Source organism: Eriocheir sinensis, unplaced genomic scaffold (assembly GCF_024679095.1).
Source record: "Eriocheir sinensis breed Jianghai 21 unplaced genomic scaffold, ASM2467909v1 Scaffold1130, whole genome shotgun sequence".
NCBI classification, from domain to species: Eukaryota; Metazoa; Arthropoda; class Malacostraca; order Decapoda; family Varunidae; genus Eriocheir; species Eriocheir sinensis.
This window is the reverse complement of record NW_026110442.1, coordinates 1,287-72,876: the sequence shown is the minus strand read 5'-3', so window position 1 is coordinate 72,876 and position 71,590 is coordinate 1,287. Positions and strand designations below refer to the sequence as shown.

Here is a 71,590-nt window from a genome sequence, read left to right as displayed (position 1 = left end):
TCCTCCCCTCCCCTTACCTTTCCTCCTGCTCCCCTTATATTCCCTCCCCCTCCTTGCCTTCATTCCCTTACTCTCACTACCTTACTGTTACCTCCATTCTCTCCCCTCTCCTCCCCTCCTCATTTCCCTCACTTACCTCCCCTTCCCCTTATCTCCCCTCACTCCCTTTCTCCTTTTTTCTTCCCCTTCATTCCTTACCCTTATATCCCCTCTCTCTTACCTCAATCTTACCTTCCCTTCCCTCCTTCCCTATCTCCCCTCACTCCCTTTCTCCTATCCCCTCTCTCTTACCTCTATCTTACCTTCCCTTCCCTCCCTTCCTATTTTCGTCTATATCCCTTACCTTACTTTCACTTCTCTTTCCTTGCCTTTCCTTTCTCTCCCTTCCTTCCCTTCCCTTCCTTTTCCATCTCCTCCTTACCTCTCTCTCTCTCTCTCTCTCTCTCTCTCTCTCTCTCTCTCTCTCTCTCTCTCTCTCTCTCTCTCTCTCTCTCTCTCTCTCTCTCTCTCTCTCTCTCTCTCTCTCTCTCTCTCTTATTTTTGGAGGTCCATTTTGGCTCTGCGTCTCGCCACGTGTGTGTGTGTGTGTGTGTGTGTGTGTGTGTGTGTGTGTGTGTGTGTGTGTGTGTGTCATTGTCTAGGGCATGTATACGTATTTTTAGTCCCCCTCACTTCCCCCCTTCCCCCTCTCTTCCCCCCATCTCCCTTCCTTTCCCACCTCCCTTCCCCCTGTCCAACCCCTGCCAACTAACTAATGCCTCCTCTCTTCTGTTCATGCCCTGCTAACCTACGTCTCCCTTAACCTTCCTTCCTTCCTTCCTTCCTTCCTTCCTTTCTTCTTTCCATCCTTCCTTCCTTCCTTCCAATCACTTCATTTACACTTCTCACCTCCTTTTCCTTCCTTCCCATCACTTCACTTATACACTTCCTCTCCTTTCCCCTTCCTTCCCTTTTTTTATCTTTTTTCCCTTTCCTTCCTTCCCATCACTCCACTCACACTCTCTCCCCTCCCTTCTCTGCTCATCCCTTACTAACATACCCTTCCTTTCCCTGTCTATCCTCTGCCTATCCCCTGCCGACACATCACTCCACTACCCCCATTTTACCCATCACATACTACCCCTTCCAATATAAATCCCTTCTCTCCCCCTTCCCATCCCTTCTGCTCCCCTTGCACTCCCTCCCATATAGACCGTTGAGGCACCCGCGTCTTCCCCTTCCTCTCCATTGGCCCCTCTGCTTGCGTCTCCTTCTCCTACCTTTAATGTGTGTTTCCACCTCGGCGCACACACACCACACAACCTGGACTCTTTCAATGTCTTCATCCTACTACTACTACTACTACTACTACTACTACTACTACAACTACTCTTAGTTATACTATTTACTATAATAGCAAAGACAACAAACAACAGAAACAATAACAACAATAGGTATAGGACTCAATTTTCAGATATTGACAGTGAAAGTATTAATGCGAGACATCTTTTCCCCTTTAACACACACACACACACACACACACACACACACGTCGTCGGGTAGGCGGTGGCAGAGTGGATAGCGTGACGGCACCACGTTCTGAACGACGCGGGTTCGAGCCCCACCCGGTGCCACAAGTTGGATTTTTCAGTCACCGCCGAGTGGCCTAAGACTACCCACATGCTGTCCTGAAGACCATCCATCAACCCGGACTCTAGATTCTAGGATCCAAGATGAGCTCCGGGGGGCAGCATGAGCCAGTGCAAGTTGGCGCCACTATAAACACTTGTCTGCGCCACAACGGGCTAGGGCTGACCAGCAGGCGAAAACGTTAACACACACACACACACACACACACATATGCATACATACATACATACACACATACTGTCCCTCTCTCTCATTTTCTTCTGGATCGTTCGTGTAGTCATGGTGGTGGAAGAAGTAGTAGTAGTAGTAGTAGTAGTAGTAGTAGTAATAGTGATTTATGTATTGACAGTGGTAGTGTTGAAAGTAGTAGAAGTAGTAGTAATGATAATAAGAATAGTATTGTGATCGCATTAGTCAAAACATCATCAACAGAAGTAGTATTAGTGGTAGTAGTTGTTGTGAAGGTTACTCTAATTGTTCTTCTTGTTGATGGGGTGGAGCTGGTGACGGAGGAGGTGGGGAAATTTTCATGAATAATAGCAAGTTCTTTTTTTTTTTTTAGAACATCGTCACTCTACATATCGGAAGTTGCTGTTTTTGTTATTAATGCTGTAGTTGTTGTTGAAGTTATTGTCGTTGTTTTCGCTGTTGTTCTCGGCGTTTCGTTATTGTTATTGTCTTATTATTTAACCCGCGTTTGGTATTGTTCTGTTGTACAATAGAAGGAAACCCATAAAGCTGAACTCACAGAACCCGTGCATCGGTCTGTCTTCATCTCCTCCTCCTCCTCCTCCTCCTCCTCTTCCTCCTCCTATTCAGCCTCCGACTCTTCCTTCTACTCCTTCGCCTCCTCTCCCTCCCCCTTTTCCGCTTACTACTCTTCCTTCGCCTCTTACTCCGCCTCCTCCTCCGCTTCCTCCTGTTCCTTCTCCTCCTCTTCCTCCTCCTATTCAGCCTCCGACTCTTCCTTCTACTCCTTCGCCTCCTCTGCCTCCCCCTATTCCGCTTACTACTCTTCCTTCGCCTCTTACTCCGCCTCCTCCTCCGCTTCCTCCTGTTCCTTCTCCTCCTTATACCAGTCTGAATCCTCCTCCTCATACTGTTCTTCCTTCTATGACTCCACCTCCTCCTCCTCCTCCTTTTCCGTCTCCTCTTTCTTTTCATCCTACTCCTATTTATCCTCGTCTTCGTCCTCCTCTTTTTCCTCCTCTTCCTCTTTCTCCTGTTATGCCCCTTCCTCTGCCTCCTCCTCCTCCTCCTCCGCGCACCACGAGTCCCTGTTGTCGCGTCAAGGCGGCTCAGACACGTTGCAATAAACTGTCCTCTTTTTTTTCCTTCTCTTTTTAATCTTTTTTCCCTTCCCCTGCGTGTGTTTGTGTGACGGAGGCGGCGACGACGACGGAGGGAGGGGGAAGGGGGGTTGCTGACGGGTGCTGTCGGGTGCTGTTTGTGTCGTGCTGACGGTGCTGGAAGGGCCGAGGGAAGATGCAGCGAGATGTGGCTAATAAAAGGGTCTATTTTGAGATTTCGTACCGTCCCCCCTTCGACTCCCTCCCCCTTAAAAAAAACGTGTGTGTGAGAGAGAGAGAGAGAGAGAGAGAGAGAGAGAGAGAGAGAGAGACTTTTTATCCTTTTTCTTTTCCTACTTTTCCTTTTTTTTGTTGTTTATTTCGCGTTCTTTACCTCTCTCCTTCATTTCTTCAGTATCATCCTTCTTTTTCGTCTTCCTCCTTCCCTGCATTCTTTCTCATCCTCCTTCCTTTCCTTCCTTTCTTCATCTCTTTACATTATTTTTCATTTCTTTTTGTTTTCCTCCCTTCCTCCGTTCTCCCATCTCCTTCCTTTGTTTCCTTCCTTCCTCCATCTTTTCCTCCTTCATATATTATTCCTCTTTGTTTCTCTCCCTCCTTCCCTCCCCTCCTCCTCCCCCCTCCCTCTCTCCTTCCATCAATCCTTCCCTCGTTTCCTTTCTTCGTCGCCTTAAAGAAGGAAGATAGATGGATAGATTCTTTCCCTCCCTCCCTTCCTCCCTCCCTCCGTGTTTCCCTCCATCCATCCTTCCCTCCCTTTCTTTCCCTCCCTCCCTGAAAGAAGAGAGATAGATGGATGCCTCGTGCCTCCCTTTGAAGAGGAAGAGGAATGGAGGAACGCCTTTCTCTCTCTCTCTCTCTCCCTCTCCCTCCATTTCTTTTTTCCCTCTTTTATATTTTATTTTGGGTTTGTCTTTTGTTATCTAGTGCGTCGTCCTTTTTTGGGGGGTTGGGGGGACGGGGGTGGGGGGGTGGAGGGGTAAGGGTAGAGATGGCTTTTTTTTTTTTCGTTAATATCCCAAGATGGAGAGGAGGAAATTTGTTATGGAGTTATCTTCTCTTCCTTCCTCATCCTTTTCCCTGCTGCCTTTTCCTTTTCCTCCCTACCCTTTTCTCCCCCCCCCCCCCTTTTTTTTTTTGGGTGAGGAGGGTTGAGTTTGGAATTTTTTTTTTTTTTTTTTTTTTTTTGTACATCTTCCCTGATCGAGAGATTTAGAATTGTGTAGTTACCTCTTTTTCTTTCTTCCATTTTCTTCCTGCTTTCCTTCTTCTTCCTCCTCCTCTTCTTCTTCCTCCTTCCTCTTAGTCCTATTTTATTCTTAGACATCATTTTTGTATTTAGTTATATTTAGTTTGATTTTTTTTCTTAGACATAATTTTTTTTATTTTGTTTTATTTCATCCTTAGACATCTTTTTTTTCTTTAGTTTTATTTTAACCTTAGACATTTTTATTTATTTAGTGTCCCTTACCAAGATGTTTAGATTTAGTTCTGGCTCTTCTAATTTATTCCCTCCTTCTTCTTCCTTCTCTTTTTGCTATGCACGGAAATTTACGAGATGAACGTCGGTTGTCATTTCCCGCATAGACTGCAAGGTTAAGAACGCAGACACGATACTCCTTATTAATCCTTCTTTTTTTCCTCCTCTTTCCTCTTCCTCTTCCTCCTCCTCTTTCTCCTGTTATTCCTCCTACTCCTCCTCCTCCTCCTGCTGCTTGTATTCTGCCTATTCGGAGACAATTTTTCAGTGTCATTTCAAAGGAGGGGTCACTTCAGCTCACCTTAGACCACCGCTGGGGACGGACTACTTTTCTTCAAGCTCACCCTCTGTTTCCTACTTAATATTTTTCCTTTTCCTCCTCCTCTCTCTCCTCCCTACTCCTTACCCATCTTTTCTTTTTCCCTTTGTCCTCATCTTGCTTCCCTACTTTTCCTCCTCTTTTTCCCTCCTTCCCAACCCTTTTTCACATACTAGCTAATACGAAACTCCACCAATCCATATTTCTCGTTGCTCTGTTGAAATGTATAATTTGTAATAGGTTAAACTAGCTATTACGAAACTCCACTAATCCATATTTCTCGTTGCACTGTTGAAATGTATAATTTGTAATAGGTAAAACTAGCTATTACGAAACTCCACTGATCCATATTTCTCGTTGCACTGTTGAAATGTATAATTTGTAATAGGTAAAACTAGCTATTACGAAACTCCACTGATCCATATTTCTCGTTGCACTGTTGAAATGTGTAATTTGTAATAGGTTAAAGTAGCTATTACGAAACTCCACTAATCCATATTTTTCCCTCCTCTATTTCCCTTCCTTCCGCTCCCTCGCATGCCTCACTTCCTCCGTGATATTATTATTTCGTTCTTTCTTTCACAGGTTTTCTTTTTTGTAATGTTGCGAGCATGAGTTTTATTTTTTTTTCTTTATAAGCTTCTCATTTTTTTTTCTTTCCGCCACAAGCTTTGCACTTTTTGGTCTCATTTATAATCCTTTCCGCCTTTCATAATTTTTTTTTATCTCTGGCTACACACTCGAATACAAGAGAGAGAGAGAGAGAGAGAGAGAGCACGTTATTATTTATCTTGTTCATGGACGTTAAAAAAAGAGGCGCAGCTTTTTAAAACATCTTTATTTCTCTTTCTTTCTCTCTTTCTCTTTTGACACTGACCTCTTGACCTCTACCTTTGACCTTTCGAACCCCTCCCCCCTCTCCCTTCTGCTGTCTCCCCTCCCCTGCCTTCTCTCTTCTCTCTCTCTCTCTCTCTCTCTCTCTCTCTCTCTCTCTCTCTCTCTCTCTCTCTCTCTCTCTCTCTCTCTCTCTCTCTCTCTCTCTCTCTCTCTCTCTCTCTCTCTCTCTCTCTCTCTCTCTCTCTCTCTCTCTCTCTCTCTCTCTCTCTCTCTCTCTCTCTCTCTCTCTCTCTCTCTCTCTCTCTCCTAACCTGTCCAATTAAATTCCTCTTGGTCCTTCTCTCCATCCCTTCCTCGACCACATACTCTCCCTTTCTCTCCTCCTCCTTTTCCTCCTCCTCCTCTCTTCTCCCTACTCCTTACCCATCCTTTCTTTTTCCTTTCGTCTTTATCTTCCTCCCCTACTTTTCCTCCACTTTTTCCCTCCTTCCCTCCCCTTTCTCACATACCTTTCTTCTTTCCCTCTTTATTTCTTCTTCCTCAACCATATACTTTCTCCTCTTCTTCTTCCCCTCCCCTTCATCTTCCTCCCCTACTTTTCCTCCACTTCTCCCTCCTTTCCACCCTTTCTCCTATTCCTTTCTTTCTCCCCTTCTCTTGATCTCGCTTCCCTATTTTTCCTCCTCTGCTTCCTTTCCCCCATTCCTTTCCTCTTTCCCTCCATCCCCTTCGTTTTTCCCTTCTTATCCTCCTCTTCTTCCTCCTCCCCACTCCTCATCACACTCCTCTTCCCCTCCTCGCCATTCTCCTCCTCTTTCTCCTCCTCCTTCTCCCCTTCCTCCCTTCTCTTTCCTTTGCCCGTTTTTCTTCACCTGTATTCCATCTTTCTCTTCTCCTTAATTTCCCTCCTCCCCCTCCTACTTCTTCTCCCCCCCCCTCCCTATTTTTCCTCAGGTGATTCCCCTCCTGAAGGTGTACATGTTCTCATTAGGCACGTCGCTGTTGTACCTGGCTTTCCCTCACCTCCCCTCCCCTCACTTTCCCTTTCATCCCACCTCCCACCCACCTGCTTCCTCCACCCTCGCTTCCTTCACCAGCCTCTACATCTTCTCTCACTTTCCCATTCATCCCCCCCCACCTGCTTCCTCCACCCTCGCTTCCCTCATCTGCCTCTACATCTACTCTCACTTTCCCTTTCATTCATCCCCCCCCCACCCCCCCACACCTTCCTCCTCCACCCTCGCTACCTTCACCAGCTTCTACATCTTCACTCTCACTTTCCCTTTCATCCCCCTCCATCTACCTGCCGCCTCCACCTTCGCCTCTCTCATCAGCCTCTACATCTTCCCTTAACACCTCTTCTACCTGTCTCCCATCTTCCCACCTGCCTTAGTTTCCTCTGTATCATCCCTTTATCTCCCCCTCTATCAGTCTGCCTTCCCTTCATCTCCCTATCTGCCTAGCAACGGGGAATTGGGTTGTAGGTCTTAGGATTAGGGAAGAGCGGGCGTGTAGCTAAAGTGGCGATCCAAAAATATACAAGAAAATAAATGATGGATGGGACTAATATGGTTATCCAGTCCTACTCGCTCCGGCATCATTATTAAATATAGTGTAATAGGTAGAGAGTTAACCGCATAAATGCCTTGAGTTTAAATGTCCGTTATCTCGACTCTCCTGAAGAATAATTGAGGAGAGTTTTTTCTGCTGTTTCATTTGGTGTATACGTATGACGCTCTCAGTCTCGCGTGTGCTCCGGTACATACATAACATACATACATACATACACACATACAAACATTTCCAGTGCCCCCTAAAATACTTGTTCCGTTCCCGTCATTCCAGCTACACACACACGAACACACAAGAATATAGACTACTAGTGATTTGACGACATACTCATAGCCGCTATTGATATACATGCATACATACATACATACATACATACATACATACATACATACATACATACATTCGCAGTAGTCCCGAAAAAAAAAATTTGTTCCGCTGAAGTTTGTTTTGTGTTTCGAGAGTGAAAAGTTATGCGGCTTGAGAGAGAGAGAGAGAGAGAGAGAGAGAGCGCATGTTAGACAGGTGGAGGTGATAAGACGATTAGCACAGACTCACCAAAGGAAGGGAGGGAGGGGAGAGGAGAGGAGGAGAGGGAGAAGAGGGGAGACGAGGAAGGGGGGAAATGGGAGGAAGGGACGGCAAGATAGTAGATGCACCGGGAGGAATACAGAAGAGGAGGAGGAGGAGGAGGGGGGGGGGTGGAGGGGAAGGAGGAGAAGGAGTGAATAAGATAAGACGTGGAAGGTAAGGACAAAGGAAGGACGGCAAGAGGGAATTAGGAAAGGTTAATTTGTGTGGGAAGGAAGAGGTAGGAAGGAGGGGGAGGTAGGAGAGGGGGGAGGAGGAGGAGAATACATATAAAGAGAGGGAATAGTGAAGAAAATAGGAAGAAGAACAAGAGAAGGAAAGAGGAGATGAAGAGCATGATATGGAGGAGAAGCGTTGGAGGAGGAGGGAGAAAATGGAAGGAAATGAAGGACTAGAAGAACTGGAAGAGAGGAGGAGGGCAATGAAGGAAGGAAGGGAAGGAAGGTGGAGGGGAGGAAGAGGAGAATGTTTGGTGGTCCGCTTTTTGATGTCAGTCATATTCTGAGTGACGTCCAAGTCTGTGAATCTGTTCAGAATGTGTAAGCGCTCACCCTTTTCTTTTATAGTGTGCCGGTTGTGCTCGCAAGCCGGCACCTTTAGTTGTGTTATCGACAATATCGTACCCGGCAGCACCACACGCCTCACACGCCTCTCCTCCCGTATTTGATCTTGCTTTCGGGCACCTCTTTTGTTTCTTTTTTAGGAGCAGCGAGTAGCGGGCTTTTTTTTTATTATTGTTTTCTTTTTTTGTGTGCCCTTGAGCTGCCTCCTATGTTGTAAAAAAAAACAACAAAAAAAACACACACACTAAAGTCCTGCAGAGCCTCCACTGTAGGTGCCGTGTCATCAGCACTTGTTGGCGGTAGCGAGTGTTCTGATGCTAATTGGTCCACGGATAGAGAAAAGTCATATCCGTCAGGGTTGTTTTATTGATGAAAGTACATGGAGGTCACGGGCACAAACGAGGCACATAGGAAACGTGTTTGTGTGTACAGTCGTGTATGTGAATGTCGTTTACATGTAAGTGGCGGCCAGCACATGTGTCACGCAGGGCGGCACTGCGATCACTCGTGTAGTCATTGTACAGGCAGGGGCACAAGAACCCTCCCCTGTGGACGCCATTCCCTGACTTGAAGAGCAGCGAAGTGACAGTCTCCATTTTACCGTAAACTCCTGGGCGGTGTTCCAGTACTTTAAAAGCTTGACAATGTACTCAGGTTTTCCGCTTATGAGCAATTTATTGAACAGCTTCCTGTGGTTCGCCGTGTCGCAGGCCTTGCCGGCACCCGAGAAGCAGGGATAGACAGGTGGACCCCATGCAGGAAGTGTGTGAAGCCAGAATACAAATTGGTATAAAGGAATGCAAGTGTATGGAGCGGCTTTTTGTGGCGAGGGTCCCCCGCACCACAAAAAGCCGCTCCACAGGGAGAGTGGGAATGGGAGAGGGAGATAGAGGGAGGGAAAGGGGTAGAAAGAGAAGGAGGAGGCAGGGGTGAGGGGAGGTGCACTGAGGAGAGACAGACATCACTGGAAAGGTGACCCGCACGTAGAAAAACAAAACAAAAAACGAAAGTATACGATCAAATGGGCTGCTTAGATAAACAAAATACGAGGAGAAATGAGGGAAAGAACGCGAGAAATTCAGTTTAAAACGCCACGGGAATATATTCTTCTTTGTTTATTTTTCTCCCTCTGTTCGTGTTGTGTTTTACAAGCCGCGGCGGCGTGCGAGGCAGGAAAGACAGCGAGTATGAGCCATTTCGCCACGATTTTATTTCCCCTCCTCCAACGCTCCTTGCTATTACTATTCTTTCCTCCCTCACTTTATTCCCTTCAAATTATTTTCTTTACTTCCTTCAATATCCCTTTTCTTTCTTTCATACATTCTTCCTTCAATCTTGTATTCACCTTTTTTCTCTCCCACCTTCTCTCTCTCTCCCTCCCTCCATCTCTTCCCTTCCATTCCCCCTTACCTTTCACATCCTTCCTTTCATCCTTCCACCTTTCCTCTTCCATTCTAACACCTCCCTCCCTCCCTTCCCTCCCTCCATATACCCTTTCTTTTCTTCCTTAACTTCTATTCTCTTTATTGTTAATTTCATTGGGGCACAGTTTTACGCTTCCCCCCCTCCTTCCTTCCTTCCTTCCTTCCTCTCACCGGTCCGTTGTCCATTCCCTTCATATATCCTTCCGCTCTCCCTCCCTCTCTTCCCTCCACTTTTCCCTTCCACTCCTTCCTTCCTTCCTTCCATCCATTCCCTTCATATCCTACTCTTCCACCCCTCCCTTACGTCCATGCATCCTTCCTTGCAATCCCAATTCCATCTCCTTTCCCTTGACTTTCATATCGACATAGCTCTGACAAATCGTCCTGTTTGCTCGCCTTTTCCCATTCTCCCTCCGTCCCTCACTTCCGTACCCACCGCCTCCTTCCTCCATCTCTCACATCCCCTTCCCACAGCCTACCTTTCCAGACTTCCATCCATTACCTGCTACCTCACCTCGCATTCATCACTAAGCATCATATTCATCCATGGCGTGCGTCTTCAAGGAGCAGATCAAGCTGAACCAAAGGGCAAAGACTGGCACTGTTATGACGGTGTGAAGATCGCGGGTCGAGAGGCAGCGGGAGGCGAGCAGGCGCACTCCTTGATCTCGCGTAATTACTTTCTCGTCTAAGATGAATGAGGAGGCGGATGAAGAGGTGGTGGTGGTGGTGGTAGGCGTGTATATGGAGGAAGCGGACGGAGAGTAGAAAAGGAAATGAAAGAGGAAGAACGGAGAGAGGAAAAAAAAAGATAGGAAGGGAGAGAGAGAGAGAGAGAGAGGGAAGCGAGAAAAGAAGAAGGAGAGGAAGTGAGGGAATGAAGTGGAATCAATATAGGGCAAGATGGAGGATGGAAGGAGTATATTTGTCTGTGTAAGAGATCAAATAAATTTCAGTTCAATACATAGGCCGCTCTATACGTATATGAGAATAGTTAAAGGTAAAAATCTAATACTGCCAACTTTGAAGCATGCTGCATTAACTGTGTGTGTGTGTGTGTGTGTGTGTGTGTGTGTGTGTGTGTGTGTGTGTGTGTGTGTGTGTGTGAACAACCTGTGTGAGTGGATACGTGGAAATTAATTAAGCCAGGTGAATGATTTCCTTCTTCCACTCAGATCTCCTCCATGCTTTCAGAAATTGGATTGGTAGTGGTAGAGGTAAAAGTAGTAGTAGTAGCAGTAGTAGTAGTAGGAGTAGTAGTAGTAGTAGTAGTAGTAGTAGTAGTAGTAGTAGTAGTTTTTATTTATTGTTATTTTTTTCGAGTAACCGCATTAAGAATACCGTTGCTAATACCATCTCATCCCTTGCTACTACTACTACTACTACTACTACTACTACTACTACTACTACTTCCATTACCTCTACTACCACTATCACCACCACCACCGCCGCCACCACCACTACCATCACGCCGGCGGTTCTGAAGTGGGGGCGGCATTTCTTGTTGTCCGGGGCTTGGAAGGGGAAGGGGGGGAGGGGATGCAGGCGGTGGTCCTTGTTGTGCAAAGGCTGGGTGGGCGGGCACGGGTATGGGGGTGGTGGTAGAGAAGGGCTGAGGCGGGGGTGGTTGAAGGTGGGGGTTGCGGTGGTCGAGGGTGGGTGGGGGCGGGAGCTATTTTTCCGGCCATCGAAGCGCCAGGTCACGGGCGTTAGTGTGGTCAGTGTGTGTCCATTAACATACTTCGCTGCCCACCCTGCACCGCGCCGCAACACAATGCAACACAGCGCAACACAATACAACGGAGCGCTGCACAAGACAACACAATGCCCCGACGCTCCATGGTACGGTACAACGCAATACAATAGAGCACTATACGGACGGCACATCGCAACACAACGCAAAACAACGGAATGAAGTGAAACTCAGCACAATGCAACACAGCGCAAAACAATACAACGGAGCGCTGCACAAGACAACACAATGCCCCGACGCTCCATGGTACGGTACAACGCAATACAGTGGAGCACTATACGGACGGCACATCGCAACACAACGCAAAACAACGGAATGAAGCGAAACTCAGCACAGTGCAACACAGCGCAACACAATACAACGGAGCGCTGCACAAGACAACACAATGCCCCGACGCTCCATGGGACGGTACAACACAATACAGTGGAGCACTATACGGACGCCACATCACAACACAACGCAAAACAACCTTACCCCCCCCCCCCCCCCCCCCGCCGCATCACCGCTCCTCCTCATGCCCGGTAGTCACCTCTTCTGCCTTTGTGTCGCGGCGTCGGCGGCCATTTCTTTGTGTACGAGCTGACCCTCATCCTGACCCCCTCCCCCTCCCCACCTTATACCTTTCTCTCTCTCTCTCTCTCTCTCTCTCTCTCTCTCTCTCTCTCTCTCTCTCTCTCTCTCTCTCTCTCTCTCTCTCTCTCTCTCTCTCTCTCTCTCTCTCTCTCTCATATAATAATATATAAAAACGGACTTATATGCTATTCTTTTTTTTATCGAAGCACAAGATTCTTCATTGTCTCACTTATACGATAGTTAAGATTAGTGACTGATTTTTTTTTTCTTCAGAAATTTGAACAAAATGGTAAAATTTCCTATCTCCACAGCACATTACAATAAAGCTGTCGAACCTTTCTTTACTCCAGCACAACAAACTATGAGTATTTTCTTTACACAGTCGCAACAAACAGCAAACCTCTCATTCATCCATCGAACACACTTTCACAGCACACCAGATGACCAAACATATACAAAAAGAAAAAAAAATGACAGCCGTAAATGCTCGTACCTGACAAAGAAGAAGAAAACCCTAACCTTTAAACATAACAGCAAGCTACCAAACTTTTCCTTCCCACCACAACGAACAAATCCTCAACAGCACACACTCCCCCACCCCGACAAATTTATCTGTATATACTCGTATCTGACAAAGAAGAAGAAAACCCTAACCTTTAAATATAACAGCAAGCTTCCAAACTTTCCCTTCCCACCACCTCAACGAATAACATCTACAGCACACACTCCCCCACCCCGACAAATCACATCGGTATATACTCGTATCTGACAAAGAAGAAGAAAACCCTAACCTTTAAATATAACAGCAAGCTACCAAACTTTCCCTTCCCACCACCTCAACGAATAACATCTACAGCACACACTCCCCCACCCCGACAAATTTATCTGTATATACTCGTATCTGACAAAGAAGAAGAAAACCCTAGCCTTTAAACATAACAACAAGCTACCAAACTTTTCCTTCCACTATCACGACGAGTTACAAGTCTTCCACACCACGCCCACTCACACCCACAAATGACATGCGTATATACCTGATAATGAGAAAAATATACTGACCCCCTCCTTTTTAAACAACGACGAACCGCAAAACTACCAAACTTCCCCTTTCCACCACCACAACGAGAAACAAATATTCATACATACATATACATACACCACACACACTAACCAATCACATATATAGATGAAAACTGATAAATAAAACAAAACAAAAAGAAGAACTCGTGTCCCTCCTTTTAATAATCATAACAGCAAACTATCCCAAACGTTCCCTCTCTTCCACCATCACAAGGAGTAACAAATCTTCCACGCCACGCACGTAAATACCTGATAAAGAAAAAACAAAACAAAACCAGTCTATCCCTTCTGAACATAATAACAAACAGCAAACTTCCCCTCTCATCCAACAACCACAACGAGTAACAAATCTCCCACACCCCGCACACACGCCCCCACAAATCACATCCACAGCAGGCAGCGAACAAGGGCACTGATTACCTTCCTTTCCTGCCTCGGCGTAGTTCCGTCAGGTGCCGCCAGGGTCGCTGAGGGGGTCGTCCACGGCGATCAGCCACCGAGGTGTCGGGAGGCACGTCCGCCCGCTTACTTATGTCCCGCGGTGCCTCAGAGGGCGAGGGAGGAGGGGTGAGGCGGAGAGGAAAGGGAGTGGAGAGTTGGCTGAGGTGACAGAATAGGGAAGGAAGAGAGGAATTCGAGAACCTGTGAGTCAGAAAAGAAGTCAGAGAGTGGGAAAGGAAGGAAGGAAAGATAAAAATGAGAGATGGAGAAATGGATGAATAAAAAGAGGGCAAGGAGTGAGAGAGGAAGAAATAAACAAGGAAAGAAATATGGAGGTAAAGAGAGAAGGAAAAAAGGCAGCAAGATAAGGGAGGAAAGATCAAGACAGAGAAAGGAGAATGAAAGGAAGGCAGGAAGATAAGGAAGGAGAGATGGAGGAATGAAGGCAGGCAGAGAGTGTAGGAGGGAGAGAAGAAGGGTGAGATTGGAGGAGAAGGAGAGAAAGAAGATGGGAAGAGAGAGAGAGAGAGAGAGAGAGAGAGAGAGAGAGAGAGAGAGAGAGAGAGAGAGAGAGAGAGAGAGAGAGAGAGAGAGAGAGAGAGAGAGAGAGAGAGAGAGAGAGAGAGAGAGAGGGGGGCGAGGGGGGGGGCGGAGCAGGACACATGGCCGCGGCGTCTCGGTCACTTTGTCGATCGGGTTAAAGTTTTGATTTCCAGCCTCGTCGCAAACCCATGTCGCGTGCGTGCGTGTCCTGCAATCCGAGAGAGAGAGAGAATGCAGTACATGACAAGAAGAAGAATTGTGTTTGTGTGAAATGAAGCGAGACTGACGCAACGAGGAATAATGACGAACAGAAGAAAGAAGGAGAATATGATAAAAGGAACGATACCTCATGACCACACCTCATAACAATAATAATAACAATAATGTCAAAATCAGGACGTGTATATGACGTGCAATACAACGCAACGCCACCACCAACGGCTTAGCTTAGCACCACAAAGAGGATGAGCCTTACGGAGCAGGTAATGGGACGGAGGGAAAGAGCGTAACAAGTATAATAAAACTATAAGAAAGTAATGAAATGAAGAGGGTAGATTAGGTAGAACAGTAACTATGGTGAGGAAAGAAAAGAAAAAAAAGGTAATAGAATGAATGAGTAACTAATGAGGAAACGAAAAAAAAGGTAGATTAAATTAGAAACTTTGATGAGGAAAGAAAAGAAGAAGTAGATAGATTTAATGGGTAACTGTGACGAGGAAAGGAAAGAAGAAGGTAGAAAGATTAAATATGAAACTGTGATTAGGAAAGCAAAACAAACAGATGGATTATATAAAAGTAGAAAAATAGCTTCTACGAGGAGAAATAAAGCAAAAAGGGAGATAGATTAACAATGAAAAAAGACAAAGGAGTAAATTAAATGTATGCCACAGTGATGATAACGTAAAGAAGATGAATATTTATGAAGGAAAGAAATAATGAAGGGAAGTAAGCTATGTATACCCGGCAGTGATTGGCTAAAGAGAATAGGAATACATGAACGGAGAGACAAAACCGAGAAACTTGAAAGCTGCGTAAGTGTAAAATTAAAAAAATGAAAAAAACAAAACAAGTAAAGATAGAAATAAAGGATAGTAATAAGAGGAAGAATAAGGTAAGAAGAAGGAATAAAAAAAAGTATGAAGTTTAAGAAGAAAAAAAATAATATAAGACGTATGTAAATAATTATCGTGCAAAGTCGCGAACGTGGAAGCAAAGTGAACAGGAGGAAGAGAATAATAGAAATACGAGGAGAGAAAAAATAATTGAAAAGAAACACAGAATTAAGGAAAAATACACAAGAGAATGGAAGGATGAAGCAAATAATGAGGAAGAGAATAATGAAAACACGAGGAGAGAAAAAATAATTGAAAAGAAACACAGAATTAAGGAAAAATACACAAGAGAATAGAAGGATGAAGCAAATAATGAGGAAGAGAATAATGAAAACACGAGAAGAGAAAAAATAATTGAAAAGAAACTCAGAATTAAGGAAAAATACACGAGAGAATAGAAGGATGAAGCAACGACCCGAACCCAGAGAGTGCAAGGAAAAATGGAGCACCGTAAGGGAGGAAGAGAAAGAGAGGAAGAAAAGGAAGAAAAAGTGAGGAACAAGACGTGCAAATTTGCGGAAGAATTAAAGTGAAAAGGAAAAAAATATACAGCTCGGAAAAATCACTGAGACTAAAAGATTTCTCTCTCTCTCTCTCTCTCTCTCTCTCTCTCTCTCTCTCTCTCTCTCTCTCTCTCTCTCTCTCTCTCTCTCTCTCTCTCTCTCTCTCTCTCTCTCTCTCTCCATCCCGCAGAGAGAGAGAGAGAGAGAGAGAGAGAGAGAGAGAGAGAGAATAAGAAGCATGAGTAACTGGAGGAGGAGGAGGTTACAGCCGTTGCCAAGGTGACATTCTCAAAGGCAATGCGAGGTCATCGAGGTTGGAGGAGGAGGAGAGGGAGGAGAAGGAGAAAGAGGAGGAGGAGGAGTAGGAGTAGGAGGAGGAGGAGAAAGAGGAAGAGGAAGAACAAAAAGAGGATTATAACAAACGTTCCGTCTAGAAATAGTGATAGTGATGATAATGATTAAGCAAAAGAGAAGAAAAATGAGGAAGAAGAAAAAGAAGAGGGAAGAAGCAGAAAGAACAGGAGAACCAGGAAGAGGAGGAAGCGTGTAACGAACGTCTGGTCAAAAGCAAAAAAAAAAATAAAGTAATACTGAAGAAAAAATTAAAGAGGAAAGATGTGAAGGAGAAAATTAAATTAGTGAAGCGTGTGACAGAATCTGAAAGTAAAGGAGAGAGGCGAGAAAGAAAAAGAGAAAAAAGCGTGAAGAAGAAGTATGAAGCAGTAAATAATTGAGAATAGATGAAGAGGAGGAGGAGGAGGAAGAGAAGGGAGAGGAAAAAAAAAAGAGAAAGTCAAGAAGCGAATGGACGTGGGACAAAGAGAGAAAGAGACAGGAAAGAAAAAGAGAAGCAGGAAGACAGAGAAAGATAGACAGAGACAGAGACAGAGAGAGAGATAGAGAGAGAGAGAGAGATGGGCTGATGGAAGGAAATGAACGAGCAGTATTAAAAATGAATGAAGACGAGGATGAAAAGGAAGAGGAGGAGAACAGGTAAGCTCAGGTGAGGAAGTGTGGGGATTACCTGGGACGAGAGAACGTGAGAGGGAAAGTGAGAGTGAAGTGGGAGAGGGGAGAGATATACAAGGAAGAGTGGACGAATGAGGGCGAGATAAGGGAAGGGAAGAGAAATGAGCTGATAGGAGAGACAGAGAGGAGAGAAAGAGAAGTCAAAATGGAGGTGAAGGATTAAGGACGAGGGGAAAAGAAAGAAGGGAGTTAAAGAGAGAGAAGGAAGAAAATATAATAGAAAAAGAAAGAGTTGGTAGTGAGGATGTGGAGGTAGGAAGGGGAGTAGAGGGGGAAGAGGAAAAGAAGGATAACAAAGATGAGTGAGAATGGAAAATGGGAAATGAGGAAAAGTTGGAGAAGGAAAGTGGGAGAAGAGGGAAGAGGAAAGTGGAAGGACAAGCATTGGTAGAAGGGTGATGAAGAGAGGAAAATTTGAGAATGAAAAAGAGGGGAGAATGGTTAGGAGACGAAGACGGGTAATAAGAAGAGAGAGAGAGAGATGAAAGAAGGGAAGATCAGAAACGGACGAGAGGAGGGTGAAGTTAGATGATAGTAAGAAAGATGATGCAGAAGAGAGGCAATAAAAAGGACAAAAGAAGGAAGATAATGATGGTGATGGGAGAAGATGGATGACAAGAAAAGGACAGAAGATGGAAGAAAATAAAAGATTGGAGAAGATTTAGACGAAGAGAGAAAAGAAGGGAAGGCCAGAAAAAGAAGAGGGAAGAGGGGGAGAAGAAGGAGACGATGAGAGTGAATTGGTGAGTGAAGGGAAAAGGGAGGAAAGTGAGAGGGGAGAAATAGGGCCAAGAAAAGTAAGGCTGATAGAGAATGGGAGATGAGAGAAGATGGGGACGAAGAGAGGGAAGAGGGAAGGGTGACAGGTAAGAGATGGGAGAAATAACGACAAGAAAAGGGAGAAGATAGAGACTGGGAGAAGGGAGGAGAGGGGAGATGTGGGGAGACGTTTTCGCTATTAGCCCATATTTCAGTATTTATTTATCATTTTTAAGGTTTTATTTTAGGTTTTTTTCATTATCATCATTCATACTGCCATCCATTCAGACACACACAAACTAACACACACACACGGACACACACACAAAAAAAAGAAGGGTGGGAGGACCTAATCAAAACTAGCTAAGCAGGCGATGGGGACGAAGAGAGGGAAGTGGGGAGAGGGGAGAGGAGACAGGTGAGAGGGGGAAGGGGGTAAGGAGGGGAGATGCAGCAGGTGGTGGGCGGGGAGAGGGTTTGCATGCACGCCCTCACCTGTGGAGCACGGGGATACAGGCACGTATGCCCTCTCTCTCTCTCTCTCTCTCTCTCTCTCTCTCTCTCTCTCTCTCTCTCTCTCTCGCTCTCGCTCTCTCGCTCGCTCTCTGTATCTATCTATCTATCTGTATAATGTTTTCTGTGTTTATGTCCTTTGACAGTCAACACATCGTTCTCCCTCTTGCCTTAATTGTTATTCCTTTGTTTTCTTCATTTCTCCTCCTCCTCCTCCTCCTCCTCCTCCTCCTCCTCCTTCAGTTATTATTCATCCTCCCGGGGCTGACCCTGACGTCAATATGCAGCTTGGAGGGAGGCGAAAAACTGAGTGTTCACAATCACAACATGATTCGTTTACAATATCAGAAGTGCACACAAACGTTTGACAGCTTCCTGATGCCAGGCTATACAGAAAAGCTAGTTTCAGGCTACGCGTGAACTGTTTCCCCCACCCAGGCTTCCCCCACCCACCCCCTTCTCCCACCTAGCAGATTTGTTTCAATTTTATATCCGTACGTTCGACAACGCGCGGCTCACCTTTAGGGATGACCTACAGGAAGTGGAAAGGACGGAAGCTCCCGTGATATGTAGAAGTAAAAAAGTGAAAGCGATGAGAGAAAAGGGAAAAGAGACTGAGAGAATTTAGAAGATTATAGAAATTTAGGGACAAAGGCGTCGGGTGATAAATATCTTAAAATACACAACAAGCAACAATAAACAGACTATGAAAAAGTAAAAGCGCGCGAAGCCATAATAGTTCTCCACATACATCAGAACATAAAAGAAAGTAAAATATGATGTTAATCCCCTGACAGAGTAGATCATCGTGCCGAGCCGGGACAGCAAACACATGACGGCGGTGTCCTGGGATATGCGTGTCAAGTCCCGCCCGCCGCTACAAGCTGACAATTTTCCGTCATCGCTGAGTGGCCTAAGACAACCCACATGTCGCACTGATGGGCAACTATCAACCCAGACTCTAGCGAATCTCTGAAAAGGATCAAATGAAGCTTCGGTGGGCAGTATGAGCCAAGCAAGAATGGCGCCATTAGTATACACGTGTCTGCAGTCCGAATAGGCTTAGGCCGACCAACAGCCCACACCATGAAATCCTGCAGGCACTTAAAATACAAAAAGGTCTGCCTGTATAAAGCTAATACTGTTCTCGTGTTCAGCAACGTCTGCAGTAGTTAATGAGAAAACCATCACCTTGAAATATTACACTGACAATTCGTTGCGTCAGGAGTAAATTGAACGGACCTACACAGCGAGAGATTCCGCAGGTCACTGACGGCCTGGATTTATTTATTTATTTATTTATTTATTGCAGCAAGGGAGGCAGCTCAATGGCAACACAAAAAAAAAAAAAAAAAAAGGCCAGCTAACAAAAGAAAACAGAACGAGAGGCCAAAGAGAGGTCAGTGTCTGGTGAAGAGGTGCCTTGATACTTTTCTGATGCAGGAGTTCAAGTCGCAGGCAGGAGGAAATACAGACGAAGGAAGGCTGTTTCGGAGTCAACCAGCGGAAGGGATACAGCAGGGAACTTCTTTATCAGCAGAAACGCTTATGGCTGCCTGATCATTCAAGTTCCTCCCCTTCCTCCTCCTTCCTTTCCTCAACCCGCCTTGTCTTAATTAGTGAGGTACAGGAAAATGTGTGTGTGTGTGTGTGTGTGTGTGTGTGTGTGTGTGTGTGTGTGTGTGTGTACATACATAACGCTGACTAATTATCCTCCATTCTCTCTCTCTCTCTCTCTCGTAAACACTTTATTTTTATATTGGTACGTTATTTAGCATGTGTTGTGTTATTTTGGCGGCGGCGGTGTGTGTGTCTGTGTGTGTGTGTGTGTGTGTGTGTGTGTGTGTGTGTGTGTGTGCGTGCGTGCTTTGTAAGTTTATTAAGATGAGGACTCGACAACTTAACAGGCGGTGGGGTCAAAGGAACACTCCTCCTCCTCCTCCTCCTCCTCCTCTTACTTCTCCCCTTCGTCCTCCTATTGTTCCTCCTGCTTTTTATCCCCTTTTAACATAATATTTTTCTTTATTTCCCTTTTCCTTTCTTTTGGACACTTTTCACATGTACAAGAAGATGAATGTACGTTTGCACTCTGCATTGATTTTTACAGCCTCACCGTGATGCTATGAGAAAATGAAGAAGTGATAATTAGCCTCGTCATCTATATTGGTGAGCTAAGGTAATTCGACACTTTTCACAGGTAGGATAAGATGAGGCTGTGCTGTTACATTACTTTAATCTATGCAGCCTTACCTTGATGCTATAAGAAGAATGAAGACTGAAAAATGAGTGATTGTGTAGTTGGAGGCGGTTAAATATTGCTGACAGGTAAGTAGGACAAGATGACTGGATTCCTACCTCACATCAACTTATACAACTAAACCTTGAATCTGTGGAAAGACTGAAGACTGAGCGATATTGAGATTTGCGTTACTTTTCTTCACGGAGGTTTTTAGATACTTTTCTCAGGTAGGACAAGATGAGGCTGTGTTTCTACCTTATATCAATTTACGCAACTATACCTTGAATCTATGGAAAGACTGAAGACTGAGCGATATTGAGACTTGAGTTACTTTTCTTCACGGAGGTTTTTAGATACTTTTCACAGGTAGGACAAGATGAGGCTGTGTTTCTACCTTATATCAATTTACGCAACTATACCTTGAATCTGTGGAAAGACTGAAGACTGAGCGATATTTAGACGCGTTACTTTTCTTCACGGAGGTTTTTAGATACTTTTCTCAGGTAGGACAAGATGAGGCTGTGTTTCTACCTTATATCAATTTACGCAACTATACCTTGAATCTATGGAAAGACTGGAGACTGAATGATAAGTCTTACATTACCTTTGCTGGTGAATACAGAAAAAATGCTTCCGATGTCGCTGCCCCCAAATACAACCAGAAAACTTAAAACTGTGTAGTGATAAATGTTGGGTCATACCTGTGGGTGAGGGTACACTAAATACTCTCAGATAGGCTTAGTTCACCATACCATACCTAGGCCTATACGGAGGGTGTTTTGCTACCTTACCTTAATTAAAACAACCTCACCTGAACACAATGAAGAGGCAGAAGGCTGAGTAAGAATAACCAGTTTCATCACAGCCTGTAGACCAACGTTTGTATAGGAAGTTGAAGTACAGGTGAGGTATTTGAGGGTGGTGTAAGTTGTTTTGGTGCGTGTTTTGTCATGTTTGTGTTGATGTGTTGTTTTCTGAAGGCCTGATTTGCGCTTAGTCTTACATGCAAGTCTCAGTGAAAACGTCTATATGCAGGGCTTCAGAGTTATGTAGTTTTTTTTTTTTCAAGAAGAGATACGCAAGAGACAGACAGACACATAGACATAGACAGACAAAGACATTAGACACGTAGATAGATAGATAGATAGACACAGATAAACAGACAGACACACCAATGAACAGCCAGACGATAGATAGATAGAGAGATAAACAGACATAGACACAGATACACAGACATAACACCGCAGAACAGACAGACGATAGATAGATAGACTGATAGATAGGATGTGGGAGAAAGAAGGAAGAAAAGGGTCGGGGAGAAGACAGGGGGAAGTTGGAGGTGAAAAGGTTAAAGGGAAAAAAAACAAAACAAGATATCATTTTCACACACGAACCAAGTTGTTATATTCTTCTTTTCTTTTCACTTATGTCCTGTAAGTAATGCCTCCCCAATTTGTTTTACTTGTTTTGAAGGAAAGAGGCGTGAAAAATGGCCATCTTTTTAATCAATCCAGCTTTCTGTAACAGTATCAACCTTTCCTCCTTTTTTCAGGCTCTCACGCTGGTCCTATCCCCATGCCCGGCTGCCTCACTCACACACACACGTAGTCAGCGGCAGCCAGGCAGTGCGCGGGTCAGCTGGGTCACGGGAGGTCAGCTGGGGTTGCGTGAGTTCACCAGGGTCGCGGGAGCCATGGCGCGGAGGTGAGTGACGCAGCTTGTTGTGGCGGACAGGAAAAGGTTCGCTCCTGGCTTCCTTTTCTTCTTTTAATTTCTTGTTTACTTTGTTTACTCGTTATTTCTGTCCGTCGGTCGGTTTGTTTGTCCGTTCTTAGCATCATTTTCTTGCTATAATGTCTTTCTTCTTTTCCTTATAATTTGTGTCGGTTGGTCTGTTTGTTCGTGTGTCTGTTATATGGTTTGTCAGTCTGTCTGTCTTCAGCTCTTGTTTATCAGTTTATATTCTTTCTCTTTTTAGTCATTTTATTCTGACCTTCCTCTGTACTGTCTCCTTCCTTCCTTCTTTCCTTCCTTCTCTTCTTTTTCCCTTCTATTTCCCTTCCTTTGTTCTATCTTTCCTTCCTGCCTTCTTTCTTTCCTTCCTCTCTTCCTTCTCTTCTTCCCTCCCTTCTATTTCCCTTCCTTTGTTCTATCTTTCCTTCCTGCCTTCCTTCCTTCTCTTCTTCCCTCCCTTCTATTTCCCTTCCTTTACGCCATCTTTCCTTCCTTCTTCCTCTCTTTCTCTCCCTAATGTTTCCCATCCTTCCCTTGTGCTATCTTTGCCTCTTTCCTTCTCTCCTTCCCTGTACATGATTTATACCGAGATCTTCCCTCGATAGAAGTTGTAAATGTATCGTGTCTCAAAGGATGAAAATTTATATAGCATGTCTAGTGTGTTTAGCAAAAGGAGAGTCTTTCTTTTTATTCTTTGCCATCTACTTCATCATCATCTTTATCGCCATCATCATTATTTCTTCTTCTCGTCTGTCATTTCATTTTTAGCCCAGTCCTAATCATATTATTGTTGTTGTTGTTGTTATTATTATTATTATTATTATTGTTGTTGTTGTTACTTCATCAGTCACATTCATCATCTTCCTTTTCTTCCTCCTCCTCCTCCTCCTCCTCCTCCTCCACGTCTCAAACACTCGCACCTCCATCACCTCCCTCACCTCTCCTCCACCCTCGCCTTATCTCCCCCTCCATCACCTCTTCAATAACCCCTTCCTCCCTTCCCCTCCCCTCCCCTCCCCTCCCCTCTCCCTCCCTCCCTTCCCCTCATCCCCCCACCAGCTCCTTGTCACCCCATCAGTAGTGGTAGCGACTTCCTCCCCCATTCCTCCCTCCCCCTCCCTCCTTTCCTCCCTTCGTGGCTTCCTCCCTCCATTCTTATCCCTCTCCTTCCTTCCCTCCTTCCTTCCATCAACCCCATAAACAGAACAATGGAAGGCGGGAATAAGAGAGAGAGAGAGAGAGAGAGAGAGAGGGGGGGGGGGGTGATACGCGTGCTCTCACACTTATAGCACAGAATGTGTCCTCCTACCCCTCTCTCTCTCCCCCCTTTCCCTCCCTCCCCCTTTTCCTCTCCCCCTAACATATCATTCTTCCTTCTTCCGCTTCCTCCTCCTCCTCCTCCTCCTCCTCCCGTACCCTTTATTCTTCATTCACCCTTTCTTCTCCTTCCCTTCCCTTTTCTACTCCTGCTCACACCCTTCCATCCTTCCTATCATTTGTTATCTTAAATTACTTCTCATTTTTCTTCTTTTCTCTTTCTTCTTCTTCTTCTTCTTCTTTTCATTTTCTTCTTCCTCTTCATCTTCTTCTTATTATTATTACTCTTATTGCGTGAAGGAGAAGTAAGGAAACACGGTGGACTTGAAATGAGTTTATTCCACACTAGTAGTTTCACATTCCCTTCAGTCATATTCAGAAATCACCGTCGCACATCTAGGAACGCTGCTCTCCGCCCCTCTCACCCGCTCACACCTTAACGTACGGTTCACGGACTTAACCCCCAGGCTGAATGTTGCATCGGGATATTACACTCCAGCTTGTGATATATTAAAAGATGATAACACTCTTGCTAGGAAACTTAACATAGGTAGATAGATATAGGTAGATGGATAGATATAGACATAGCTAGATAGATGGCCATATATCATTGTTATTGTTATTGTTATTCTTATTTCAGTCCATTCTTATTTTTTTTTCCATGTTTATTGTTTCGTCTTTAGTTTTATTCTATTCTCCTTTCTTACTTCTTTTTTCTACTTCCTTTCTTCTTCTTCCTCCTTTTTTTTTAATCTTTCTATCTATCTTCCGTCCTTGCATCATCATCTTCCCCACTGTTCCTCTTCTCCCTCCTCCTCTTTCTCCTCCTCCTCCTCCTCCTCTCACACCTCCATTCCTCCTTGCACCCCTTGTTCCCTTCTCTTTTCACTCCCCCTTCACCTTCCTTCCCTTTCTGCTCCTCCCCTTCCTTACATTCTTTTCCTCCCCGGGTTATGGAGGAAAGGGGCTGGAAAGGGGGGAGGGGGAGGGGAGAGAAAGAGGAATACGTGAGAGAGCAAGAGTTGGTGATCTTTAATTTCTCTCTCTCTCTCTCTCTCTCTCTCTCTCTCTCTCTCTCTCTCTCTCTCTCTCTCTCTCTCTCTCTCTCTCTCTCTCTCTCTCTCTCTCTCTCTCTCTCTCTATTATTTTTCTTTCGTCTTTCTCATTTTTTTTAGTTTTTTCTTTCCTTGTTTTTTTTCTCTTTTTCTTTCTTTCTGTCATTTTTTCTTTCTTTCATTTATTCTTTTTCTTTTCTGTCCTTCTTTCATTAATTCTTGCGAGGTATATTTAAAGGATCTTCTATTCCCTTTCTCCTCCGTTCCTGTTTCTCGCAATTTATAGCTTTATTCCTCCTCCTCCTCCTCCTCCTCCTCCTCCTCTTCCTCCTCCTCCTCCTCCTCTTCGCTTTATTTATTTGATTCAGTTTGACCTTTCTTTTGGATGCATTTTTATTCAGCCGTGAGAGAGAGAGAGAGAGAGAGAGAGAGAGAGAGAGAGAGAGAGAGAGAGAGAGAGAGAGAGAGAGAGAGAGAGAGAGAGAGAGAGAGAGAGAGAGAGAGAGAGAATACCTTCCCTCATTCGTTGCTTTTTCATGACTCTTAATATAATCCATAAACTCTATTGTTTTGATTTGTATAAAAAATAGAGAAATATTAGTGTTTTAATGTATGTTTGTTTTATTTTATTTTATCGTGTTCCACTTTCATATTATTTTCCTGTATTTTTGTTTCATTATCTCCTTTTTTAAACATGATGGGAATTAGGAATTATTTTTGCAAGTGTTTTTACGTGAATAGACTTGTAATTACTGCCAAGCCTTTTGTTTTCCTTTGTTATTGTTTTCATTGTTATTTATTCCTTGTCTGGGATACTATTTTCTCTATTATATCTATCTCAATCAATGTATGTATCAGTGAATATCTATCTGTCTGTATGTATATCTATCTATCTGTATCTATCTATATATCTATGTCAAGTTTCCTGGTACGTATATTATTAACTTTCATTACATCATATGCCGGAGTGTAATAACCAAGTCCTCAACTCAGGGGAGAGCGAGTGAACCTTTCGTAAAACTTCAATAACGCTGATTTATACTTTCCACTTGAATAGAAAATATTAATGATGAAGTTTTAATAACATGTTTGATTGAATACTATCATTTTTTTCAGGGGCGGTGATAGCTTGTGGGCAGAAATCTATAGATGCAAATACTCTGAGTACGTTAGTCTGATAATGCTGGTAGAGAGGATGCGTCGCTCGGGTGAACATGGGGCTGGTGAGGTGTTGCAAGCCGCGCGGAAGGGGTTGGATAGCCAGGAAATGGAGTGGAAGTGAAGTCCTTGTCACACGGACGCATTTTCTGGCCAATACGGTTATTTCTTGCTAGCAGACGGGGAGTCGCGCATGACCGTCCTCCTGCCGCCAGTACGGGCATCTTTGTTTACACTGGAGCAGACGGCGCCACACACACCACCGAACGATACACTTCTTGTAACTTTCAGTGAAATAAAGAGAAATGGCTGATATTGTCTGGTCAAGAGATGCTGTAGTATCTGTGTGTGATATTCTAAAAAAAAAAAAAAAGTGTTTTTGGGAAACCAAAGACCAAAATTATTGAAAGAAAACACTGCAGAGAGAAGTGTCTCGATCCATTGTTTGTTTTGGTTGCGGGAAGGTGGCGCTGGAAGATGCTTGTAGCCGAACTGACCGTGTGACTGAACGCGCACGTTTTGCCACCACTACGGGCATCACTTGGTAGTAAGATGCCATAAAACATCGCTCGTGTGACGCGGCCTCAGAGTGCGAGGAGTAACATCCCTAGAATGTAACGCAGGTGGCGCCTTATTTTTTTTTAAACGACGCATCGGTCTCGCCAACAATAATGTGGTTGATTTATATTTTTTTACATTTTTTTCAAGGCGTGGATAGTTGGTTTTATTGAGATTTTTATATCGCTATTCACTACTGCGTTTGAATTATGTCGACTTACTGTAACCCGACTTAACTGAAAATTTAACACATCTAGCTAATTCCCTCCTAAAATGGAATTAAAAAGTCAATCTAGCCACATAACTGTTCATAGATACTAATATGACGCTTAAAAAGGTTGTTGTATATCTCGCAAGTGTTATGCCAACTGTCTCTGCTTGACAGCTACAAAGAGTCTGCGTGTAATGGTTTCTGAATGTAATGTGCGGTCCAGAAGCCTTCGTGAACAATAAGCCGTTAGTTGCAAATGTAGTAATAATGAGTAGAATAACAACAACAACAACAACAACAACAACAACAACAACAACGGAAATGATAATAGTAATAATTATGATCATAGTAAAACAGGAAGGGTTTGTACAGATGTTGAAAAACTAATAACACTACTTGCTTAAAATTAGACTATCATGGTAATAGTCACTGCCTTCACACACACACACACACACACACACACACACACACACACGGTTAGGTAAGATAAGTTTAGGTCAGCGAGGTCAAAGAGAAGGAAAGGGAAAGGAATGAGACTTGAAGATGAAGATGAAAAAGAAGAACGACGAGAAGCAAAAGGCAGGGAAGGAGGAGGAGGAGGAAGAAGTATGGAAGGAAGAGGAGAAATAAGAAGAGGAAAAGGAGGAAGAGGAGGAGGAAGAGGAAGACAAAATTGGAAGGGCAGAGTGGACCGACCAACAAGTGAACCCAGCTGATTAGATTGGTCTTGCCGCCTTGTTGTTTGTTTGTTTGTTTGTTGCTGGTGTTGCTTGTGGCGTTCCCTCGTGTCTATTTTGTCTTCCTTTTTCTTTTTCTTCTTATTTCTATCTTCTTTTTCTTTTCCTTTTTTTCTTTTTCTTTTTTTTCTTCTTTTTTTTCCTTCTTCTTCTTCTTCTTCTTCTTCTTCTTATTATTATTATTATTCTTATTATTATTATTCACCTTCACCTTCATCTTCATCTTCTTCATCGTCTCCATCTTCATCTTCATCTTCTGCTTCTTCTTCTTCCCTCTATCTCATATCCCTTTTACCTTCTATGTACCTACTCCTCCTCTTCCTCCTCCGCTTCCCTTTCCTCTCCTCCCTCACACCTCATCTCCTCCTCCCTCACCCCTCCTCCCCTTCCTCACCACCTCCTTCACCACCACCAGTCATCATCACACTCACCACACACCATAATTTCTGCCATGACCTCCCTCCTCTTCCCTTCCCTTCCCTTCCCTTCCCTTCACCACCAATCTCAAAACAAGTCTAATATTTGCGCTCTCTTCTTCGAATACCCTCTACCCCCTTCCCCCCCATCGCTGTGCTAACTTCCTCTCTCTCTCTCTCTCTCTCTCTCTCTCTCTCTCTCTCTCTCTCTCTCTCTCTCTCTCTCTCTCTCTCTCTCTCTCTCTCTCTCTACTTTTGCTCCATTTCTTTTTCTCTTCTTATTTCTCTTTATCTTCACTCTGCATGCATTTGACCCACAGACAGACACACAGCCAAACAAACACAGACAGACAGACAGACAAAAACAGAGACATACAGACAGACACAGGCAGAACCATATAGACGGGACGGTAAAAACAGAGAAATCAGACGGAGACAAAGAAAAAAGGAAGTGGAGGAGGAGGAGGAGGAGGAGGACAAGAACGAGGATCACTGATATTAGGGTTGAGGGAAGGCAGAGGGAAGCTGGAGGTGAAAGGGTTAAATATTATCCTTGTGAGCTACGTTTATTTCTCCGCCAACTACCTGGAGGAAATAAAGGAGGAAAGGTAGGCAGGTAGGAGGAGAGAGAAGAGGTAAGAGAGAAGAGGAAAAAGTATATAGATAGGTAGAAAGGGCAAGCAGAGGAGGAGAAGAGGGAAAGTAATGAAAGAAGGAGAGAGAGAGAGGAAAGGAAAGTGTTGAGGGAACTCTTCAGTCTGTCCATTTGATTCAGGTTACATCTCTCTTGAATTAATGTGTGTGTGTGTGTGTGTGTGTGTGTGTGTGTGTGTGTGTGTTGTAAAACATGATGGGTTCGTGCACTGGTTCCTCACTCGTTTGTTTTGATGGTCTTTGTGTGCCGGGAACGTTACCTTTAAATTCATCCACTTTCATCCACGTCTGTACAGGTGTTCCAGGTGTTGCAAGCGTTAGGAGAGAGAGCAGGGAGGGGTGAGGTGAAGAGGTGTCAGGTAGAGAGGAGAACGAAAATGGTGAGAAGAGGAAGATAGTAAGGGTGAAATTAAGAGGAAAGACACGTAGACAAGCAAAAAAGAAAAGAGGTGGGGAAGAGAAGGGAAGAAAGGGTGACTTGAAGAGATAACAGGTAGAGAAACAGAATGAAAAGGAATGGGAGGATAGGAGGCGAGAATGGGGAAAGTGAAGAGATAAGAGGTAGACAAGGAGAAAGAAAAGGAAGGGGAGGAGAAGACGGAAGTACTGAAATGAAAACGTAACTGGTACTGGGGGAGGGCTCCACTTACACGTCTCTTTTAAACGGAGTAAGGTCAAAATCAATCATCAACTATCCTGGAACTCACTGTCTTAACCCGTCCGCTGCGATTGGCACTGATTTGGCCGTCACTGGTAGCCTGGTAACATATAGTCCTAGGTCTTTCTCTGCCTCTGTGGTGGATAGTGGAGTGTTTCCCATGTGGTATTGGTGTGCTGGATATCCCCTCCCAAGGTACATGACTTCATTTTTCTTCATTGAATTGTAACAGCCACTTTTTGTTCCATTCCTGTAACTTGGTGAGGTCTTCTTGTAGGAAATCCGCAGCCAAGGTGTTAAGCAATTCGAACTTTCCGTAATGTTGTTTCACTTGCTGTCTGTTATCGCTGTTTTCTATATGACCCCCTCTCTCTCAAACTTACTAACCGTGTGTGTGTGTGTGTGTGTGTGTGTGTGTGTGTGTGTGTGTGTGTGTGTGTGTGTGCCTGATTATACACGTTCATCTTTTTACTGCTCAATTTCCTACCTAATGAAAGAGTTAACCAGAATCTTCAGCCTCATATTTTCGTGTTGCTATATTTTAAGACTGTTGGAGCTTCATTCATATCACGTTATTCTTACCAACGCAGTAGAGAAGCGGTATTTTCACCCTCCTCTTCCCTCCTTCCTTCTCTTTATCTTCCTCATCTTTCTCTCTTTATCTCGTTCTCATTCTCTTTCCTCTTCTTTCTCTTCCTTCTCTTGTTATCTCCTTACTTCACGCTTCTTTTTCCTCTTCTTTCTCTCGTTCTCGTTCTCATTCTCTTTCCTCTTCTTTCTCTTCCTTCTCTTGTTATTTCCTTACTTCACGCTTCTTCCTCTTCTTTCTCTCTCTTTCTCTCGTTCTCGTTCTCATTCTCTTTCCTCTTCTTTCTCTTCCTTCTCTTGTTATCTCCTTACTTCACGCTTCTTCTTCCTCTTCTTTCTCTCTCTTTCTCTTTCTCTCGTTCTCATTCTCTTTCCTCTTCTTTCTCTTCCTTCTCTTGTTATCTCCTTACTTCACCCATTCTCATCTTTATACCCCCTTTTATTTCTTCATTCTTGTCTACCTGCTATTTCTCTTCATTTTACCCATTCCCCCTTTTTACTTCTGTTTTGTCCACCATCTTTTCATTTTCATCCCTTTTTCTTTCCTCCTCTTCCACATATTTCTCCTTGTCTACCTATTCTCTCTTTCACTCTCCTTTTTAACTGTGTTTCAAGACTGTTCAAGCTCATTCTTCTACTGTTAATCTTACTAATGCAAGCGTTAACTAGTAATTACATTCTTTCAGCTCTTTATTTTGATGCATTACAAGACCATTCAAGCTCATTCTGTTTCCGTTCAACTTACTTATACAAGAGTTTTCAGTATATTCGTTTTTCATCTCTTCTTTTGCCTCTGTATTTCCTCCCGCCTGGACTTAATGGAAAAGTAATCCTAAAACACATAGAGCAATTAAAGGCAGGGCATATATTAAGGTGCGCTTAGGGCAGATAAAGTAAATAGGGGCAAATGTACGGTACTCGTGAGCCAGGCAAAGTAAATTAAGGTAAGGTGAAGGTAAGGTTAAGGACAGGTACGCTTGAGGGAAACTAAGCAAATAAAGGTAAGGTAAGGTAAGGTCACACACACACACACACACACACACACACACACACACACACACACACACACACACACACACACACACACACACACACACACACACACACACACACACACACACCTGACTCACCCCCCCCCACCCCCACCCCAAGGGAAGGAAGGAAATACTAACACGCAAGATTCTGGGAACAAAAAAAAAAAAAAAAAAAACGTGATATGTGGCGCTTTTCCTGTGATAAAACTCGCTGACTTTCCTCCACTTCCTTCCCCCGTTTTCCTCCTCCTCCTCCTCCTCCTCCTCCTCCTCCTCCCCCCAAGTGAGAGATATTAATACCTCCTCCTTACCCTCCCTCGCCCAGTTATTACTCCACTTTCCTACTCTGTGATTGTGAAATTTGTGTATATATTCGCCCTTTGAAGTGACAAGGGGAGGAGGAGGAGGAGGAGGAGGAATGCGCCTGGAAATTAATGTATTGTAGAAGGGGAATGTGGAGGCGGCGTCGTATCGTATTGTGTGTGTGTGTGTGTGTGTGTGTGTGTGTGTGTGTGTGTGTGTGTAGGGAGCGTGGAAGCAAAGATTATGCGTCAGGGAAGATGAGGGAGACGTGTGAAGAAGGGAGTGAAGAAGAGGGCGGGGGAGAAGGAGGAGGAGGTGGAGGAATCAAGCAGAAGCGAAGAAGGAGGGAGTGAGTAAAGAAGGAAGAAGTAAGAATGACGGAGAAGAGGGAACTGGTGATGATGGTGATGATGGGAGGAAGGAGGAAAGGAAAAAGAAAGGGAAGGGAAAGGAAAGATGATGCTGGGAAACAGGAAAGAAGAGGGAAAGGGAGGCTGTAGGGGGGTGGGAGAAATAGAGAGGGATGGAAGGGACGATGACAAGGGAAGGAGAGGAGTAAAGAGTTGAAGGGAGGGAAGAGGCAGATTGAAAGGGAGAGAAGAAAAGCAAGAAGGAATAAAGGGAAGGAAAGGGGGATGAGGAGAGGAAAGGGAGGTGAGATAAGAGATGAAGGGAGGAGCAAAGTAAAGGTAAAAAGAGGAGGAGGAAGGGAATTAGTAAAGGGGTGAAGTGAGGGTGAGGGAGTGAGAATTAGGGGAAAGGGAAAAGATAATAGGTGAATGAAATAGAGGGAAAGGTGAAGTTGAGGGGAAAATAAAGGTGTGAGGGAAGAAATGAAGGGAAGACAAGAGTGTAAACAAGAAAGAGAAAGGGATGAATGGGGAGTAAGGAAAAACCTTCCGGCCAAAACTTAAGAAAAAAAAATAAGGGAATAGTTATGGTGAGGGTATAGGGAAGGGGAGGAGCCATAGGGAGGGGAGGGTGAGAGGTAGACCAATAAGAGGTGAGCTCCATTTAGAAAGAGTGTGGGAGTGCGTGGGAGGGTGAGGGGGAAGGGAAAGGGAGGGAGGGGGGGACGGGGGAGAACAGGCCAAGTGAGGGGAGCAGGTGAGGGGAGCAGGTGTGTGGGCTGCCTGTTATTTGGGGTTCAGGTGTGTCAGAGAGAGAGAGAGATTAGCGTTTTTATTTTATTTCCTGTCCTACAAGTTTACTCTCACCCACACACAAAAAAATATTAAATGAATAAATAAAAATTAATAATGAAACTAAATAAACACTGCTACGCATATGGCACCCAACACTCTCTCTCTCTCTCTCTCTCTCTCTCTCTCTCTCTCTCTCTCTCTCTCAGCGCATACGATCAATGTGCTTAACTGAATTCATGTAAAAGAGAGAGAGAGAGAGAGAGAGAGGAAATAAAACAAGCAGAATAGATGAGAGGAAATGAGAAAATTTAATGGAGAAAGAGATTGATGGAAAGAGGGAGGGAGGGAGGGAGGCAGGAGGGGGGGTAGGAAGGAAGGAAGGGAGGGGGGGAGCCTACCACCATGATTCTTCCTCCTCCTCCTCCTCCTCCTCCTCCTCTTCTTCTGTCTTCCTCTTTTTTTCTTCTTCCTTCTCTAATTCATTCTCCTCTTCCTTCCTCTTGTGTTATTCATTGTCTTTCACCCCTTCTGTGTTCTTCATTCTTTTCTTCCTTTTCTCCTTTATCTCTTCTTCCTCCTCTTCCTCGTCTTTTATCTTCTTCTTTTCCTTTTTCATTCTCCTTCTCCTCCACGTTGTCCTTTTCGTATTCCTTCCTATTGTCCTAATTTTCGTTTCTCTCCCTCCCTCTTTTCTTATTTTTTCCTTTTTCTTCCTCCTCCACTTCTTCCTCCACTTCCTCCTCCTTTGCTTTTGCTTTTCATTCTTATTTTCCTCTGTTTTCCCCCCTTTTCATCAGTCTTCTCATTTGTCTTCTTTCTACTTATTCTGTCCTTTTTTTCTTCTCCTCCTCCTCCTCCTCCTCCTCCTCCTCCTCCTCCTCCTCCCCTTCTTCCTTCCTTGTCTTCATTCTTCGCCTTTTTCCATCAGCCTCTGCCTTCTTCTCCTATCTTCTTTCTCCTCCCCTAAATCTTCTTCTTTTTGATCTTGTTCTTGTTTATCTCTATCCTCCTCGTCTTCCTCGTCCTCCTCCTCCTCCTCCTCCTCCTCCTCGTCCTCGTACACCAGGCACACAAAGATAACGTAATTTACTATAAAATAATTCAATTTAACAGGAGAGGCGGAAAAGGGCCTGCCTGAGCTAGGAGATGGGGGGGGGGGGGGGAAGAGAGGTGGAGGAAGGGGGAGGGATGTCGCAGATGGGCAGCAGGTGTGGGGGTGGAAGTGGGCGGGATGGGTGGGTGGGTGATGTGTGTGGGGTGAGTGGTGATGAGTGGGGTGAATGATGCTGGTGCTCTGGGTGGTCTGCAGGTGGGGGTGGATTAGGATGGAGGTGGATTTACTAGCTGGAAGTGGAGTTTTATGAAGGTGGACTTTTATAGAGTTGGATTAAGTTGGAAGTGGGGTATGGTGGACGTGGTTAAGATATACAGGTGGGTAGGGTAGATTGGGGTGAAGGGGGGATGGGTGGAGTGGTGGAACGAGGAGGGTGAAGAGATGATGCGGTGGAGATGAGGGGAGATAAGGTGGGGTAGACGGAGTGGAAGATACAAGTGGGAGATGAATGGAGTAGAGGTGAGGAGAGGTTTTGAACAGAAAGACAGTGAATTTGTATTTGTGGATGGGCAATGCTTCTTGGGTGGGAAGGGCGGAGTGAGAGAGAGGAAGAGGGGGAGGTTATAGGGGTGACGGGGTGGAAGGGTAGTGGGCGTGGCGGGTCTTGCTGAACATGACGAAGTAGGGCAAGGCGCGGGAAGGTGAGATAGGGCAGGTAGCGGGAAGGGCGGGGCGGAACAGGCGGGGAAGGAAGGGAGGGTAGGACAATGCAGGGGTGGGACGCGGCGGGGCTTGGCGTGGCGTGGACAGGAGGTAGGCCAGACAGTGCAGGACAGGGTGGAGCAGGACGAAGGCTGAGGAGAGTAGGGGGGCAGGATAGGATGGGTCTTGGGCGTGGTTATGTCAGGGGAAAGGTAGAGGAGGGTATCAGGACACCTCTCCTCCCGAAATTGACCTCTCTTTTTGGACACTCCTTTGACCTCTATTAGCGGGCTTTTTTTATATTTTTCTTTACGCCCTTGAACTGTCTCCTTAGCTGTAAAAAACAAGGGGGGGGGGGTGGACATCAGGGAAGGGCAGAGGTGGGGCGGTAAGGGGGGTTGGGTTTTGGGGGTTAGAGGGGGTGGGGGTCAGGGGTCAGGGCGGGCTAAGACTGCAGCACGTCACCCAGACTCGACACTTTTATCATTTCCTTCGTCTCTTTATCGGAGCGAGTTTGTGAAGTGTCTCTTAAAGTGTGAAGGTTATGCCACATTGTTCTGGTTTAGATGCCTACCTCGCCCCCCCTTATCTCTCTCTCTCTCTCTCTCTCTCTCTCTCTCTCTCTCTCTCTCTCTCTCTCTCTCTCTCTCTCTCTCTCTCTCTCTCTCTCTCTCTCTCTCTCTCTCTCTCTCAATTAAAAAAAAAATATCAGCTCTCTATTAAGCTTGAAATCAGAATGTCACGGTAATAATTTCTGCATTTACACACACACACACACACACACACACACCTCCCCTCTCCTCCCCTCCCCTCCCCTCCCCTCCCCTCCCCCCAACCCCACACACGTTCATTTCGCCTTCCACTCACGCCACGCTAATTAGTCTGTCACGAAGCAAGGAATCAAACGGTTAATTGGCCGGAGACGCGCGCACCTGTCTAGCCTTAGCTGTCCTACCATTTACGCGTACCTGTCCACCCTCACCTTCCGTCTCTACTTGTCTACCTGTTTCGCTTCACCTGTCCTACCATTTACCTTTACCTGTCCGTCCTCACCTTCCGTCTCTACCTGTCTACCTGTTTCGGTTCACCTGTGTACTGTTTTCTTGCACCTGTCTACTCTCACCTTTACCTGTCAACCGTTTACCTGTCTTTGTCTACCCTTAGCTTCCCCTCTCTACCATTTACCTGCACCTGTCTACACTCCCCTTCACTTGTATACCGATTACTTGCACCGGCCTAGCCTTCACCTTCTCTCTACCTGTGTACCTGGAGCCAAAGGTGAGCGGTGTGGTTCACCAATATACGCAAACACTCACCAATGCAGTCAGGACTCGTATCAAGAAAAATAAACTATCCTGTATTATTGAGTTTGAGGATCGAAAGTAAATAGTATCAAAATAAAGATTGGATATTAATGTTACTCTGAAAATCGTAGTTTATTGCCCCACTTCAAATTAGTTTTCCAGAGTTCGATTCGACGATCACACGCTAATTAGTCCCGGACGGTGTTTACTCTGAGCCCCGTTAAAAAGACGTAAAAATTGAGTGATGTTTTAGTTGATCTCAGGCCGGTGAAAAAATTCCCTCATCCCGATTTCTCTCAAACTCATGGCCCTTTAAACCTTGAAGTGAGGAATAACGAAAGGGGGATATATATGTGGTGTGTAGCAAAGATTAAAAACAGGGAATATTTTAATTATCCTTTGCATGTTCCTTAATCCACGGGAACATGCAGAGGATAATTAAAGCTATATTCTAATGACTGTTAATTATATGGATTTGCCTTGGGGAGGTCATATCATGTGGTGGACGGATAACAGACGGACAGCCAGGGTAACAGAAGGGGACAGGCAACCAGGTGGAGAGATGAAACTGTAGAACAACCTTTGCCGGAGTAGGATGGAGCACACTAACATCAGGCAAAAAGGAGAACATTCGGAAAAGTCTGCTTCATATTCTTAAAAGTATCGCGCTCCCATAACGACTATTTGCCAAGGCCGCAGAGAAGATTAACCAGGTTTCCAGGGGTGACTCTTCCATTTGAGACGCAGAACTCGGGTAAAACTATCATCAGGATCACAAGACAGTCATTGCATTCACGTAAGGATTTCCAGACACACGAACTGAGGCGCGGAGACGTTTAAAAATACTGGCTTTTGTCTTAATGGTCTGATATTGGCTGATGATGATGATGATTGTTTTCTCCTGAAGCTAAACTAGAGATGCACTTCGCATTGAAAGTGGAAGGGTTGGTTATGTGATGTTGGGTCCTATTAAATTTATGACATTAGCATTCAGAATAGTACAGCTGCTATGCTCTCTCTCTCTCTCTCTCTCTCTCTCTCTCTCTCTCTCTCTCTCTCTCTCTCTCTCTCTCTCTCTCTCTCTCTCTCTCTCTCTCTCTCTGTATGCCTTTTTCTCTCATTTCCTTCATTTTTTTTCATTTTTCATTCATTAATTTCGTATATATAGAGTTTTGTTGAGGTATTTCTCTCTCTCTCTCTCTCTCTCTCTCTCTCTCTCTCTCTCTCTCTCTCTCTCTCTCTCTCTCTCTCTCTCTCTCTCTCTCTCTCTCTCTCTCTCTCTCTCTCTCTCTCTCTCTCTCTCTCTCTCTCTCTCTCTCTCTCTCTCTCTCTCTCTCTCTTTCCTCATCCATCGCCTCCTTCCTTTCCTTCCTCCACCTCCTCCTTCATTTCCTTCTTTATCTTCCTTTGTCCCTCCTCCTTCCTTCATCAATCTTGCATCCCAATCTTTCCTTCTCCTTCATCTTCCCTTCTTCTTGCTCTCATATTTATATACGAGAGAGAGAGAGAGAGAGAGAGAGAGAGAGAGAGTGCAGCTGGGTATAAATTGATGTAGTGGTGAATTGAAGAGGACACCCACCACCATCACCATCACCACCACCACCACCATCATCACCATCACCACCACCACCACCAACAACAACAACAACAACAACAACACTTAACGATGCTGCTGTTGATGATGATGATGGTAATTAATGAGTGGTGGTGGTGATGGTGGAGGAGGAAGAGGAGGAGGAGGAGGAGGAGGAGGAGGAGGAGGAGGAGGAGGAGGAGGAGGTCGTGAGCAGGAAGTGAAGAGTTGCTGTAGAGATTATGAGGATGTGGGAGAGAGAGAGAGAGAGAGAGAGTCGTTGGATAATTACGCTATTCACTTTCTCTATATATTTAGATAACCTTTTTCTCTCTCCCTCTCTTAGACAGACAGAGGAAAATATAGAGAAGCAGATAGATAAAGATAGATAGGTAGATAGAGACAAAGATGAACAGAGACATAGATAGACACAGACAGACACAGACAAATAGGTAATGGAAGTCTGTGATTCATGAACACGGAGAGACAGACAGACACGGACAGACAGATAGTTATTAGAAAGCAGTGATTCATGAAATGGGATGACTTAATCTTCCCTTCCATTCCCCTCCCTTCCCCTCTCTTCCCTTCCTTATCTAACCATATACTTCCCTTCCCTTCCCTTCCCTTTCCCTTCCCTTCCCCTCTCTTCCCTTCCTTACCTAACCATATACTTCCCTTCCCTACCCTTCCATTCCTTCCTCATTCTACCCTTCCCTTCCCTTTCCTTCCCTTCCCTCCCCTTCCCTTCCCTCCCCTCTCTTCCCTTCCTTACCTAACCATATACTTCCCTTCCCTTCCCTTCCCTTTCCCTTCCCTTCCCCTCTCTTCCCTTCCTTACCTAACCATATACTTCCCTTCCCTTCCCTTCCCCTCTCTTACATTCCTTACCTAACCATATACTTCCCTTCCCAGCACTTCCATTCCCTCCCGATCTTCCCTTTCCCTCCCTTCCTCATTCCCTTCCCTTCCCTTTCCTTCCTTCCCTTCCTTCCTTCCCTCCCCTCTCTTCCCTTCCTTACCTAACCATATACTTCCCTTCCCTACCCTTCCATTCCCCTCCCCGATCTTCCCTTCCATCCTCTTCCTCATCCTCCCCTTCCCTTCCCTTTCCTTCCTTTCCCTTTCCTTTCCTTTCCTTCTTTACCTTTCACTACCCTACCCTTCCCGTCCCTTCCCTCCCTTTCCTTCCTTTCCCTTCCCTTCCATTCCCTTCCCTTTCCTTTCCTACCTTTCTCTACCCTTCTATTCCCTTCCCTTCCTTCTCTCTTTCCTTTCCTTCTTCCTTCCCTTCCTTCCTACCCTTCTTTACTTCCCTTCGTTCCTTTCCCTCCCTTCCCTTTCTTTCCATTCCCCTCTCCTTCCCTTTCATTCTCTTCCCTTTCCTTTCCTTTCCTATCCCCTCCTTTCCTTTCCCCATTCTTTCCTATCCTTCCCTCCCTTTCCTCTTCCCTTTTCGTGACTTTTCTTCTCATTTCTTCCCTCCCCTTTCCTTTTCTTCCTTTTCCTTCCTTCCCTTCCCTTCCCATCCTTCCTGTGACCCATTATGACCTCTTACGTGACCCAGGAAAAGGAGGACTACACCACCCTATTCCATCCTTATCTCATCATTCCCTTCCCCTCTCCATCACCTCACCATCTCTTCTCCCCGTCTTCCCCCCCCTCTCATCATCTCTTCCCTCCATTCCCCTAAACCCACACATCTCCCCTCTGCCTCCCTTCACCTCTTCTCCCCTTCCTTCCCAACATCACCCCTTCCTGACCTTTCCCCTCCCTGCAACCCTTATCCTCTTCTCTCCCCACATCCCATCTCTCTCCTCCCTTTCCCCCTCTCCCACTCCTCCTCCTCCTCCTCATTTGCCCCCCTCCTCTCCCCCCTACCTTCCTCCCCTCCCCTCCTTAACCCAACTCCATCTGACTCCTCCCTTCCTCACCCCATCTGCCCCCCCCCCCCTAGTCTCCAGCTCTTCTCCCCTCTTCTCCCCCCTCCCCCATGACGACACCCCAACAATCTATCACCGTAATAGCGAAATATTTACTCTCCCCAATGTGTGCACCGTGTGTGTGGAGGGGGGAGGAAAGGGGGAGATGTGGGTGGAGGGGGGAGGAGTGGGGAGTTTGTGTGAGAAAGATGAGGGAGGTGGAAATAGGTCGTGGGGGGAAGGGGAGGGAATGGATAGGGAGGAGGAGGGAAGTGGTTGGGGGTGGAAGGATGGGGTATGGGGGGTAAGGGGGGCGGGGGTCTTTGTGGAAGTGTGGAAAACATGAACCTAAACACAGGGAGACATAAAACGAACGAGGCGGCCATATGTGGAGGGGTGGAGGGGGAGTGGAAGATGGGGGGAAGGGATGATGGGGTGGAGGTGGGGGAAGGGAGGGGGGGTGATGGGTGGAGCTGGTGGTAGGAGGGAGGTACGGGGGTAGTGGTGGTGGGGCAAGGTGAAGGAAGAGGAGGAGGAAGAGAAAGAGGAAGAGGAAGAGGAGGAGGAGGAGGAGGAGGAGGAGGAGGAGGAGGAGGAGGAGGACATTATTAGAGATGGTGGAAGGTGGAAGGTGATGTGCAGATGTGTGTGAGAGAGAGAGAGAGAGAGAGCCCGTATGAGGGAGCAAAGAGAAACAGGAAGAGAAAGATTAAGAAGAGGTGAGGGAGGGAAAAGAGAGAGGGAGAGAGAGAGGAGAGGAGAGGGAGGAAGGAAGGAAGGAAGGGAGAAACTGAGAGGGTATAAACGGGTGAAATGGGAAAACAGGGAAGAAAAAGAAATTGAAGACAGATAGAATGAGTAAAAAGAGGAGGAGGAGGAAGAGGAAGAGGAAGATGTTAATGAAAAGGAAGAGAGGAAAGAATGAGGAGAGTAATAGTGTGGAAGACAAATTAGGTCAAGGAAAGAGGAAGAGGAGGAGGAGGAGGAGGGAGACGTATGCAGAGAGGAAATTGGCTTGGAATGGTGTTGGAGGAAAGAGGAAAGTAAAAAGCTCTGCAAGACACATGGAGGAAGGAAATGAGGGTGAGTGGAGAGACGGAGGAGGAAGATTAAGTAGGTGGAAGATGGAGGAAGAGGAGGAGGAGGAGGGAGAACAGGTGGAGAGACGCGTTGAAATAAGGAAGAAGGAATTAAGGATATGAGAAGATGACAAAAGAGGGACAAAAAAAACAAAAAAAACAATGCTGTGACGTCAGAAGAGAAGAAGGAGGAGGAGGAGGAGGAGGAGGAGGAGGAGGAGGAGAAGGAGGAGGAACGTAGCGATGGAGAAAAGGAGGAGAAGACGGAGGAAGAGGAGGGATATTAAGGACGAGGACGAGGACGAGGACGAGGAGAAGGAAGCATAGAGAAGGAGAAGAGGAGGAGGAGGAGAAGGAGGAGGACAAGGAGGAGGATTATCTAGAAGGAGAGGCCAGGGAGAAGGAACATAAGAGGAGGAGGAGGAGGAGAAGGAGAAGGAGGATTATCAAGAAGAGGAGGAGGAGGAGGAGCCAGAGTAGGAATATAAAGGAGGAGGAGGAGGAGGAGGAGGAGGAGGGGGAAGCTTAGGAGTGAGGTAATGAGGATATCCTTCCATCATCCTCGCCAGCTTAAGGATTCATCACTTGAGCAGGATCCATGAACCGGGGAACAGCTGATGGCCTGTCACCTCCACTCACCTCCACCGCCACCACCACCTCGTCCTCAGTCACCTCCACTACTACCTCCACCTCCACCACCACCACCACCATCAGTCACTCCACTTTTTTTTCTCGTCTTCACTCCACTTTACCTCCACCAGTCACCTCCTCCTCTCCACTCGTCCCCATCACCACCTCCATCTTCATTCACCTCCACCATAAGTCACTTCCTCTCTCTCCACTTGTACTCAGTCACCTCCTCCACTATCCTCCACCACAAGTCACTTCCTCCCTCTCCACTCGTACTCAGTCACCTCCACACCACTTTCTCCTTCCCTCCTCCACTTATTCCACCATTTTTTCCACCTTAAGTCATCACACAGTCATTTTTAAGCCATAATGATTTTTCCTCAGTCGTTTTTCAGTCACGGTTAGTCTTTCTCCAGTCACCAGAGACGTTTTATCTCCCTCAGTCGTCGCAAATCGTCCACAGTTACTTTTTCTCCTCTACCAGTTATCATCAGTCACCTCGCAGTCATTTTTCAGTCACAGTCGTCTCTCAGTCATGGTTGGTCTTACTTCAGTCCCAATAATAGTTATACCTTCCTCAGTCGCCCCAAATTATCCCTAGATACTTATCCCTTCCCACTTATGTACAGTCACCTTACAGTCATTTTTCAGTCACTCATTCTTAGTCGTTTCCCAGTCACAGTTAGCCATCCTCCCTCACCATGGTCTTTTTATCTCACTTAGTTAACCCAAATCGTCTTCATTCACTTGCCAGTCCTCAACGTTACATTAATCTTCAATCTTCTCCGAGCTCTTCTTTGGCCCGCAGCTGTCACCCGGTCACCTCCACTCAGCCCAGTTTGCCCAAGTCACCACCCACTCGTTCATCAAGCCCCCTCGGCACCTTTAAGTCTACCCTCTCACCTCCCACACTCTCCCCTGTCATCCCTCAGTCATCCTTTAAGCATCATATTACCCCCACTCCTTTAAGTCATCCCTCTCACCTGCCCGACACTCCCCAGTCCTCCCTCAGTCACCCACTAACCATCATATTACCCCCGCACCTTTAAGTCACCGCTCTCACCTGCCCGACACTCCCCAGTCATCCCTCAGTCATCCTTTAAGCATCATATTACCCCCACTCCTTCAAGTCATCCCTCTCACCTGCCCGACACTCCCCAGTCATCCTTCAGTCATCCACTAAGCATCATATTACCCCCACTCCTTCAAGTCATCCCTCTCACCTGCCACACTCTCCCCAGTCATCCCTCAGTCATCCTCTAAGCATCATATTACCCCCACTCCTTTAAGTCATCCCTCTCACCTGCCCGACACTCCACATTCCTCCCGCAGTCATCCTCGAAGCAATACATCACCCCCACTCACCTTTACGTCGTCTCCCACTTAATCAATTTTCACCCAGCCATACGAACTCAAAGTCATCCACTCAGTGTTTCGCCCTACCCTCACCGCCAAGGCACGCCCACCCTTCCCCCCTTTTCTTCACCCATCTCAGTCCTCTCTTGTTACCTCTGTGTCCTCCTCGCCTCCTCTGATTGCCTCTATTTGCCTCTTTTTTTTTCTTCATCCTCATCACATCTCTCCACCTCCTCCTCCTTTCCATCCCCTTCCTTCTCTTCTTCCTTTCTCATCCCATCTCCGTACCTCTTCTTTCCTCTTTTCTTTTCCATATTTTCACTCTTCCATATGCTCTCTATCTTCCCTCCTTTTCTCAACTCCCTATCTATCCCTTCCTGCCTATCCTTTCTCTTCCCTTCCTTTCCCTTTCCTTCCTTTCCCTTCCCTTCCCTTCCCTTTCCTTCCTTTCACTTCCTCACCTCACCTCTTTTCACCTCCCACCTTCATTTTTTCCTCCCCTTTCTCTCCCTCTGATGTTCCCTTACCTCTCCTTTCCTTCCCTCCCCATTCCCTCACTGTCTTGTCCCTCCCTCTCCTCTCCTTACCCCCCCCCGCCCCCCCCGACCTCTCTATTCCTCTCCTGTTCGCTTCTTTTTTCCTCCATATGTTCAATTTTCCATCTTTCAACCTCCCTACTTCTCCCTTCCTACCCACCTCTTATTCTCCCTTCCCGTCCCTTCAATTCCCTTCCTCTTCCCTCCCCAATCTTCTTTTCCCATTTGTTCTCCATACCTCCTTCCCCATCCATTCCCCATCTCAATCCCTCAATTCTTCCCTTCGTTTCTGTACTTTCTCACTCTCCGTTTATCCTTCCCTCTCTTCCCTTTTCTTCCCTCTCTTCCCTTTCCTTCCCTTTTCTCAACATGGTCTTCATTTCTTCCCTCCCTTCACATTCCCTTACTTTCATTCCTTCCCTTCCCTTCCCATCCCTTCCCTTCTCTCTGATCCTTCCCTTCACTCCTCCCTATCGCTTTCTTCCTCCCTTCGACATCCTTCCCCTCCCCTTCTGTCTCCTCTCCATCTTCTCTTCACCTTTCTTCTGCATCCTATCCCTTATCCTCTGTCCCTTCTCCCCTCATCTCCTCTTCACCTCCCCGCCTCTTCATTCCCCCACTTCTACATCCTTTCCCTCCCCCTCTGTCCCTCTTCTCCCCGTATCTCCCTGCCCCCCTCTTATCCTGCCTCGCCCCCCTCCCTCCCTTCCCCGCTCAACCCACAAACTGCAAGCCACCTGCAGGTAACCTAAGACATCTAAAAACCACCTGTTAAGACATCACTGCTAAAGCCATTCATGAACACACACACGCACACACACACACACACACACACACACACACACACACACACACACACACACACATTGACGAGTGCTGTTGTATGTAAATGGTGTTGATGACAGACAGATACAGAGAGAGAGAAATACACACACACACACACACACACACAAATAGATAAACAAACAGGAAAAAAAGAGCAAAACGAACTGAGAGAGAGAGAGAGAGAGAGAGAGAGAGAGAGAGAGAGAGAGTCAACACCACCTTTAACAGCTGGTCTTGTTTACTCTTCTCTCAGGTTTTGCCTCACGCGCCGGGAAGCGAGACTCATTCACAACCCTCACCCACATTCCTTGCCGAACCCCCCTCAGGATTTTGCCGGTATCCCTCACACAACCACTCCAAATCTTCACTGATAAACACATTCATGACCTCACTTAGAATTGCATATTGCACCTCACTCAGAACTACGTCTATAACCAACTCCGAACCTTACCGATAACCCACACATAACCTCTCTAAAACTTCGCTAATAACCAGATTCATTACCTCACTTAGAACTCCATATTGAACCCCACTCAGAACTCCGTCCATAACCCACTACGAACCTTGCGATAAGTGACTCATAACCTCTTAAAACCTCGCTCACGTCCACATTCAGAACCTCTAAAAACCTCTCTCACAACACACTCAGAACCCCGCTTAAAACTCCACATTGAAACTCACTCCAAACTACGTCAATAACCCACTCCGCACCTTGCCGATAGCCCACACAGATCCTCTTAAAACCTCGCTCACGTCCACATTCAGAATATCTTGAAACCTCTCTCACAACACACTCAGAACCCCACTTAAAACTCCACATTGAACCCCACTCCAAACTACGTCAATAACCCACTCCGCACCTTGCCGATAGCCCGCACATAACCTTTGAACACTTGCGTGGCTCACGACCATAATGTTTGTTCTCTTAATCTTCGTCTTTGTTTAACAAGTTTTTGCTTTGTGTTTCTTTTTTACTCCTTTAATTATTTTTGGGGTCGTCTGCTTCTTTTGTCCCTTTTATTCCCTCTTTCTTTTGTATTTACTTCCGCTTTTTTGTCCCTCTTTATTTTTTTTGCTCATATATATCTTTAATTAAATAATTACCCTTTAAATATTGCAGTTCTCTCTCTCTCTCTCTCTCTCTCTCTCTCTCTCTCTCTCTCTCTCTCTCTCTCTCTCTCTCTCTCTCTCTCTCTCTCTCTCTCTCTCTCTCTCTCTCTCACACACACACACACACACAGTGCAGGAAACTGAGCCTTGGCAGCAGTGAGGGCAGGCTCTGCCGTGCAAGGGGCGGCGGCCGCCACCAGCTCATTCTGTTGTAACTGCCGCCGCCTCGTTCACCATAACATTTGTCAAACATTTACAATTAAATGAAGACAAAAGTAGTGAACGAGATGTTCCCTAAAGCCCGCAGCAAAGACATCCGACGCGCCGTGCTCGGCACCTGCGTCGTGCTGGCCGCCGACGGCGGCGCCAGTGGTGGGCGCCGCAAGGTGACCATCACCCTTTGCCGGCGTCGGGGTGCTGGCGAGCCCTCAGCTCGCGGGGGGTGGCCGTCTTCGCCTTCCCGGAGGCGTCCGGCCCCACCTCCCTCACTGCCCCGCTGGACCTGGAGTACCTCTTCAGGTGCAGCGGGAAACCAGACGCCGATGCCACGCAGGTCAAGATCTGTGTGGCGTACCGCCGCGGTGCAACTCGCAAGGCCCGCGTTAGCCTCGAAGAGTTCCTGGAGGCGCTGCTGCATGGAGGCCGACCTGGCAGCTTCTTCCTGTACATCTACGATGACAAGGTCGGTCTTCAGCTGGCCAGTCAGCAATTCCAGGGCCTTCCCACAACATGGCCACTGGAACAGAAGCCCGGCAAGGGAAAGATGGCCATGCATACTGATGGAAACACTGACGCCGCCTACAACGAATGGAAGCTTTACCTGGAAAAGGTGTTTGCGGTGGAAGACGATGAAGAGAACACCGACAACGATGAAGACACCCACAACGAACAGAAAGTTTACCTGGAAAAGGTGTTTGCGGTGGAAGACGATGAAGAGAACACCGACAACGATGAAGACACCCACAACGAACAGAAAGTTTACCTGGAAAAGGTGTTTGCGGTGGAAGACGATGAAGAGAACACCGACAACGATGAAGACACCCACAACGAACAGAAAGTTTACCTGGAAAAGGTGTTTGCGGTGGAAGACGATGAAGAGAACACCGACAACGATGAAGACACCTACAACGAATGGAAAGTTTACCTGGAAAAGGTGTTTGCGGTGGAAGACGATGAAGAGAACACCGACAACGATGAAGACACCTACAACGAATGGAAAGTTTACCTGGAAAAGGTGTTTGCGGTGGAAGACGATGAAGAGAACACCGACAACGATGAAGACACCTACAACGAATGGAAGGATTATCTAGAGAAGGTGTTTTCGGTGGAAGATGACGTAGGAGACACCGACAATGACGATGGCACCCACACTGAAGGGAAAGGTCTCCCGAATAAGCTGTCTGCAGTGGAAGAAGATGACTTTGACGAAGCGGCGCACGAGGTTAGGGATGCCTGTGATGTCGCTGCCGCAGAAGAGGATCAAGCCACTGATGTCGCTGCCACAGAACAGGTGCAAGCCTCTGATGTTCCTGCCGCAGAAGAGGAGCAAGCCTGTGATGTCGCTGCAACAGAGGAGGAAGAACCCTCTGATGTTCCTGCCGCAGAAGAGGAGCAAGCCTCTGACGTTCCTGCCGCAGAAGAGGAGCAAGCCTGTGATGTCCCTGCCGCAGAAGAGGAGCAAGCCTCTGACGTTCCTGCCGCAGAAGAGGAGCAAGCCTGTGATGTCCCTGCCGCAGAAGAGGAGCAAGCCTCTGACGTTCCTGCCGCAGAAGAGGAGCAAGCCTCTGACGTTCCTGCCCCAGAAGAGGAGCAAGCCTGTGATGTCCCTGCCGCAGAAGAGGAGCAAGCCTCTGACGTTCCTGCCGCAGAAGAGGAGCAAGCCTGTGATGTCCCTGCCGCAGAAGAGGAGCAAGCCTCTGATGTTCCTGCGACACAAGAGGAGGCACCCCAGCACGCAGAAGCCTCTCGGGGCGGTACAAGTGCCACAGACAGGGAGGTTTCCCCTCAGGGCCAGGCCCCAGCACCAGTGACCGTCCCTGCCGCCCCCGCCACAACTTCCCTCGCCTACCGCAGCCTCACCGTGCCTCAGAGATTCATCTTCCGCCTCGCAGGACCCAGTGACCGCCAGCTGGAGGACCTGCGGCGGAGCCACGGCGTCAGCATCGTGCGGGTCAGGCGAACCCTGCACATCAAGGGCGAGAGGGACGCCGTCCTGCGGTGCCACCGACACATGCGAGACGAGATCGCCGAGTGGCGGAGGCGCGAGGCCGCTGAGGCTGAGTAAGCGACTCACAGACTTACCTGTGACCCGTGACGGCCGCATTAACACCGTGTTTCTTAGCATTTCTTATCATTTCTTGTCTTTCTTATCAATCTAGTTATTCTGCTGTTGTTGTTGTTGTTGCCATGCCCACCTCCCCAGCAGGAGAGCAAGAATTTTCAGTTACTTGTCTTTCAATGAAGGAGACGTTTCCAAGGTGTACTAGATCGAATAAAACAATATCAACAAGAGTATTCCAAGAGCGCAGACCTCCGCCAAGGCCACCCGGCCCCTTGTAGACTCACTAATGTTCTTGCGTTGTCCCTCTCAGATCCCACTCAGAGCCTCCTAACCTTCTCAGATCCCACTCAGAGCCTCCTAACCTTCTCAGATCCCACTCAGAGCCTCCTAACCTTCTCAGATCCCACTCAGGGCCACGGCCAGAATCCCGCTCAGAAACACACACGCTTTCAATTCCACGCTTTCCTGACCCCGGAACACAAGCATCACAATCCCAGGCTCTTATTCCCAGGAACCCCACAACCCCTAAATTCCACATGTAAACACACACACACACACACACACACACACACACGGGCTCATCTCTGATCAATTTGTTCCACATCAACTTTATTTTTTTGTATTTGTGTCTTGGCTTCATTTTCTTCCACGGTGATGAAAGGGAGGAGGAGGAAGAGGAGGAGGAGGAGGAGAGAAGGCAGACCACCCACCTCACACGGAAATATAATGAAAAGCTGAATGTTGTCATTGTAAAAAAAAAAAAAGATAAATAGAAAAAGTGAGAATCGCGGAAGAATTTCAACCCAGCGTGAAGGAATGATGGCTGGGGCGACGGTGGTGGCGGTGGTGGTAGTGGTGGTGGTGAAGGGTGAAAGGGCGGTGGTGGGTGAGTGGTGATGATGATGATGGTGGTGGGGGTGATTGTGGTGTTGTGGTGGTGGTGGGTAGGAGGGTGGCGATGATGATGGTGGTGGTGGTGGTTGTGATGGGGAAGGGTGGTGGGTGGGTGGGTGTGGTGGTGATGGTGGTGGTGGTGATTGTGTTGTTGTTGGTGGTGGTGGTTGTGGTGGTGAGTGTGGTAGTGGTGGTGGTGATGGGTGTGTGGTGCATGGTAACGGTGATGACTGTTAAGAAAACAACCACAAAAAAGAAGGGAGAGAAAATAGCTTCACTAACAACTATAAACTCCCTCCTATATTTACCTCCCTTTTCCTCTTCACTCCTTTCTCCCTCGGTCCCTCTACACTCATACTCCCCTCTCTCCCTCCCTCCCTCATCCTCTTCACCTCTCCAGCCCCTCCATCCTCTCCACCTTCCTCCACACATACACATTTCCACCTCCACCTACACTTCCTTCTCTCCTCTTCTTCACTCTTCCTCTCCCTCCCTTCCTCTTCACTCCCCTTCTTTTTTCCCCATCTACACTTCCCTCTCTTCTTCACTTCCCCGCTCTTCCCTTCTTCCTCTCTTCTTTCCCTTCCTCATCTTCTTCACTTCTCCCATACCTCCTCCCTCTTCCACCTTCTTCCACATACACTCATTATTATCTCCACCTACACTTCCTTCCCTCACTCCTCTTCTTCTTCCTCTTCTTTGCTTCTCCTGCCCCTGCGTCCCTCTCCTCCTCCCTCTCTTTTATATGCATTTAACTCCCCCCTCAAACACATTACCCACCCACACTCCCCTCCCCTTCCTCTTCCCTTCCATTCCCTACCTTCCTTTCCCCTTCCCTCTTCTTTCCTTCATTTCCACTCTTCCCTCCCCTTTCTTTCCTCTCCCCTTCCCTGCCCTTCTTTCTCCTTCCCTCCCCTTCCTTATTTCCTATTTCTCCCCCTCTCCCTCTTCTTTCCTTCCTTTCCACCCTTCCCTCCCCCTTTCGTTCTCCCCCTTATCATCCCCACTCCCTTTCTCCTTTCTCCTCTCTCCCTACTCCCCTTTATCGTTTTCACTCTCCCTGCCCGATTTCCCTTCCCTTCCCTGTATCATCCTTACTCCCTCTACCCTCGCCCCCTCCCCAATTCCCCTCTCCCTCCCCCTCCCCCTCTCCTCTATTATCCTCATTCCTTCTCCCCTTCCTTGCCCTCTCCCTCCCCTTCTTCTTCCCCTTCTCCCTTCCCTCAGTCATCCTCCCCATCCCCCTCCCCTCAATTATTTTCGCTCCCTCCCCTTCACTCCTCCCTCACTAACATCCTTACTTCCTCTCCCTCCTCCCCTCCCCCTCCCACCCCTCGCTCCCCCTCCCCCATCCTTCCCCCACTTTCCAACTCCCCTCCCTTTCTCCCCCTATTCTCCCTCCTCCCGTCTCCCCCTTCCTAACCTCCCTCCCACCGAAACTCAGCGTGGCGTCAATTACTAGTGATTTATGATGTCCTTCTATTTTAAAGGTTTTCCACGCGCTGAAGGCTTCTTTCTGCCTCTATATATAAGGCTTTTCCATCACCCGACACACATGTTTTGGGCGTCATTTGAATAATCGACCCTTTTCAACACTCGTATTTTTGTTTTTATTTTTTGCTATGTTTTTCTCTCCAGTTGTCCTTCAGTTTTCTCCTCCTCCCTTGTCGCTTGTGTGTATGTGTGTGTGGTGGTGGTGGGGGGGGGGGGTGCATGTGTGTGTGTTTGTTTGTTTGTTTGTTGGTATGTATGTGTGTTTGCTTGCTGGTCTCTATCACATGCACTCACTCACTCACTCACTCACTCAATCAATCAATCAATCAATCAATCAATCACTCACTCACTCACTCACTCACTCACTCTCACTCACACACACACACACACACACACACACACACACACAGTCCCCACTCACCCACACAAACATGCATTCCTCAGACTTTTCATATTTTCCTTTGTTGTTGTTGCTATTGTTGTTGTTGTTGCTGTTGTTGTTGTTTAATCTGAAGTACGTCTTGTGCGTGCTTGCTTTTTGTTTTCGTTTTTTTGGCGTGTTTTTTTTTTGGGGGGGGCGTTTCTTTTTTGTGTGTTAGTTTTGCATGCGTAGAATCAAAGCGGCGTCTTGTCCTTAATTAGTGACTCACGAGCTTAGCGCAGGTTGTCGTGAGGTGAGGTGGGCGGGTGCGGCTCAGTGTGTGTGTGTGTGTGTGTGTGTGTGTGTGTGTGTGTGTGTGTGTGTGTGTGTTCTTGCCTGTTTTTGTGTGTGTGTAAGTGTATCGTTCAGCGTTTCAGTCAAGTTCGTTGCGTCTCGTCTCTTGAAACTATTTTATATTTTACTGAGAACGTTTTTGGCGCACGCGAATTTCTCCGGCTATTTATTCCATTGATTTATCACTCCCGTCAAGAAAGCAGAATGTTATCAAGTCTTTTTTTTATATTTTCTGATAATTTCTTGTTCTTCCCTCTTGGAGATGAGTGTTTAGCCTTTACATATCCATTAATTTCAACCATTTATTTTCCTTCCACTCATATATATAGCATGGCCATTTCGCTTCTTTTTCCGGTCTCTTCTAGGGTTGGTGGTTGTAGATTTTAGATTCCCCTCGTAGCTGTGTGGCACCCGTTTTGTGGCTGTTCTTTGTACCTTCTCAGTATTCTCAACATTAATGTGTTCCATACTACTGCTGCATGTTTGAGTGTTGCTCTTATGAATGATGTGTATTTAACTTCATTACCATTTCATCTTCTGAATTTGTTAACTGTAGGCCGCCACAAGGCTGCACAAGACGTTTTACTCTAGCTCTCTCCTCTGTGCCGCCCAAACCCCTTAGAAAAGAGTCAACTAGCATCTTTACTACCTCATCCCTGCCACTTGGGAACTCTTGAACAGCCTTCTTCCACCTGCATTTCCTCCTTCCTACGACTTGAACGCTTTCAAGAGCCGAAAATCAAGACACCACTGACCGAGTTAACAATATATACGTTTGATTTTTATTTTATTTATTTATTTATTTATTTTTTTTATTTTTTTACGTCCTAGCCTATAGCACCGGTAGGCGTTCTTGACGGCCCTGGTGGTAGTCCCGAGCCCGTTTAGGCGCAGGCAAGTGTTTATAGTGGCGCCATTTATTCTTGGCTCATGCTGCCCCCTAGTTTCTTTTACCTTCTTCTTTGACGATTTTTTTCCGTTTAATTGCTCTCATTATCCCCCGAAAAAATGAATTCCGAAGCGAAGATAATTACTGCTATTACTACATCGTCTACAACTACTACTACTACTATTACTACTACTACTCATAATACTCATAATAATCATCACCATCATCATCATCATCATCATCATAATAATAATAATAATAATAATAATAATAATATATCTTGTTCTGTAGGTGTAGTGAGTCTCCTCCTCCTCCTCTACAGAACGCCTACACCCCCTCCGCACATAAATACACAGCAAGGTGTGATGGACAGCGTGGAGTTCCCTTGACGTTCCGGCCTCCGCGGCACCATGTGAGTACTACTGGGCGAGCTTGTACACACACACACACACACACACACACACACACACACACACACACACTTCGCATTCCTCTCGCCACCCTAAACCCGTGTCACAGTATCGATAACCCCTTGTGACGGCAGCATTACCGCCCGTGTCATTATCTCGTGCACAACCCGTGTTTACGAACGGCTCAGGAGACGGAGGCTGGGCGTGTCGAGAGAGGGAGGCTTGAGGGAAGAGGAGAGAGGAACATTAGGACGCAGGGAAGGAGGATGAGAGATGGTAGACGAGTGATGAAGGGGAGATAGGGATGAAGGAAAGTGTCAGGGAGAGGGAGAAATGGAAGAAGATATGAGGAGAGAGGAGGACAATAAGGACGAAGGGAATGAGAAAGAAATAGTAGAGGTGTGAAGGTGAGATAGGGAGGAAAGTTGTTAGGGAGGAGGATGGAGGTGGGTATAGGGAAAGAAGGGGGACATGAGGGAAGGAAAAGGGAGGTAGAAGAGATGGAAAGAAGTGAGGAAGAAAGAGTGTACGGAGGGTGGCGAGTAATGGGAAGAAGGAAGGTAGGTAAGGAAGGAAAGAAGAGAGGGATGTGGAAGGAAAGAGAAAGGCAGATAGGCAAAGAGAGAGGAGGGAGGCTTTTCTCTAGGCCTTACACCTCTGCAAATACATGCGCGCGCGTACACACACACACACACACACACACACACACACACACACACACACACACACACACACACACACACTAATAATGAGTGTGTATATTATGTGGATTTTTGAATGAATTAAGGAAACGAATACTTTACGTGGATATTCAGACCACACAGACCAGACTAGATGGTATGTCCCTAAACCTAAGTGAAATTATATTGAGTGTAAGGATGAATAAGGGATAAAAAAGGAAGGAAAGAGAGAAGAAAGATAAGGGAGAGACGAACTGAACAGATTAATCTCTAGGTGACAGACCGATCGACCAACTGACTGACTGACTGACCAACTGACATTTACTGATCATGTAACAAAACGCCCGATGAGTTTACTGATCAGCTGAGTAACCGATTCGCCCACTGATTGGCTGCTTAATCGACTGACTTAGAACTGAATGACTGGCTAATCCGACCAATCCCACCTCGGCAAGAGAGAGAGAGAGAGAGAGATCTCTCTCTCTCTCTCCTCTCTCTCTCTCTCTCTCTCTCTCTCTCTCTCTCTCTCTCTCTCTCTCCCACACCTTGATTCATGGCCTGATCCTAAGTGGTCTGTGGTTTAAGTGGAACAAATGGAGTTAATGCTCTTCCTCCGCTCCCTCCACTCCCTCCACCCCCCCTTGGTCTGAAGAGTTACGAGGAGGAGGAAGAGGAGGAGGAGGAGGAGGAAAAAAGGGTGCCGAAAATAGGGAGATAAAAGCATGATAAGGATAAGTGAGAAGCTAGAAAGAGAGGAAGAGCGGGAGGAGGAGGAGGAGGAGGAGGAGGAGGAGGAGGAGGAGGAAGAATTAAGCGTGGGAGGAGAAAGAGGAAGAGGAAGAAGAATGGCAAGGTTGAAATATATATCTGGATTTAAAGAGAAAGGAGAGGAAATGAGGGAAAGATTGAGAGAGAGAGAGAGAGAGAGAGAGAGAGAGAGAGAGAGAGAGGCAACACAAAACTCTCTCTCCAATCTCATTACTTCGTCTCACCTTCTCAAGTCTCTTCGTTAACACCTTTCACTCTTATCTCATTTTTTCCTCACGCTCTTATCCCTCCTCCTCCTCCTCCTCCTCCTCTTCCTTGGTTCACTCAGGAGGAAGAAAACGATTAATGGAAAGTTTCAGTGTAACATTTGCCGGCGAGAGAGAGAGAGAGAGAGAGAGAGAGAGAGAGAGAGAGAGAAGAGAGAAGAGAGAGAGAGAGAGTCCCCAGCTGTCTGTTTGTCTTTCAGCTTTTTTTCTCCTTTTTTTCCCGTGCGAAGTTGGTGTGTATAAATTTGCTTTTTGTGTGTGCTGAAGGGAAGAAAAAAGAAGAGAGAGAGAGGTGTTTGTGTGTTTGTTTTGGGATCTGTTTGACATTGTTTACTTGTCCATTCTCGTGTTTACTTTATTTCGTTTTGGATGCGTCTTTTTCTGATATATATGTTTTCTTGTATTAGTTTTCTTTATTGTATTGATTATTTTCGTGTTTTTCTTTTTTCTTTTAATTTTGTTGTTTTATTTATTAACTATCTTGTATTATTTTTTTCTTGTATTTCTTTTCTCTTGTATTTTTTTTCCTCGTGTACGTATTTTTCTTCCATATGTATTTTCTTTATTTCTCTTGTATTTAATTTCCATGCCTTTTTTTTTCTCTTGTTTCATTATTTTGTTATTGTTTTTACGTTTATGTTTATTTAAATCGTTTGTTTTTTTAGACCTCCTCAGCTGTATAGTTCTGGGTTGTATCTTTTTGTACTTTTTTTCTCTTAATATATATATATTTTTTCGGCATGCATGTGTATATTAATCTTATTTTTTTTGTGTGAATTTATTTTATTCGTGATCGTTTTCGTTTTTATTTTCTTAACTTGTTTATGCTATATATGATTTTTTTTCCTACATAGGTATTTGTGTTGATTTGTTTATTGCTTCGTCTGTTTTTCTTTACTCTTTCCTTACTCTATTTTATATCTTTAATTTGCCTCGCGTCGCCTCGGCTCTTATTTTTTTCTTCTCTTTTTACAGTGAAGGAGTTTGCTCAAGGGCAAAGGAAGAAGAAGAACACGTGGGTATGTAAGTATGAAAGGCTTTATTCATGCATTCTTTCCTTATTCCTCTTATACTATTTATTTACCTGTCTTCATATTTTCCTCCACATTTATCCACCTCGCGTCGCCTTTGTTCCCGTGCAGTGCCGCGAGCCGCTACACTTTTGGTCCCTAAACTTGTAAACTTCTATTAAACATGCTTCTTATCCAAACCTGTAAACTTCTCATAGAAATGTTACGTATCCTTCCCTACCTCTAGACCTCCCGGCCCCTGGTAACACAAACTCACGTTACCGAAGACGGTTTTAAACGTGATGAGGGAAAAAATAAGTAAACGATGGTGTGAGGCAAGAGGCAGGTAAATAAATATATATTGAAGGTGTTGAAGAGAAGAAATTCGGAGTGGAGAAATAAATTAGAATGTAAAGTAAGATCTTTGAAGTTTAAGGTGAAACTTAAGAAAATATATAAAGGAAGAAATGGAGACGATTTGATTTTAAAACAGTTCGACATTTGAAAGGAAATGTGAAACGAGAAATTAATGTCTACCAAAAATGAAACATGGAAACTAGTTAATATTTCAAATAAACGACGAAACTAATTAATATACAAGATGGAACGACGAAAGTGACAGAATCATAAGCAGAAAAGTAAAGACAGGGTGATTGAAAGTAATACAGCGAAGGTTAAAACAAAGAAATATAGAAAAAAAAGGAAAGAAAGTTACACGTAGAGAGAAGCACTAAAAATTAACAAAGAGTGGAGACCTTAGCGAAAAGGGGAACATAAAAATATTAAAAAAAAAGAAAAGTCACCTCAGAAAACCAACGAAATTAAGTGAAATGGCAACCAAATAATGAAAAAAAATACAATAAACAAAAAAAAAAATTTAATCCAAAGTTATTCGTAGAAACTGAAAGAAAAATCAAACGAAGGAATTAAACTAACGACAAACCGATTCAATTAATTAGGCTCCAGCAAAAACTATTAAATTAAGTGAAAGTTGAGACCAAGAAATTAAACGAACCTAACGGCGAGGAAAGGTGGAACGTACTAATTAACAGGTGCAGAGAGAGAGTTAATTGAGACTCGTTTAAAGTAATGCCAAGTTCAGAAGTTTTATTTTTTTTCTTTAAAGGATGAGTTTATTGCAAGTTTCTCTCTCTCTCTCTCTCTCATTATTTTTTCTTCCTCTCCTCACTGTCAACACCTCCTCGCCTGTCTGTCTCTTTTCTCTCTTCTTCTTTGCTCATTTTTCTCCTCCAGTGTCTCCTCCTTGTCAAACTCATCTCTTTCACGTCTTTCTTGAATCACCTCTTTCTGCCTCCTTTTCTTCCCTCCTCCTCATCTCCTTCATTCTCCTTTTTCTTCCTTCCTTCGTTCCTTCCGTCACGACTTCATCACACTCACTCAGATTTCTTATTTCCTTCAATGTATAACCTGACTCTTTTTTTGTTTTCTTATTTTCTTCATCATCAGCCTTCTCTTCCTCCTCCTCCTCCTCCTCCTACACCTCCTTCTCTTCCTTCGGCCCAAACCTTCTCGCCCTTACCTTTCCCTCTCTCTACCTTTATCTTACCTCTCCTCTCCTCTCTCCTCTCCTCTCCTCTCCTTTCTCTCCTCCCTAACTTTAATTACTAGATCCCTTTTACCTTTCTCCTTCCCTCTTTCTCTACCCTTCTCTCACTCTCCCTCCTCCCTCTCCCTCCTCCCTCTCCCTCCCCTCTCATCACACCTGGTAATGGAGAAACCTGTAATCACGTCACCATAGGAACCACAAACACCACCACCACCACCACCATCAATACACCACTGCCATCACCACCTACACCATCATCACCATTATACATCTTCACTAATACAACCATCATCACTATCTCACTACCACACCACCACTGCCTTCTCCACTATGCCATCACCACCACCTCTACCACCATGCCGTAACCAGAACTACGAGAACAAGAAACTACTACTACTACTACTACTACTACTACTACCACCACCACACAGTATACAAATAAAGCAGCTGGCCATCTATCTATATCTACACAACACAACCCTTCTCTCTCTCCCTTCTCCCTCTTCTTCTCCCCTCCCTTACCCCCTTCCCCCCCCGGGTAATGGCTGCCGTGCGTGCTTGCCTCATGGTCGTGTGGATTTAGCGGTCATGGATGGATGGCTTTCTTCTTTTTTTTTTCTTTTCTTTCTTTTTTATTTATTTTTATTTCGTTTCTTTTTTCGTCTCTCTCTCTCTCTCGCTCTCGGTCTCGCTCTCTCCCCTCCATGCAGAACGTGTTGGTAGCTCAATCACGGCTCCTGTTTTCGACCCCTTCCCTTCCATTGTATTTCCTTTCCTTTTACCTTCCTTTCTCTTTCTTTCTCTGTCATTTTCCTTCTCTTCCCTTTCCCTTTTCCATTCTTCTTTTGCCTTCTCTCTCCTGTCCCTCCCTTTATCTTTCTTTCTCTAATTTTCCTTCTCTTCCCTTTCTCTTTTCCATTCTTTCTTTTTTTATTCTTCTTTTGCCTTCTCTCCCCTTTCCCTTCCTCTCTCTTTCTTTCTCTATAATTTTCCTTTTCTTTCATTTCCCTTTTCCATCCTTTTCTACTCCTTTTCTTTTGCCTTTTCTCTCCTTTCCCTTCTCTTCGTCTTCCGCTCTTTCACCTGTTCCTTCTCTTTGCCCTTCTTTCTCCTCTTCTCCCGTTCGCTTTTCATTGTCTTATATTTTTTTTCCTTTCCTTTCCCTTTTCTCTTTTCCATTTGTTTTTGCCTTCCCTTCTTCCTTTCCCTTTCCTTTTCATATTTCTTTCATTTCCCTTCCGTTTCCCTTTCCTTTCATTCTCTTCCTCTCTATTTCCGACCATTGACTTCCCTTCCCATCACTTCTCTTCCCTTTTCTTTCCTTCCCCTTTCTTCCCTTCCCCTTTCTTCCCTTCTCCCCTTTCCTTCCCTCCCCTTCGATTCGCTTTAGTTGTTTGCTCAATCCTATATCTGGTTTGTCCACATTCTCTCTTTTTTTTCTTCCCTTCGTTTTGCTTCCCTTCTCTCTCTCTCTCTCTCTCTCTCTCTCTCTCTCTCTCTCTCTCTCTCTCTGACTGTCTACCTTTCTCTTATTTGTCTGTTCACCGTTACTTTTTTTTTAATCCCTTCCCTTCTATTCCACATCACGTCCAGCTCTGTTCCTTTCCTTTCCCTTCCATTTCACGCTTCCCTCAACTTTCTTCTCTTCCATTTCATTCCATATCACGCACTCCCTTCCTTCCCTTCCCTTCCCTTCCCTTCTCTTCTCTTCTGTTCCACATCACGTCCATCTCCATTATCTTCTCTTCCACTCCTTTCAATTCCATTCCACGTTCATCTCTATTCCCTTCCAATTCCTTCCCTTCCCTTCCATTACATTCCCTTCCATTCTATTCCATCCCATTCCCTTCGCTTCCCATTCCTTCCCTTCCCTTCCATTACATTCCCTTCCCTTTCCTTCCATTCCATTCCATTCGCTTTCCTTTCCCTCTCTCTATATTGTTGTGCGCTCTATTTTATTTCCTTCTTTTCTTTTGTTTGTTTTTGTGATCTCTGTTTCTTTTCCACATTTTTCTTTTATTTCTCTTCCTTATACTCTTCCTCTTGCTAGATTTTTGTGCGCTCCCTTCTCTCCTTCTCCACTCTTCACTCTCTCTCTCCCTTTTTTTGCTCCACCTACCAGAAGGCTTATTGTGTGTTTTATGTTCGCTTTTATTTTTTTCATTTTTTCCTTTTACTTCGTCTGTTTATTTATTTTTTTCTATTATACTTCTTTTTGTGTTCCGTATTTCCATCGCTTTCTTTCCTCCTATTTTTTTCATATATCCCTTCATTTATATTTATTATCCCTTATTTTTATTTTTTTCCTCTAATGTCTTCCTGTTTTCCTTATTTTATATATTTTTCTGTATTTCTTTTATTTTCCTCCAATCTTTCCTATCTCTCTTTTTCAGCCACGGTAAGGCTTTTTGTTCCTTTGATGTTTCCCTTCACTTCTATATTTATTCCTTCTTCTTTTACTGATTTTCCTCTTATATCTATTGAATTTTCATAGTTTCTACAAATTCGCAATACCTTTCATTTTCAGCCGCTCTTCCTTCCCTCCTTTTCTTCACACGCCACGAGGATCCACATACCTCGACAATTGTATGCCTAATTCGTGGTGATACTAAATAACAATAATAATAATAATAATAATAATAATAATAATAATAATAATAATAATAATACATTGATATCCTACTATAACATTTTGTGCGTGTTTCCTTTCATATCGATATCCATTTTTTGGTATTTTCATTTATTTCTCCTCTAATCTTTATATGTTTTCCCTATTATCTATATGTCGCATGTTGCTGTTTATTCTCATCCATTTTTTTCCAGCTCATTTTCGCCTGGCCACCAAACGCATTACAATGATATATTTTTATTTGTGTCCTTTCACGTATATAATCATTCCCTCATAGTTTCATTCGTTTTGCTCTGATCTGTATGTTTTTCACCCTTTTTGTCTGTATTTGAGTGTTCCCTTTTATTCTCCTTCACTTTTTCCCGACTTATTTATATCTCTGTCCCTTCACATATTCATATCCCCATATTTTCATTCGTTTGCCGCTGATCTGCATGTTTTCACCCATTTCCTATATATCTGTGTCCCCTTTTATTCTCCCCACTATTTCCTCCCTCCTCTTTTTACCCCAACCTCCATCAGCCATCCAGCCCGTCCGCCAGTCACGTTTGGTCCATTCAATCAATCGCCCACTGTATTCTGTCCCGTCAACTCCATTCATTCAGTTATTTACTAGTATTTTCCGTCACTCTTACACCTTTCAGTTTATTGGTGGTGGGGATATTCTCTCTCTCTCTCTCTCTCTCAGCGCCATCTATCGGATCGGGTCTCCATCAATAGGCTATAACACCATTCTGTTTATAGGGTTCAATACCACTGCCAAACCCACCACCGCCTGCCCATGTCTCCCTTCCTCTATACCTCCCATCAACCCCATCACCATCACCGTTGCTATCACCATCACCATCACTATCAGGTACCATTTCTACCGCTCCACTACCTCCATCAGCCCCATCCTCACCATTAGAACCATCATCACCATCTCCATGACAATCAGAGTCTCGTTCCTGCCTATCTATGTTAGTGTTTTAGGCTTCTCTTTCATCCCCCCCCCTCCCTCTCTCTCTCTCTCTCTCTCTCTCTCTCTCTCTCTCTCTCTCTCTCTCTCCCCCTTCTGTTTTCGTGTCCCCATCGGCGGGTCGTGGCTGAGGCGGCGGATAGGTAATCACAGAAATATCACAAAAAAGATATATTTATACGATGGTCTTCAGTGGTGAGTTGCGAGAGGCGGGAGAGAGAGAGGGAGGGATGGAGAAACAGCGAGCGAGCCAGCAAGGGAGAGAAAGGCAGACGATGGGAGAGGGAGAGGGAGCGAGGCAGCGCGTTCCGTAGAGCAAGTCGTAGCAGGAAAGGAGGGAAGCAGGAGAGAGGGAAGCAAGGAGGAAAAGATTAGTGTGTTCAGTACGTAGATGTGGCTCACTCTATATTCCACTGAGTCATTTTCTCATCCCCTACGCCTCTCACTCTATGATATACAGAGGCAGACAGTCGGACAAATCAATAGACAGTTATATCAACGAACGGATCAATAGACGGATAGACAGACAGACAGACAAATGGATCAATACACAGATAGACAAAAAAAAAAAGAACTAGCTCCATAACTATAAACACGCATATTTCACTAGTAACTCATACAGTGCACACATGAACACACCTGTCCCCAGCGGCCACCTGTTAAGCGTTAATTAATGACTCCTGAACCTTAAATTACCTCACCCATGAACCACCAACGTATTCTCTCTTCCTCTTTCGTTCAACAAGAATTTAAACCGTGTAAAATTTGGCCCGTAATCTCAGACGCGTTCGGCTCTTATAACAAATATATTCAAAGGCCAAAAAATGGAGATTAATCGGGGGTTCATAACTGTTTTTCACTTTCATGATGTAGAGGCCTTGTCAAACTCTCACTAGCCTCATAAAACTACCCAAGGAAACACCCACAACCCCTACGAAATCCTTAGCAGTTGTGAGCGTGTAGGCCGCTGTGTGGATGAGAAAACAAAACATACAGGAAAACAAGAAACAAAAACTGAAGGAATGACGAAAAGAAGGAATAAACGACTGGATGAATGGGGCAGAAGAGAAACACACACGCCATTGAGAGCGAGGAGTGTCCGTGAAGTAACGAAAGAGAGAGAAGGAATGTCGAAATGAAACGAAGGCGAATTATAATTTCAACCTCGGAATGCATGGAATAAACCGACCTGATTTTTATTTTATTTTTTTTTATTTTTATTTTTTACAGCAAAGGAGACAGTTCAAGGACACAAAAAAAGCAAACATTAATAAAAAAAAGCCCGCTACTCACTGCTCCTAAAAAGAATCCAAAGAGATACAAACATTTCAACAACAATAAGAAGAAAACGATAAGAAAAGGCGACAATGGAAAAGACACATCAGGAAAGGGGGTATTCAAAACGAGATACAAACATTACAACAACAATAGAAGTAACAATTGGGAGCGGTGAGTAGCGGGCTTTTTTTTTCTACCCCCTTTTTGTTGCCCTTGAGCCGTCTCCTTTGTTGTAATAAAGAAAATAAAGGAAGAAGAATTCACCGCCTGCCGCCTACCCGAACATTGCCGCAACAACAAGAAAAAGAAGAAGTCAACACAAAATTCAATATCGGTGCCACATTAGGAAAGGGAGAATTCTAACCCTGAAGCAAATATAACAACATTATTTTTTATAGGAGCAGTGATCAGGTCTTTTTTTCTTTCTTTTTTTGCTCCTGAACTTTTTCCTATACTGTGGAATAATAAACAATAAGACCGCAAGAATTCAAAACATGCCACCTACCCAAACACCACAGCAACAAAAAGAAAAAAAGAATTCAACACGAGATACAAAATTCAGTAGAGAGAATTCTAAACCCGATACAAACATTACCACAACAATAAGGAAGGAGCAAGCAATCAACACCTGCCGCCTATCCCAACTCATGCAGCCACTAAGTAACTCGCCGCGCAACACAAGGAGCAGGGCCGAGGGACGCTTCCACCTGTGTTTAGGCGGCGCAACACACAATTATCGCCGCGAAGGAAACACTCACCGCCGGGAATGCAAAGGTTAGGCGATGGGGACAGGTGATAGGATTGGGGGGCGGGGGGGGGGAGGAGGAAGGGTTACGAACAGGTGTGTGTGTGTGTGTGTGTGTTCCTAATGATCCCGCAATACCGCTTTTAATGGCGTGCTACATGCAAACTCATCACCATTCGTTAGTTTTATTCTACGGGGACACACACACACACACACACACACACACACACACACACACACACACACACACACACAAAGCAGTCGGTCTCTTGCAGTAGTCCTTCATGCGTTGGGGGAATGGGGAAGGGGGAGAGGAGGAGGGAGGGTAAGGAGAAAAGTGGGGAAGGGGGAGGGTAAGGAAGGAGACAAGGAAGGGGTAAGGTTAAGATGGTAGGCAGGGAAAGGTAAGGGTAAGGGGTAGACGGGGAGGGGATGAGGTGAGGAAGGGAAGGGGGAAGGAAGGGAGGAGAAGGGGAAGACGGTGTACCAGGTATTTTGTGTTTCCCTTGAGTGTTGAAGGAATTTTAGGCAGACGGTAGTTTTAAGCAGTTATTTGGAGCGTCTATGAAATAACTTACACGCGTTGGATTTCTGTGTATTTTGGTGTTTGCTGAGAAGGGAAAAATGTGCACGTAAAAAAGTCTGTGATAAAGGAAAGGTTACACACACACACACACACACACACACACACACACACACACACAATACTTACCGTCACTCTGCGCCTATAAATATCCAGAGAGAGAGAGAGAGAGAGAGAGAGAGAGAGAGAGAGAGAGAGAGAGAGAGAGAGAGAGCAGGAAGGGGAGTAGGAGGAGTAGAAAGTTCACTCAGTTCATCAGCTTGTCGGTCGGTTGGTCTGTCGGTGGGGGTGGTGATGATAGTGGTGGTGGTGGAGGTGGAGGTGGTGGTGGTGGGTGATGGAGGAGGTCGGTGTGTAGCCTTAATCCGTGTTTTACCGCTTGCAACCGGTTAAGTTGAACAGGGGAAATACAGCTCTGTAAACCTGTCCGGAGTGTGTGTGTGTGTGTGTGTGTGTGTGTGTGTTTAAGTAGCTAGGTAGGTAGATAGGTAGTCTCGTAGGTAGATTGACAGTTAAGTAAGTACAAAAACCAGTATGTGGAGATATGCAGGATGGTAGATAGGAAGAAGGTACATTAATTGATAGGTAGATAGAGTGATAGATAGATAGATGAACAGGTAGACAGGTAAACAGATAGATGAGTCAATTAATACACGGATAGACAGGTAGATAGGTAAATATATACAGACAAATCATGGATGAATAAAGAGACGGGTCATTAGAATTTCAAGGAGGAGGAGAAGAAGAAGGAATCGAACAAGGGAGAGGAGGAGGAAAACAAGGAGGAGGAGAAGAAGGAGGAGGAAGAGGAGGAGAAGGAGGAGGAGGAGGAGGAAAGGTTAACAGTTCCTTAGCCCACAAGTGAGTAAGAGATAACACCACCTGATAAACTCTCTCTCTAATAGGTGAGAGGGGGAGAGAGAGAGAGAGAGAGAGAGAGAGAGAGAGAGAGAGAGAGAGAGAGAGAGAGAGAGAGAGAGAGAGAGAGAGAGAGATCGTGAGGATAAGAAGCAAAGAAAAAAGACTAAACTTAACAGAGAAGTAGGCACAGAGGTCGGAGAGGTTAGTTACGTTGTGTGAGTTATGAAGGGGAAAGAGAATGAGGGAAGAGAGAAGGAAAGTTGAAGATGGAAATATATTAGTGAAGAAACCCAAGAGCAAGGAACGAAGGGAGGAAGAGACAGGTGGAAAGGAGGGAAAGGAAAACGAAGGAGAGGTAGGAAAGGTAGGCGTGCATGAACGAAGAAAGGAAGAAAGGAACAAGTATGAAGAAACGAGAGAAAAAGAAGAAAAGAAAGAAGGAAAGAACTGATCAGAATGTTTGAAAGGAAAAGAAAAAGGATAAAAAACTGCTGATATAGAGGAGGAAAATGCTGGCCTGGTATCTTGTAAGGAATGGAAAGGAAGGAAGGAAGGAAGGAAGGAGAGATTGGTGGTCTTTTGAAAGGGAAGGAAGTGGGGGTAGGCAAGAGAAAGGTAGACGAAGCAAGATAAGGAGGAAGATGCAAAGGGAAAGAGGATGAAAATAATAAGAGAAGATAGGCGAGATAATGTGGAAAATAGACAAAGGAGAGGAAGAAAGGAAAAGAAATGAGGACAAGAGACAGACGAGAGAATGTGAAAAAAAAAACAGAAAAGAAAGAGTGAAAGAGCAAGAGAATGTGAAAAATGCGAAAGAAGGAGAATAAAAACAAATAAAGAAGGCAAGAGAGAGAGAGAGAGAGTTAATTAATCAAGTCGGAAAGTGTTTAAACTATGCAAATTAAAAGGAGAAAAACAAGAAAACGAGAAGACGGGGAAACTTAGATAAAAAGAAGATTGATGACATTAAGGAAAACACGACAAGGGAAGAACAGATGAAGAATGAATGAATGCTGAAGAAAGAATGAAGAAAAAAAGACAACGAAAAGCTAAACTGATTAAAGAAAACACGAGCGAAACTGTGTCAAGGGAAAGACAGATGAGGAAGAAAATGTTGAAGAAAGAATGAAGATAAAAATACGAAGAAAAGCTAAACAGACTTACATATTTGACCCAGAACGAACAAAGAAGGATACTGATGAAAGAACAAAAAAAGAAAACAAAGATATGGAGTATGAACGATGAGAAATACTGAATAAAATGATAAAAAGGAGGTAAAGAAAAGCAAGACAAATAAATATGAAACACAAATGAACGAAGATGAATACTGAGAAAAAGAAAAAGAAAAAGCTAATGAAAGGCAGAAATTTTAAGCAAGTAAGAATGAAGGTAAGAAACGAGAACGGAATGAATATACCTAGACGTGTGTGTGTGTGTGTGTGTGTGTGTGTGTGTGTGTGTGTGTGAGAGAGAGAGAGAGAGAGAGAGAGAGAGAGAGAGAGAGAGAGAGAGAGAGAGAGAGAGAGAGAGAGAGAGAGAGAGACTATGATTTAACGTAACAAGGTGTCAGTCAGTCTTGGAGGAAGCGAAAGAAGATGAAAACTCGAGGAAAGAAGAGGAGGAGGAGGAGGAGGAGGAGGAGGAGGAGGAGGAGGAGGAGGAAAAGGTAGAGACATGGAGGTAAGGAAGGCTGAGGAAAAGGCAAGGAGTGGGTAGGACAGTGTTAAGGAGACATGTAGGTAAATTAAAGTTAAGGAAAGGCAAGTAATGGATAAGGAAGTGTTAAGGAGGGAAGGTAAGGGAAAGTTAAGGTAAGGAAAGGTTAAAGTTAAGGTAAAAAAATAAGTATAAGGCAAGGTTAGGTAAGACGAGTGAGTGGGAAAAGGAAGAGAAATAAAGGAAGGATTTTAAAAGAGGAAGGTAAAGGAAAGGAAAGGTAAGGCAAGGTGAAGGATGCGTAAAGTTAAAAAGAAATTAAAAATGTCAGGCAAGGCAGAGTAAGACGAGTGTGCAAGAAAAATGGAAATGAATGTGAAGATAAATAAAGGAAGGATTTTAAAAGAGGAAGGTAAAGGAAAGGATAGGTAAGGCAAGGTGAAGGAGGCATGAAGGTAAAAATACAAAGTGTCAGGCAAGGTAGAGTTAGACGAGTGAGCGGGAAAAAGGGAGGAAATGTGAAGAGAAATAAAGGAAGGATTTTAAATGACGAAGGTGAAAAGAAAGCTCAGGTAAGTCACGAAGGTAAGACAAAGCGTAAGGCAAGATTAGGTAAGACGAGTGAGTGGGAAAAAGGGAAGAGAAATATGAAAGGAAATAATGCAAGGATTTTAAAAGACGAAGGTAAAGGAAAGGTAAAGGGAAGGCAAGGTTAGGGGAGCGCGAAGGTAAGAAAAAGCGTAAGGCAAGGTTAGGTAAGACGAGTGAGTGGGAAAAAGGGAAGAGAAATATGAAAGGAAATAATGCAAGGATTTTAAAAGACGAAGGTGAAGGAAAGGTAAAGGGAAGGCAAGGTTAGGGGAGCACAAAGGTAAAGAAAATAAGTGTAAGGCAAGGTTCGGTAAGATGAGTGCTGTGAAAAAGGGGAAAGAAATTTGACGGGAAATAATGCAAGGATTTTAAAGGAGGAAGCCAGGCCAGGAAAGATTTTAATATTGTATGAGGACAAGGCGAGTGTGTGTGTGTGTGTGTGTGTGTGTGTGTGTGTGTGTGTGTGAAAATGGTGAGGAAAAAGGCAAAGAGAAACAACCGTGAAGATGGAGGACGAGAGGCAGGCAGGATTTCAACGTGTACTAGACGGGAATGGAAAACGAGGCGAGGCGAGGCGAGAAAGGGAGGAAGGAGGGCGTGAAAATACTGAAGACAAAAAGGAAGAGAAAAAAAACAAGCTTGATTCTTTAGTGCGGACGTTTGATGGCAAGGAGGTGTGCAAAGGCGAGGTTATTATGCACGGCGAGAGAGAGAGAGAGAGAGAGAGAGAGAGAGAGAGAGAGAGAGAGAGAGAGAGAGAGAGAGAGAGAGAGAGAGAGAGAGAGAGAGAGAGAGAGAGAGAGAGAGAGAGTTTGTGTTTGCGCGTGTGTAAAAAATGCGAAAAAAAAACATGAATCTAGCAAAGGGAGAGAAAAAAAGACTTAGGCCGGCATCCTCTCAGACGCTTCGGCCTCTCATAATTGTACACTACTTCCAACGGGCGTAAAGGAGATTAATCGGGTACAGAAGAATGGTCAAACTACTACCAGGGCCATAAAACTACCCCTGGAAATGCCCCCAAACCCCATACGAAAGCCCTATAGGATCCTTCATTTCAGCAAGAAGACAGAGGGTAAAAAAGTTGAAAAGAGGGACTTGGGTAAGGAAAATGGGAAAGGAGGATGAAAGGAAAGGACAGAGAAAGTAAAACAGATAGAAAACGTGGAAAGGAAGGGAGAATGAAAAGGGAGAATGGAAGGGAAGAATGAAAAGGGAGAAAAAAAGGGAGAAAAAGGAGAAAATGGAGAATGAAAAGAAAGAGAGAAAGTAAAACAAATAGAAAACATGGAAAGATGGCCGTTGGGGAAGGGAAATTGGAGGAACAGCGGGAGAAATTTGAGAGGAGGAAGGGGGTAAGGGAAGGGAAGGAGGGGTAAGGAGGGGAGGGAGCAGTGGTGGGCATCGGAGGGGGAAAAGAAACACATAAAAAAAGTGTGTTGGAAGATGGTGAACTAAAGAGAGGAAAATAAACAGAACTGAAGGAAGGATGGAAAAAAAGGAGGAAAGTCTTGGATGATGGGAAATGAGAGTGTGACAGAGAAAGGAAGGAAAAAGACTGAATGAGACTTAGCACTGGATTGAAGGAAGGAAGGAAAAGAAAAACAAGAAAAACAAGTGAAGGAAAACGGAGAAAGAGTATTGGATGATGGGAAATGAGAAAGTGAAAGAGAGAGGAAGGAAGAAAAGAAGACTCTGAGAATAAGCATTGAATTAAAGAAAGTAAGGAAAAGAAGAAAAAAAGGAAACAAATGGGAAAATGAAGGAAGAGGAAGGAAAAACAGATGAAATAGAAGAAAAAAAGACTGGTACAAAATACTTAGGAACGGTTGAAGAGAAATAATATGAAGAAAAAAAATGGAATAAAGAAAAAAAAGACTTGTACAGAAAAACTTAGGAGCTATTGAAGAGAAATAAGGAAGTAAAAGAAAGAAGGAAGGCAGAACAGAAAGAAGGGTGGTGTAGAAGATGAACAGTGAAGAAAGAAAGCCAAAGGGTGAAGGAAGAAAGAAAGGAAGAAGAAAAAAAAGAAAAGATCCTCGTAACATTTTCCCCGGGGACGGCAGAGGTTACGGCAGGGTCAGAGGAGGAGGAGGAAAGGAGGAGGAAAGGGAAAAAAAGTGGAAGAAGGCGAGGAACAAGGAGGTGGGAGAAAGGAAGACCCTGGAGACGTGAGGTGGAGATAGACAGAAAGGAGGGAAGGGAAGAAAAAAAAGGAGAGGTGTGGAACAGAGAGGAGACAGGGAGGCGGAAAAAGAGGGAGGAAACGTGAGATGGAGAGGAGCGGGAAGAAGGATAGGAAGAAAAAGAGGAAGAAGAGGTGAAGCGAGGAACAAGAAGGAGGAGGAAGTAGGGAAGAAACAGAGAGAGAAGTAAGGTGAGGTACAGAGGAGGGAAGAAGAAAAAGAGGGAGAAGAGGGGGATGAAGAGGAACATTGAGGAAGAGGAGGAGCAGGAAGGAGAAAGTGAAGGAAAGGGAAGAAAGGGAAAGGGGAAGATAATGGAACAGGGATAAGATGGAAAGAGGAGGCAAAAAAGGAAGGAATAGAAAGGGAGGAAAGAAAATGAGATGGACAAAGAGGAGGAGGAGGAGGAGAAACAGGAGAAAGGATGAAGAAATAAAGATGAAAGAGGAAGAGGTATACCGAAGAAAAAAAAGACAATAGAGGAAAAGGAGGAAATAAAATAAAATAAAAAGAAAAGAGAAAGTAAAGAGGAAAGAAGACAGGAGGAAAAGGAGAGCAGTAGGAAGAGGAGGAGAGGAGGAAGAGGAGGGAGTAATGGTTTCAAGGTATTCATGAGGAAGAGAAGAAGGAGCAGGAAGAGGAGGAGGAGGAGGAGGAGGAAGGAAGAGGAAGGAGCGGCGTGTTGAATTAATACGTGAACAAAGGTGGAAAGAATGTGTGGGTGCGTGCGTGTGTGTGTGTGTGTGTGTGTGTGTGTGTGTGTGTGTGTGTGTGTGTGTGTGTGTGTGTGTGTGTGTGTGTGTGTGTGTGTGTGTGTGTGTAAAGGTGGACTTGAAGTATGAATGAAGGATGAAGAAAGAAGGTAAAGAGAAAACGGAATAGGAGAAGAAGGAAGAATAGGAGGAGGAGGAGGAGGAGGAGGACAGTCAGTAGGTGATGGGGAAGAAGAAACAGGAAGGAGAGGAGGAAGATAGAATCAGTGGAGGGCGACGGAGGAGGAGGAGAGAGAGAGAGAGGCATAAGACCAACCTTCCTCCTCATCAACCTCTTGTCTCTCTCTCTCTCTCTCTCTCTCCTCCTCCAATTTCTCCTTCACTTATCTCTTTTTCTTCACCCACTTCAATCATCTGTCACCATCACCATCACCACCATCATCACCATTATCACCACCACCACCACGACTTCCTCCTCCTTCTCCTCCTCCTCCTCCTCCTCCTCTTCTCTTCTTCCATTCTTTATCTTCCATTCCTTTATATCAATTGTACTCCCCTTAAATTAATTCCTCCTTTCACTCAACACACACACACACACACACACACACACACACATTCCTTTCATGATAATCAGAAAGGAAGTTTTGTATACGTGTGTGTGTGTGTGTGTGTGTGTGTGTGTGTGTGTGTGTGTGTGTGTGTGTGTGTGTGTGAAAGAGGGAGGCGAATCAGGGAAAGGAGGGAGAGGGAGAGGTAATAGGATGGAGGAAGGGAGGGAGGGAGAGGAAGGGAGAGGAAAGGAGAAGGGAGAGGGGAGGAGGAGGGAGAGGAGGAGAGAGGGAGGGCGCCATGCTGTCTGCCAAGCCTCTCTCAGCCAGCCAGACACACACACGCACGCACACACACACTCACAACCACGCACTCACGACCCTCCCTCCTCTCTCCCCGTCGCCAACTTCTCCATACTCACGCCAACTCTCTCTCTCTCTCTCTCTCTCTCTCTCTCTCTCTCTCTCTACTTGCGTCACTCCCAACTCCATTCTCCCTCTTTCTCCTCTCCCTCCTTCCTCCTTCCCCCCTTCCCCCCTTCCACTCTGTCTAAACAAGATATTATTGGCGCGGGCTGGACGGTTTGCCTAATTTTGACTGGTGGTGGTGGTGGTGGTGGTGGTGTGGTGATGGTGATGTTGTTGATAGTGATGATGTTGATGTATGGGGCTAGTGATGCGTAATGGTGATGATAGGTCAGGTGATAGTGAGTGTGAATGTGGTTCCGGTGGTGATGTAGATGTTAGATTTATGGTGACTGATGGTGATGACAATGGTGGTGGTGGTGGTTTAGGTAATGATGATGCAGTAGTAGTCGTTGAGCTAAGCGATGTGATGGTGATGGTGATGGAGGTGGCTATGGTGTTAGTGATGGTGGTGATGGTGATGGAGGTGGCTATGGTGTTAGTGATGGTGGTGATGGTGATGGAGGTGGCTATGGTGTTAGTGATGGTGGTGATGGTGATGGAGGTGGCTATGGTGTTAGTGATGGTGGTGATGGTGATGGAGGTGGCTATGGTGTTAGTGGTGATGGTGGTGGTGAGGGTAATTTTGGCAATGGTGATGACGGTGTTAGTTGGTGTGTGAAGGTAGTGGTGGTGATGGTGGTAGTGGTTAACTATTAGATTGGTGTTGTTATTGTTAAAAGTGGTGTTGTTGGGTGTTGTTAGTGGTGGTGGTGGTGTGTTGGTGTACGTCTCGGTGGTAGTGGTGATAGTCTATGAGCTATATTGATGTGGGTAGCAGTGTCGTTAATGGTTATGTTAGAGGTGTTGTGAATGTTAGTACTGTTAGTGGTGTTGTTGTTAGTACCGGTGGTAGTGGAAATATAGCTATGAACTGTATCGGTGGTGTTCAGTGATGTATTTGTGCTGTTAATGGAGTTGTGTGATGTGGCGGTGTTGTGTGTTGGTGGTGGTGGCGGCGGAGCGGGGTGGGTCGGTAAAAATACATTCAGATAAATATATTGCGTATAATTACTAGGTATGAACAGCTGGGGTGGCGGTGGTGGTGGTGGTGGTGGTGGGAAGGGGAGGGAGATGGGTAAAAAGGGAAAGGGGGAGGAAGAGGAGGGGGAGGGGGGAAGGGAGGGAGGGAGGAAAGAGCTATAATCATTCTCCTTTATTTCGTTGAATCGATGGGTTTTGTATGGGATATTATTATTATTATTATTATTATTATTATTATTATTATTATTATTATTATTATTATTACTGCTATTGTCATTCTTATTGTTCATTATTGCTACTACTTCTACTACTACTGCTATCACGACACACCATTCCTACTACTACTACTACTACTACTATTTCTACTACTACAACGACACGCTTTCATTTCTTTTTATTTTTCTGTGTGGTGGTGTTGATGCGTGTGGGTGTGGCGATGTGGCGTTGGGTTGTGACACTCTTTTGACCCCATAAACGGTGGTGACTGGATGAATGGGACCCTTGTTCGAACGTACCAAATAACCAGTCACTCAGTCAGCCAGTCACTCAGTCAGTCCGGGGTCGGCGGCGTCTTTGGTGAGGATAGGAAGAATATGTTTTAGCTGGTGATGGTTTTAATACAGGAATTTGTACTCAAGTGAAAGTGTTATGATTATTTTGTTTAGTTAGAGTAGTAGTAGTAGTAGTAGTAGTAGTAGTAGAAACAGCAATATCAAACCTAATTTCAGCAGGTCACGTCATACAATCATATAAGCAGACATACAGAAGGCAGTAACACAACCACCATCACCACCACCAGTAGCAACACAAGTAGAAGTAGCAGCAGTAGAAGGTGGAGGAGTAATAGCAACACTCAATCTCCATCCACCACTGACACCTTTATTAGCCTTACCGATCACCATCACCACCACCGTCACCACCCCTACACCACTGACCACCATCACCACCATCACCACTGACTACCATCACCACTGACTACCACCACCATCACCACTCACACTACCACGACCACCACCTTTACTACTACCCCCAACACCAACCATCTACACTATCACTACCAAAACCTTCACCACCTCCATCTCCATCACCACTATCACCACCACCACTGACTCTACTGCCCACCACCTACCACTCCATCTGCTACTTCCACCACCAACATCCATCACCACCACTATCCACACCACCACCACCACCTCCACCTACATCCATCCATCTATTCTCCATCAATACATTCCCTCAACACCATTTGCACATCTCCCTCACCCCCTCCATCACTCTCCATCACCCCATCCTCCCAATGCAATCCTCCTCCTCCTCCTCCTCCTCCCTCCTCCTCCTCCTCCTCCTCCTCCTCCTTTAACACACGTGATAGCTCTGCTTTCCCCACGAGTCCAATGGATCAACCTCCTCCTCTTCCTCCTCCTCCTCCTCCTCTTCCCCCTCCTTCCTTCCTCTTCGTCCTCCTCCTCCTCCTCCTCTTCCATCACAGTGCTACAGAGGCTGAAAGACGTTCTCTCTCTCTCTCGCACGCTGAAAGAGACGGACCGGCAGATTTATTTCAATTTCTTTATTTCCATTTTCTTTGTATCATTTTTTCCCCTCTTTTCATGTATTCATTTCCTTTATCTTTTTCCTTCTGTTTTTTTTTTTTCCACTCGGTTGCCTCGTTCACTCACCTCGCCTCCTCCTCCTCCTCCTCCTCCTCCTCCTCCTCCTCCTCCGACAAAAACATTCCATCGGCGCTAATGCAAGTTCTCCTCCTCTCCCTCTTCCTCCTCCTCCTCCTCCTCCGCTTCCTCCATTCCCCGGGGCGCTGGATGAAGGGAGAGAGAAGGGAGGGAAGGCGGAGGTTACGGAATGGAGGGATGGAGGAAAGGGAGGGAAAGGAGGTGAGAGAAAAGGTAATTAGGGTTTAAAAGGTTACGCCGTATTTTAGCATACTTTATTCTCTCTCTCTCTCTCTCTCTCCAGGTGTCATTATCACAACCCAACTCTAATTAGTGGCGCATACCTGTCATTTCCTCCCCCTCCCGAGAGAGAGAGAGAGAGAGAGAGAGAGAGAGAGAGAGAGAGAGAGAGAGAGAGAGAGAGAGAGAGAGAGAGAGAGAGAGAGAGAGAGAGAGAGAGAGAGAGAGAGAGAGAGAGAGAGAGAGAGAGAGAGAGAGAGAGAGTGATAGTGATGGGAGAGCTAATCAGTCAGTCAGTCAGTTTGTCAGTCTTCCAAATTATTATAGTCAGTCATCCAGCAAGTCAGTTATGCAGCCAGTCAGTTAGTCAGTCAGTCACTCGCTTAGCCAATAGAGTTGCTGAAGTTACTTATTCTAATGCCGTGTTTAGCATCAGTTAAATCTAATCTCTATATGATGTCGTGCAATTTTGGTTCGTTACTTATACTGAATGATTATCAACTTGTCAGAATATGTACAGAGGAAAAGGCTGAAATGATGCGTTGTGTGAGAAACCTAACCTAACCTAACCTAACCTAACCTAACCTAA

General features: G+C 45.2%; 1 protein-coding gene across 1 annotated transcript; it reads left to right on the top strand.

The window, feature by feature from the left end:
- The first annotated feature begins 21,960 nt into the window (after positions 1-21,960).
- On the top strand, positions 21,961-46,287 carry LOC126989351 (uncharacterized). The gene is made up of 3 exons (XM_050847974.1): positions 21,961-21,971; positions 44,227-45,436; positions 45,536-46,287. Exons 1-3 carry the CDS (start codon positions 21,961-21,963, stop codon positions 46,208-46,210), a joined length of 1,896 nt encoding a protein of 631 aa, XP_050703931.1. The 3' UTR covers positions 46,211-46,287.
- The last annotated feature ends 25,303 nt before the right edge of the window (positions 46,288-71,590 follow it).

Bases quoted from the DNA above. Each gene is read 5' to 3' on its own strand.
- LOC126989351 (XM_050847974.1), top strand. The intron at 45,437-45,535 runs GTGCAAGCCTCT...GCCGCAGAAGAG, and splicing joins ATGTCGCTGCCACAGAACAG to GAGCAAGCCTCTGACGTTCC.